At 47.4% G+C, this 71,659-nt stretch overlaps 2 protein-coding genes across 3 annotated transcripts; both read right to left on the bottom strand.

The window, feature by feature from the left end:
• Positions 1–33,867: 33,867 nt before the first annotated feature.
• LOC132826464 (C-C motif chemokine 19-like) lies at positions 33,868–39,847 on the bottom strand. 2 transcript variants are annotated; one of them, XM_060842417.1, is made up of 4 exons: positions 39,690–39,847; positions 37,089–37,215; positions 35,382–35,477; positions 33,868–34,899 (listed from the first exon to the last, which is right to left on the bottom strand). In XM_060842417.1, exons 1-4 carry the CDS (start codon positions 39,748–39,750, stop codon positions 34,893–34,895), a joined length of 291 nt encoding a protein of 96 aa, XP_060698400.1. In that variant the 5' UTR covers positions 39,751–39,847; the 3' UTR covers positions 33,868–34,892. The 2 variants fall into 2 exon arrangements, with proteins under 2 accessions (XP_060698400.1, XP_060698408.1); XM_060842425.1 differs by having other exon boundaries at positions 35,360–35,477.
• An 18,073-nt stretch (positions 39,848–57,920) lies between these two features.
• On the bottom strand, positions 57,921–58,778 carry LOC132829828 (putative proline-rich protein 21). The gene has a single exon (XM_060847199.1). It carries the CDS (start codon positions 58,776–58,778, stop codon positions 57,921–57,923), a length of 858 nt encoding a protein of 285 aa, XP_060703182.1.
• Between the last annotated feature and the right edge of the window lie 12,881 nt (positions 58,779–71,659).

The following is a 71,659-nucleotide window of genomic DNA, read 5'->3' on the forward strand; positions in this document are numbered from 1 at the left end:
TCCTTCATGAGAATTGGACACACTGATGGATTGAGTGAACCGATAATGTACAAATGTACACTTTCTGTGGTCTGGGAGAAAGTGAGGACTACAGATGCTGCAGATCAGAGTTGGGAGGGTAGTGCTGGAAATGCACAGCAGGTCAAGCAGCATCCTAGGAGCAAGAGAATCGACACTTTGGGCATAAGCCCTTTCCATGGTCTGTTTATCAACTTGACCAGCCACTTTCACAGAACTGGCTTTATGTGCAGAAATGGAATTTCACTCCTCAAGCCTGCTGTGCCATTCAATCTGATCTTAGCCGATCCAATATCTGAATGCCACGTTCCATTCTCTCCTCATAACCTTTGAGACCTATTGTGTCTAGAAGTCTATTTATTTCTTAAAAGGGTTTGGTGGAAGGCCTGATGGTGGAGAGATTTCCCAGAGGAAAGACATTTCTCCTCATCGGAGAAATTCTAAACTGCTTAGCCCTGAGAATGTGATTTCTTGTTCTTGACCACCATGACCTGGGGAACACCTCTCTGTACCCAGTCTGTTCGGCCCTGTCAGAATTGTCTACGTTTCAGTGAGAATTCTTCTAAACTCCAGTGAGTATAGGTCCACTCAACCCAATTCCCCCTCATACAACAAACCTGCCATCCCAAAAATCAGTCAGATGAACATTCACTGCACTCCCTTTTGGCAAGTAGATACAAAAATACAAATCAGTAGCAGGAGTAGGCCGTTCAGCCCTTCAAGCCTGTTATGCCATTGAATAAGATTGGCACAGTGGCTTAGTGGTTAGCACTACTGCCTCACAGTGCCAGTGACCTGGGTTGGATTCCACCTTCGGGCAACTATTGTGTGGAGTTTGTATATTCTCCCTGTGTTGGCGTGGGTTTCTTCCCTCTGTCTAAAGATGTACAGGTTAAGGTGGATTGACCATGTTATAGTGTCCAGGAGTGTGTGGGTTAGCTATGGGAAATATAGGGTAGGATACTCTTTGGAGGGTTGGGATGGGCTGAATGGCCTGCTTCCACACTGTAGGGGTTCTTCCTGTGAAGATTGCGGCTGATCTGATTGTAATCTTTAATCTCTTTGCTTAACATAATTTTTTCTGCCTCTTCCTTTAAAATATTCAAAGACTCTGCTTACAATACGTTTTCAGGATCAAGACTGATACCCCTCAGAGAGGTAAAACTTTGTCTAATCTCTGGTTTAGATGTGTGATTTTTAAAATGACACCTGGTTCTAGATTCACCCATAAAAGGAAAAATCATTCCCATAGGTATCCTGGCAAGTCCCTTTGGGTTCAGTCAAGTTACCTTTTACTGCTTGAACCTGCAATAGAAATTAACCTAGATGATCACCCTTTCCTCCTAAGACAATCTGCCCGTTCCAAATATTAGTCCAATCAATCTTCTCTGAACTGCCTCCAATGTATTGACATGCTTCTTTAAAAACGATGACCAATATAGTGCACAGTACTGCAGGTACAAAGGAAGCATAATCTCCCTCCTTTTGTATTTAATTCTCACCATTACTAATGATTATATTTTATTACTTTTCCTAATTATTTGATGTGCCAGCATGCTACTCTTCTGTAGTTAATGTGCTCAGACACCCAGATCCCTCTGCACCTCAGAACTCTGCAATCTCTCACTGTTTAGACAATATGTATCCCAAAATGTGTCCATCTCTTTCTTGAATAGATTTAGTGACTTGGCCTCCACATCTTCCTGTGGCAGAGAATCCCGCAGACTCATTACCCTTTGAGTGAAGAAATGTTTCCTCATCTCAGTCCTCAATGGTCTACCTCATAATCTGAGACTGGGTTCCTGGTTCTACACTTCCCAATAAGGGGTAACATCCTCCCTGCATTGAGATTGTCCAGCTCTGTTAGTTTTAATCAGATACTCTTCTTATTCTTCTAAACTTCCACTTTCTCTCCATAACCCTTCCATTTCAAACAATTGTCTAGTTCCCTTTTAAATGTTTCAATTAAACTTGTCTTCACCACATTCTCAGGCAGTGCATTCCAGACACTGAACACTCACTGTGTGAAAATATGCACCAACTACTTTGAGTCAGTGCTTTCTCGTTTTCAATCCTTTCGAGTGCAAACAGATCCTCCTCATCTACTGTGGCTGGAAAACTCATGATTTTGAACACCTCTATCAAGTCTCCTTATCACATTCTCTTCTGCAAGGAAAGCAGCCTTAGATTATTAATTAAGATTTTTTTTTCTCCCCAAATCTATCTGGAACATGTTATGACTTTTCTGTGGCCAGCACATCTTGACTGGAACCCAGATCTCCTGACCTAGAGATAGGACACTATAACTGAGGCCCAGTCTGTTTCTATAAGATGGGAATGTTAGATGTTTTAATCAATCTGCTCAGAGATTTTATTACACTCCTCTGAAGAAGGTGGGACTTGAACTCATGTCTCCTGGCCCAGAGGTAAGGACATTACCACCAAGCAACAAGTGCCCCTCTGTGGGAGCTTAAGTGAACTCTTAGAATATTACCACTAACTGAACACAATTTAACTGTTCAATTAGTGTATAACTGACACACTGACTCAGAAGGTCAAGTCTTCATTGTGGTACATGAACCATTAACAAGAACAGTACTCTGTATCTATGAAGCACTTTTAAAGTAATAAAATGTCCCACTGCCCAGGAGCACTTATGAAACAACATATGATACACAGCCACATAAGAGAGATTAGGTTTTATAGACCATCTCAAAGGGAGAAGTGAAAAGGGGCTGGGCAGAGATGGTTAGATGTCCAGGTAAGTGTAAGGCAATAACGCTAACAATGGAGTGATTAAAATCATGACTGCACAAGAGTTGGACTTACTCAAAGGATACTGACAGGTACCTTTATCCAAAAGAGTGAAGTAAGTTTTGGCTTTCATGGTGCCAAATGGACTGTACTAGTTTAAAATCATACCATTTGGTAGGAAAAATGTGGGGCTGAAGGAGGTTACCGGGAAAGGGAGGGTCCATTTCATGGAGAGAACCTTAAACAAAGGTGAGAATTCTCCCAGGAGCCTCCGATTTGGACCAGACAAAACTATATATTAAGAAGATAGCCCAGACGCTAACATTTTCATGTCTTCAAGGTGTTCCAGGTGCAATTCAATTGGTCAAACGTCTTAACTTTAAGCAACCCAGACTTTACACTCCAGTTAAAATACAGGCAAAATAAAAATACAGACAAAATAAGAATAAAAGAAACAAATTAGATTAACTGTAATTCTACTGAAATTGTGACACCTGAAAGGGTTCAGAAAAGATTTACAAGGATGTTGCCAGGGTTGGAGGATTTGAGCTACAGGGAGAGGCTGAACAGGCTGAGGCTGTTTTCCCTGGAGCGTCGGAAGTTGAGGGGTGACCTTATAGAGGTTTACAAAATTATGAGGGGCATGGATAGGATAAATAGACAAAATCTTTTTCCTGGGGTCGGGAAGTTCAGAACTAGAGGGCATAGGTTTAGGGTGAGAGGGGAAAGATATAAAGATATAAAAGTTGCCCTCAGGGGCAACGTTTTCACATAGAGGGTATTGTGTGTATGGAATGAGCTGCCAGAGGAAGTGGTGGAGGCTGGTACAATTGCAACATTTAAACGGCGTCTGGATGGGTATATGAATAGGAAGGGTTTGGAGTGATATGGGCCGGCTGCTGGCAGGTGGGACTAGATTGGGTTGGGATATCTGATCGGCATGGACGGGTTGGACCGAAGAGTCTGTTTCCATGCTGTACATTTTTCTGACTCTATGAATGGTTTTGTGTAATTAGGTGTGGCTAATACTGGAGCAGTGGTTAACATTGCTTTCAGGCTGTAAACTGCCTTCCTACAGTCCACCGTTCTGCAAATTCTTTGCAATGCAGAAGCTTCCGGAAATGCAACCATATGATCAGTCTCAACCATTTTAGGAGCCCAGCAGTGTTAACCATTTTTAAAAGATACAGAATTAAAACATGAAAATGTAGAAGAGGATATGGATTTCTATTGGATTTCTTTACACACCGCTATGGCCAGCATACTGTGTATAATTATTTAATGTGTTCCCTACACCACAACAGTAGTTACATATTGGTAGTGCTTCACCAGTTGTAAAGTGCTTTTCTAATGTTCCGAGGACAAGAAAGTTTAAGTCTACCTCACTTAGAGCTTTATTTTTCCATCATTAGCTGTGTTTTTAAAGTTGGGTTTTCCTCTGTCACCCCACATGAAACTGGGTGGCAGAAAGTCTGGAAACATTACAGCCATGATATTCAATGTTATTCATTGCCTTGAATTACCGCCTCAGTCACTGCCCTCCCAGTCCTGAGTAAGCAAAGGGGCCCAGACCTCTTGCAGACTTGCCTGCATTTGGCCTCAGACATCTGCACTACCTGGGGCTGTTGTGTGGAGGGTAGTGGGAGGACCTCCGAGGGAGCAGAACAACCCACACTGTCCTCTCAAGCTTCATCCTGGTGGAGGAACTACCCCGTGGTCAGAACTCTCCCTCCATCTTTCCCCATTTGGATAAGCCCCATCCAATGACATCTTTCCCCAGTTGCTTTGAATGCAACAATGTTAATCTCGGTGAATGGCTCCCATCTCCTGTGATATTCTGACGTTTTCCACATCTTTTTCAGATTTTCTGGGAGCTGCTCAGGTTTAGGAAACCCTAATGGTGTGGTGAGCCAGCTGCCTGTTGTGAATCACTATTGTTTAGGTGATAAGAGAGGGTTATCAATTCAAAATGCACGCAGCTATAAAGGCTTCCTTTGTGGAATAATCCGAGAGTGAGAGAAAGACTCCATTCATTAGAAATGTGACCTTGTCGTCTCAATCTAAGATAAGCACCTGTGTCACTCCCCTGCCAAAGCTCATTGTCTGGCACTGGAAGGGATATTGAAGTCATTGAATGAAGGCAACTTCAACCACGTCAATCAGTTATACCTTCATCCATTGGCCCCATTTGTATATCTTTGTAATTAAGTCAGGTTCTTACCGACCTTATATGGGCGCTTACATCAGTCATTGTTGCTCAGAGAAGTATAAGAAGAGGCAAATGCTGTCAGGACTTTTGTTCGTGGTCAGGAGTTTGAGCTTTGAATCCTCACTAGATTCATTGTCCTGAATCGGATTTCTTGATTTTGTAAGTACTTCACCTGATTTGCTGCCTGGGATTGTTGATTGAGTGAAATTTTGCTTAAGCGTGCCTTGTCTCACCATGTGTCTACCCAAAGCCAGCTCACTGGTCAACATCAGGTTCAAACAGAGAGATGAGCCAAAGCAGAGATGGACTGAATGGGTCTGGTGCACTGGATGGCCTTGGGAGCCAACAATCCTTCTGTTAACCTCCAAACCTTTCCCTGGCTAGATATTCATCTAACCTCAAATGATTGGGAATGTGCTGCCTGAAGTGTTGATGGAAGCAGATTCAAACAGTCATTGCAAAAGGAACCATATAATTGCTTCCAGAGGAGAGAGATTTACAAAGCTACATGGACAAAGCAGGGAAGCACATTGGATACCTCCTGGGAAGACTCAGCATAGATTTGATAGAGCAATGGCATAATTGTGTACAAAATTCTATGATATTTTGTTCTATTTTTGTTGGAGTTGACGCTCTTGAGACCTGAGATTAATGGGCTTGAGTTATGAGGTCTGGGTGAAATTGTCAGAGGGTTGTGCACTGTCTCCAGCAATCTGTAAGGAAGCCCAGGATTGAATATTCCACAGTTGAATTAATTCGCTACAGGCTGTTGTTGAACTTTTGCCAGCTGAATGAGCTTAGGGGACTTTCCTAGCATTGTTTGCAGTCTAATTGCTGGGTGCGCTCTGTTCAAAACTCCAGAGGGTGCACAGAGAAACACTTCAAAGGGCCCTATACATTGCAGAGTACAGCACATTTTGTAGATTGCCCTTTCACTGTGTGACCTGGATCAAACCTAAAATATTCTGATTGAATCTAAAACCCCCATTCTCCCCCACCCCCATCTTTAGCTGATATGAGAAGTTTTTTTGCCACACAGGGACCCCATTATCTAGTATTGCTCAACAAGCTGGGAGCTGCTGATGCTGTCATTTCCCATGGCATTCTCTCAGGGTTAGACTCCCAGTTATTGCCAAATAATAACAGGAAGCTGAAACCCCATATCGCCTTTACAGTGCAAGTAGAATGTTCCAGAAATGCACAAGTCACTAATGGTTGCAAGAGAAAAGACATGTTGATATTGTCCATGGCAAACCTTTCATTGATCCTATAGTAAGCTCATATTTGAACTCTGTGTAGGTTAGGTGGGCTTGGGTCGGCACAACATCGAGGGCCGAAGGGCCTGTACTGCGCTGTAATTTTCTATGTTCTATGTTCTATGTTCTATGATCTACCTGGTTCTGTCTTGGCACTGACCAAGAGTGTCTGGTATACTCTTTTTTGATTTGGTTTGATTTATTGTTGTCATGTGTACCTAAGAACAGTGAAAAGCTTTGTTCTGTGAGCAGTGCAGGCAGATCATGGCATACAAGGACATACAGATCACAGGGTGCTTAGACGAAGTGAGGCCTACAGGGTTATGGCTGCACAGGAAGTGTACAAAGCGAGATCAACATTACTTGAAGTTATAAAGTCCATTCAGCAGACTGATAATGGCAGGGAAGAAGCTATTCCTGAACCTATGGGTGAATGTGTTCGAGATTCTGTATCTTCTGCCTGACGGAACAGGTTGTAGGAGATCATTACCGGGATGGGAGGGGTCTTTGATGGTGTTGGCAGCCTTTCTGCAGCAGTGAGAAGTGTAAATGGATGGGAGGTTGGCTTCCATGATGGTCTGGGCTGTGCACACCACCTTCTGTATTTTCTTAAGGTGCTGGGCAGAGCAGTTGCCATACCAGGTCATTATACACCCAGATAGATTGCGTTCAATAGTAGAAGTTCTGGGGCAGGACTGAGGGAATGCTGTCTGGTCAGAGGAGCCATCCTCCAACTAGAAAGCACCATCCCTTCAAATGGAGGCTCTTCTGTCTTCCTGTGCCTTGTCTGACTGTCCTCCCTTACCTAACAAGCGCCAAACCAATTCAATGACAGGAAAAAGATGAGAAACTCCCTTCCTCCAAAAAATGGCTACAGCTGTGGGGGAGAGATTGAGATTTTCAAAGATTACTTACAGTGTGGAAACAGGCCCTTCGGCCCAACAAGTCCACACCGACCTGCCGAAACGCAACCCACCCAGACCCATTCCCTTACATTTATCCCTTCACCTAACACGATGGGCAATTTAGCATGGCCAATTCACCTAACCTGCACATTTTTTGGACTGTGGGAGGAAACAGGAGCACCTGGAGGAAACCCACACAGACACGGGGAGAATGTGCAAACTCCACACAGTTAGTCGCCTGAGGCGGGAATTGAACCTGGGTCTCTGGCGCTGTGAGGCAGCAGTGCTAACCACTGTGTAACCGTGCCGTTCAAAGATGGGGTATCTATTGGTTAGTGGTGTCAAGGTTTGCGGATCAGGGGTGTAGGCTGACTTGAGTATCACAAATGAACAAATTCAATTGCAGAGCAAGACCGAAGGGTTGAATGGTCTTCTCGTGTTCTTCAGTTCTGAGTGTTTGTTGAGTTGAAGACTATAGAATCCATCTTTAAGGATAGGATTTCTAAATTCTTGGAAGTACAGGGTCTGATTAGAACATGTCAGCATGGATTTAGTAAGGGGAGGTCATGCCTGACAAATCTGTTAGAATTCATCTATCTAGATTTCCAAAAGGCCTTTGATAAGGTGCCTCATGTGAGGCTGCTGAGTAAGGTGAGGGCCCATGGTGTTCGAGGTGAGCTACTGGCATGGATTGGGGATTGGCTGTCTGACAGAAGGCAGAGAGTTGAGATAAAAGGTTCTTTTTCAGAATGGCAGCTAATGATAAGTGGTGTCCCACAGGGTTCAGTGTTGGGGTCGCAGCTGTTCACGTTATATATTAACGGTCTGGATGAAGGGACTCTGGGCATTCTGGTGAAGTCCGCTGATGATACGAAGATAGGCGGACAGTAGGTAGTTCTGAGGAGGTGGGAAGGCTGCAGAAAGCTTTAGACAGTTTAGGAGAATGGTCCAGGAAATGGCTGATGAAATTCATTGTGAGCAAATGTGGGGTCTTACACTTTGGAAAAAAGGAATACAGGGACGGACTACTTTCTAAACGATGAGAAAATTCATAAAGCCAAAGTTCAAAGGGATCTGGGAGTGCTAGTCCAGGATTCTCTAAAAGTTGACTTGCAGATTGAGTATGTGGTTAAGAAAGCAAATGTAATGTTGTCATTTATCTCAAGAGGGTTGGAACGTAAAAGCAGTGATGTGCTACTGAGACTTTATAAAGCTCTGGTTAGACCCCATTTAGACACTAAATGGCCAGGTTTTGACCCTACACCTCAGAAAGGCCAAACTGGCACTGGATCGTGTCCAGTAGAGATTCACATGGATGATCCCTGGAATGGTAGGCCTAACATACGATAAGCGGCTGAGGATCACATGGGATTGTATTCATTAGAGTTCAGAAGGGTGAGGGGAGATCTAATAGAAACTTACAAGACAATGCATGGTTTAGAAAGAGTGGAGGCTGGGAAGTTGTTTCCATTAGGTGGGGAGACGAGGACCCGTGGGCACAGCCTTAGAAATAGAGGGGGTCATTTTAAAACAGAAATGAGGAGACAGTTCTTCAGCCCGAGGGTGGTGGGCCTGTGGAATTCATTGCGATGGAGCACAGTGGAGGCTGGAATGTTAAATGTCTTCAAGACAAAGGTTGATTAATTCTTAATCTCACAAGGAATTAAAGGATACGGGGAGAGTGCGGAATATAGGTGTTGCTGGCAAGATTCCCTATTTATTGTCCATCTCTAATGTCTAATATGAAGGTGATAAATATAAGTCATCGATTCCAGAATAGGCCATTCTGCCCCTTTGATCCTCTCCCCCATTCAATAGGATCATGGCTGATAATGAGTGTAACTATAACTCCACTCTGACTAGCCCCAATAACCTTTCATCCTCTTGGAGAAAGTGAGGACTGCAGATGCTGGAGATCAGAGTCGAGAGTGTGGTGCTTGAAAAGCACAGCTGGTCAGGCAGCATCCAAGGTGTAGGAGCATCGATGTTTCGAGCATAAACCCTTCATCTGGAATGAAGCTAGTGGGCTGGGGGAATGCGAGATAAATGGAAGTGGGGTAGGGCTGGGAAGAAAGAAGCTGAGAGTGCGATAGGTGGATGAAGGTGGGGAAGAAGGTGATGGGTTGGAGAGGAGAGTGGAGTAGATAGATGGGAAGGAAGATGGTCAGATAGGACAGGTCATGAGGGCAATGCTGAGTTGGGGGGGTACCAAGGCAGAAGATGAGGCATTCTTCCTCCAGGCGTCAGGTGGTTAGGGTTTGGTGAAGGACGAGGCCCAGGACCTGCATATCCTTGGCAGAGTGGGAGGGGGAGTTAAAGTATTTGGCCAAGAGACGGTGGGGTTACTTTGTGCATGTATCCCGGCGATGTTCTCTGAAGCCTTCTGCAAGTAGGCATCCTGTCTCCCCGGAAACCGCATCAGGAGCAACAGATACAGTACATGACATGTTTGGAAGTGCAGGTAAATCTCTGATGGATGTGGAAGGCTCCTTTGAGGCCTTGGACAGAGGTGAGTGGAGATGAGTGGGCCCAGGTTTTGCAATCTTTGTGGTGGCAGGGGAAGGTGCCAGGATGGGAGGGTGGGTTGGTGTGGGGCGTGAACCTGACATGAGAGTCAAGGAAGAAATGCTTATTACGAAATGCAGATAGGGCTGGGGAGGGAAATATATCTTGGTGGTTGGGTCAGTTTGTAAGTGGCAGAAATGGCAGAGGATGATACGATGTATCTGAAGGTTGGTGGGGTGAAAGGTGAGGATTAGTAGGGAGTTCTCTCCTTGTTGCGTTTGAAGGAGTGCTGGGCCTTCTCCATCGCCAAACGCTAACCGCCCGACTCTTGGAGGAAGAACACCTCATCTCTGTCTTGGGACCCTCCAACCACATGAGATTAATATGGATTCCACCAATCTCCCCATTTCCCCTCCCCCCACCTTATCCCAGATCCAACCTTCCAACTTGGTATCGCCCTCATGACCTGTCCTACCTGTCCGCCTTCCTTTCCACCTATCTGCTCCACCCTCCTCTCTGACCTATCTCCATTATCCCCCACCTCCATCTATCGCACTCTCAACTACTCCCCAGCCCCACCCTATTCCCACTTATCTCTCTACTCCCTCAGTTCACAGCCTCATTCTTGTTGAAGGGCTGATGCCCGAAGCGTTGATTCGCCTGCTCCTTGGATGCTGTCTGACCTGCTTTTCAAGCACCACACTCTTAGCCTTTCATCCTCTTATCTCATCAAGAATCTACCTCTGGTTTAAAAATATTCAAGGACTCAGATAGCATTCCAAACACCCACAAGTCTCTGACTGAAAAGATTTCTCACCATTATTATGCTACGGAGATAGAAATCAGCCATGTGAAAAATTAATTCCCGACACTAGTTTTGTATCTTAAACAAAAGATTTATCACTTTGTTAAATATGTAATAACTTTAGCAGGTAACAAATTAAATAACAAGGTAATTCAATTAATGTCTAAACTCTTAACCTGAAACATTTAATTTCAGTCCCCATTCACATAAACTGCAGACAGATGGACAAACACAGTTAAGGAATAAATGAAAAACAGAAAGCAAAACCAGACATTGTTTAAATAGTTGTCATTATGGGAGGGATATGTACTCCTTGTTTGCTTTTCTGGAAATGTCAATCAGGGTCACTTCTCAGATCACCCAGGTAATACTATTTCTAACTCAGCTTTCTGCTCACTGGGCTCCCACAAGCCATGGAACTATAGACGGTGAGCCTGCCGTCAGTGGTGGACAAGTTGTTGGAGGGAATCCTGACCGACAGGATTTGTACGCATTTGGAAAGGGAAGGACTGATTGGGGATAATCAACATGGCTTTGTGCATGGGATATCATATCTCACAAACTTGATTGAGTTTTTTGAAGAAGTAACAAAGAGGATTGATGAGGGCAGAGTGGTGGACATGATCTATATTGACTTCAGTAAGGTATTTGACAAGGTTCCCCATGGGAAACTGATTAGCAAGGTTAGATCTCACGGAATACAGGGAGAACTAGCCATTTGGATACAGAACTGGCTCGAAGGTAGAAAACAGAGGGTGGTTGTGGAGGGTTGTATTCCAGACTGGAGGCCTGTGACCAGTGGAGTTCCACAAAGATCGGTGCTGGGTCCACTACTTTTCGTAATTTATATAAATGTTTTGAATGCGAACAGAGGCAGTATAGTTAGTAAGTTTGCAGATGATACCAAAATTGGCGGTGTAGTGGATAATGAAGAAGTTTACCTCAGATTACAACAGGATCTTGACCAGATGGGACAATGGACTGAGGAGTGGCCGATAGAGTTTAATTTAGATAAGTGTGAAGTGTTGCATTTTGGGAAAGCAAATCTAAGCAGGACTTGTACACTTAATTGTAAGGTCCTCGGGTATGTTGCTGAACAGAAACCTTGGAGTGCAGGTTCATAGCTCCTTGAAAATAGAGTTGCATATAGATAGGATAGGGAAGAAGGTGTTTGGTATGCTTTCCTTTATTGGTCAGAGTACTGAGTATAGGAGGTGGGAGGTCATGTTGTGGCTGTACAGGACATTGGTTAGGCTACTTTTGGCATATTGTATGCAATTCTGGTCTCCTTCCTTTTGGAAGGATGTCATGAAACCTGAAAAGGTGCAGAAGAAATTTACAAGGATGTTGACAAGATTGGAGGATTTGAGCTATAGGGAGAGGTTGAATAGGGTGGGGCTGTTTTCCCTGGGGTGTTGGAGGCTGAGGGGTGACCTTTTAGAGATTTATAAAATCATGAGGGGCATGGATAGGACAAATAAAGTCTTTTCCCTGGGGACGGGGAGTCCAGGATTAGAGGGCATAGGTTTAAGGTGAGAGGAAAAAGATATAAAAGGAACCTAAGGGACAGCATTTTCACGCAGCGGGTGATGTATGTTTGGAATAACCTACCAGTGGAAGTGGTGGAGCCTTGTACATTTGCAATAATTAAAAGGCATCTGGATGGGTATATGAATAGGAAGGGTTTGGAGGGATATGGGCGGGGTGCTGGCAGGTGGGTCTATATTGGGTTGGGATATTTGCTTGGCATGGATGGAAGGGTCTGTTTCCCTGCTAAACATTTCTATAACTCTATGACTCTAAGCTGTAAGGGAGGTTAGGCAGGGACTTTCAAAATTTTCATACTGTGTCATCAGCAACCAAAACCCTACTCTCCAATAGACTATCTGTCTTTTCCCTCAATTACCAATCAATATCTACTGCCTGCTTGAATATAGAGTGTATTCCAGACTTGCTGGGACCAATTCCCAGGTCCTGACCTTATTAATAGCCAACATCTTGGTAATTTGTCTAAGCAGGGTCATTGTGTCTATAGGAGCCCTTTTAATCAAGTCTCAGCCTGTGATTAACCTCCACGTTTGGCCTCACAAATAAACAAAAGCTTGCTTTGTTTGTTCTTTTCCTTTTGTTATGAGCTGTTTCCCAAAATCCAAATATTGTTTGCAGCACTCAATGAAAATTAATAAAATGATAAATTAAAAGATGAAGAATCATCAGCGGGGCTTCTAGCATTATCCCTATCTGAAATGGATGACCTCAGATTTTTCAACAGTGACCTCCAGTTCCAGATTCTCCCAGTACAGGAACCATTCTGTTCACATCCACCCTGTCAAATACTCTCAGGGTCTCAAGTGGTTCAATGAAATCTCCTCTTTTCTTCTAAACTCTTACAGATGCAAGCCCACCTACTAGAACAGAATGGCTTGGGCAGCCCCTGCTATAGCTGAATGATTAACTCAGCTATTTCAGAGGGCAGTTAAGAGTCTCTCACATTATTGTGGGTCTGGAATCATGTCCTAGGTAAGGATGGCAGATTTCTTCACCTCACGGATGGGCTTGTAGACTTGTTCTAATCAACTTGTTCAGGGATGTTATTATACATCTCTGGAACAGGTGGGATTTGAAACTGGATCCCCTGTCTCAGAGGTAGGGATATTACCACTGCACCACAACAGCCTCTACTGATAGATTTTTACAGCAACCTGCTAAATTCAAGATCAACTCCTAATTCCAGTATTAATTAATTTAAGCAAGTCACCTCCAGCTGCTCCAGGATTTGAACCCATTCATTGGAGCACTAGTCCAACACTATGACCACGATGTTATCAACAACCTCATTTACCCTTTATTCCTGTAAAACAGAACCATGTATAAAACATGTCAGGCATGTCTTCTTATGTCACCTTCGTCTCTGTGCCCATTTCATTGGACAAGAGTCCTCTCCCCATCCCGCAGACCAACTCTCCCTCCACCTGGACCCTTCCCTCTGGCCTTTTACCTGTGCTCCACCTTTAAAGTCTGGTTGAAGATTTGTAGCTCGGGTGTCCGTTGTTGTGGTTCTGTTCGCCGTTTGCAGCAAAAACCTGTGCTCCACCTTTTTGTCAAGAACTGATGATGTGATATTGGTTGCTTTAATTTCTCTGCCCCCCCTCATTCATTCTAACCTGTTTCCCTCTGAACTGACTGCACTCCATGCTCTCAGCTCTAATACTAACTATGTAATTAAACCTTCGAGTAAAAAATGAGGTCTGCAGATGCTGGAGATCACAGCTGCAAATGTGTTGCTGGTCAAAGCACAGCAGGCCAGGCAGCATCTCAGGAATAGAGAATTCGACGTTTCGAGCATAAGCCCTTCATCAGGAATAAGAGAGAGAGAGCCAAGCAGGCTAAGATAAAAGGTAGGGAGGAGGGACTAGGGGGAGGGGCGATGGAGGTGGGATAGGTGGAAGGAGGTCAAGGTGAGGGTGATAGGCCGGAGTGGGGTGGGGGCGGAGAGGTCAGGAAGAGGATTGCAGGTTAGGAGGGCGGTGCTGAGTTGAGGGAACCGACTGAGACAAGGTGGGGGGAGGGGAAATGAGGAAACTGGAGAAATCTGAATTCATACCTTGTGGTTGGAGGGTTCCCAGGCGGAAGATGAGGCGCTCCTCCTCCAGCCGTCGTGTTGTTGTGTTCTGCCGGTGGAGGAGTCCAAGGACCTGCATGTCCTCGGTGGAGTGGGAGGGAGAGTTGAAGTGTTGAGCCACGGGGTGATTGGGTTGGTTGGTTCGGGCGGCCCGGAGGTGTTCTCTGAAGCGTTCCGCAAGTAAGCGGCCTGTCTCACCAATATAGAGGAGGCCACATCGGGTGCAGCGGATGCAATAGATGATGTGTGTGGAGGTACAGGTGAACTTGTGGCGGATATGGAAGGATCCTTCCATATCCGCCACAAGTTCACCTGTACCTCCACACACATCATCTATTGCATCCGCTGCACCCGATGTGGCCTCCTCTATATTGGTGAGACAGGCCGCTTACTTGCGGAACGCTTCAGAGAACACCTCCGGGCCGCCCGAACCAACCAACCCAATCACCCCGTGGCTCAACACTTCAACTCTCCCTCCCACTCCACCGAGGACATGCAGGTCCTTGGACTCCTCCACCGGCAGAACACAACAACACGACGGCTGGAGGAGGAGCGCCTCATCTTCCGCCTGGGAACCCTCCAACCACAAGGTATGAATTCAGATTTCTCCAGTTTCCTCATTTCCCCTCCCCCCACCTTGTCTCAGTCAGTTCCCTCAACTCAGCACCGCCCTCCTAACCTGCAATCCTCTTCCTGACCTCTCCGCCCCCACCCCACTCCGGCCTATCACCCTCACTTTGACCTCCTTCCACCTATCCCACCTCCATCGCCCCCCCCCCAGTCCCTCCTCCCTACCTTTTATCTTAGCCTGCTTGGCTCTCTCTCTTATTCCTGATGAAGGGCTTATGCTCGAAACGTCGAATCCTCTATTCCTGAGATGCTGCCTGGCCTGCTGTGCTTTGACCAGCAACACATATGTAATTAAACCTGCCCACAAGGCTGGTGCTGTTGTTGTCTGGCAGACTGCCCTCTAAACTGTGGAAGCGGAATACCAGTTCTCAGATACCTCCAGCTATCTCCCCTTGGACTGTGACCCCCATTGCTGAACACCAGGTTATTGTGTCTGCAAAGGTCATTAATTTTATTTCATCTGGTGATCTCCCTCCCACTGCCTCCAAGCTCATAGTCCTCCAACCCTGCACAACCCATTTCTACCACTTTTCCTCAAGACAACCTAGGCAGACCTATTGTTTCTGCCTGCTTCTGCCCAAGAGAACTTTCTTCCTGCCTGACTTGATTTTTTTCTCTCCTTGTCTCATCCTGTCTCACTTACATCCTCTGCCTCTTTGTGTCAGTTTTAGAATTCCCAATACATGGTATTCAGTCACCTTCTATTTCCCATGGACATGCAATCCCTTTACACACCCATCTCCCATCAGGATGGCCTCCAGATCTTATTTATCTATGAGGTAGAGATTGCCAAAGATTTCAAATCTTTAGAATGAAAACATTCATCCTCATTCCAGTTCTAAATGTCCCTGGGACTGAGCTGTCCCCTTCATGTTGGGATTATCCAGCCAAGGGAAAGAACATCTCTGTTGGCTCTGCCTTATGACAATATGACAATATTTGGTTCATTGCTAAGATTTCCTTAAGAATAGATCCTATCACAATCCTGTTGACAAAAGTCAGGTTAAGTGGCCTGTCATTTCTTGTTTAATTCGAATATCAATGCTGTACTTTTGATTTCCAATTAGGAGAGTCTAACCATCTCGCTTTGCTATTCAGTTGGAGTATTATCACTGAATCCCCGACCGCCAATACCCCTTGACCTGAAACTGAACTTGGCTCGCCACATAAATACATCTTCCTTCCAACCACCAACCGATTCATTTATTCCATCAACCGACCAGGTCGTACCCTCTACCTGTGTTCACCTATCCCCACCTCACCACCCTGTCCATGTCACCCCCTTTAGCTGCAGCTCCCTTTATACCCAGGCCCAGCCCTGAAGAAGGGTAATACCTGAAAGGTTGACTTCTCCACCTCCTGATGCTGTCTGGCTCGCTGTTTTCTTCCAGCCTCCTGTTTGTCTACCTTGGAATCTAGTATTTGCAGGGTTTTTTTGCCTCTATATAAATACAACGGCTACTGCAGGAGGTCAGGGGCTGGGGTTATTGCGGCAAGTGGAAGGTGGGACTAGTTTAGTTTGGGGTTATGATTAGCATGGACTGTTTGGTCCAAAGGGGTAGGGGTCCCCACAGTGTGATTTACCCTGGGGTATTGGGTTCATTCAATGTGATTTACGCTGGGCAGGGGACCCCCACAGTGTGATTTACCCTGGGGTAGGGGGTCTCCATAGTCTGATTTATCCTGGGGTAGGTGGTCCATTCAATGAGATTTAACCTAGGGCAGGGGCCCCCACAGTGTGATTTGCCCTGGAGTAGGAGATTGCCACAGTCTGATTTACCCTGGGATAGTGAGTCCCCACAGTGTGACTTATGCTGGGGTAGAGAGTCCCCACAATGTGATATACCCTGGGGTTAGGTGTCCCTCACAGTATATGTTTTCCTAGGATAGAGGTTACACACAATAAGTATTTTCCCTGGGGTGGGGGTCCCCACAGTGTGATTTACTCTGGGGTTGGGGGTCCTGCACAGTGTGATTTAACTCAGAGTGATTCTCACACTGCGTGGTTTATCCCAGACCCTGTATTCCCCAAGAAAATGCACTGGCAACGAAATCCTGGACTTCCAGTAATGACCACATTCCATGAACAAATCCAAAATATCTCTTTGATGTTTTCCTTTATCTTCCATCAACCTTAACGATTTTCACAAATAGTGTTCTTTCAACTTCTAAGAGCTGGCTCTCTTGCTTGTCTGCAGTTTATAGAATATTTTGATTGCAAGATAATTGTTTCTTGGCAACCTAGTTAAGCATTCACCAGTAGCCAAAGGTGCGATTCCTGGCACCTAGGGAATTATTTTACTTTTACTCATAGTGAGCAATTTGTTTTCTGTGCTCAGGTTTGATCGTGTACATGTTGAACATTGTAGGAACTGGTTCAGTTCATAGAGGGCTGTGGTTTCACAGCATTGTCAGTCAGGGACTTTGAACCAAAGAAAGAACTTGCACTAACTTAGACCCTTCATGGCACAAGGACAGTACAACAGGGAGAGTTCATTGAATGTATTAGAGGCTGTTTCTTGTGCTAGGATCTATTCTTAAGGAAACAGGCTATTCTGGAATTGGTCTTGTGTTATAAGGCAGGATTAACTAAATTCACGGTAGAGAATCCTCAAGGGAAGAATATCCATAGCATGCTAGAATTTCAAACTCAGTTGGAGGGTGAGAAACTGGAGTCCCACACCAGCGTTCTAGAGTTTAACAGAGGTAATAACGTAGGCATGAGGATAATACCTGGCAGAGTGGACTGGACAGGAAGACTGAAAGCTAGGGCAGTTGATGAGCAGTGGAAGAGGTTTTTAATAAGATATTCAATTGCTCCAAGTAAAAATATATTCCAGAAAAAATGAAAGATTGTCAGGGGGGATAAAACCTTCTGGCTGAGCAAGGAAGTTAGAGAAGACAACTAGTGCATGTCACATTGTAAAGATAAATGGTAGGCTGGAAGATTGGAAAACTTTTAAAGATCAACAAGGGGTTACTAAAAAAAATCATAACAATAAAGGTAAAATATGAAAGAAAATTAGCGCAAAATGTGAAAATTTGTAGCAAAAACATCTATGAAAGGAGAGAGAGGAGCTAGAGTACATATTGATCTCTTAGGGGATGAGGCTGGGAAGTTAATAATGTGGAACACAGAAATGGCAGTCGCTAAATCACAATTTTGCTTCAGTTTTCACAGTGGAGGACACTAGAAACAAAACAATAGTAGCAGACAATGCAGAAATTATAGAAATAGAGGGACTTAGAGCAATCATTATCACTCGGGAAAATGTACTGAGTAAACTATTGGGATGGAAGGGAGACAAGGCTCCAGGGTCTTTTAATTCTGAGCGTCTTAAAGGAAGAGGCAGCAGGGGGGGGATCCATTGTTGTAGGTGAATTGGATGTGCTAACTTGCCGATAGTGTTCAGGGATGTGTAGGTTAGGCGCATGAGTCAGGGGTGACTGTAGGGGAATGGACCTGGGTGGGATACTCTTCAGTGGGTCGGTATGGATTTGTTGGGCTGAAGGGCCTGTTTCCAACCACTGTGGGGATTCCAATTCCAAATTTGTTTAATACTAGTCAGGATAGGTTTATGTAGGGTAAATCATGTTTCACTAATTTGCTAGACTTCGTTGCTAGGTTACCTGGGAAGGTTTTTTTTTATATAAGCGCGCAGGCGAGGAACCCGAGGCAGTACAGGGGTAGAGCCTCCCACCCGCCCTCCTCCTCTAACCTAATAATAAGACCCGTTGTGGTAAGCAGGTAAGTGCTGCATTTTGCTTGTTTGTTTCTTTAGATCTAGTTTTTAAAGTTTACCTTTTAGAGGGATGGCAGCGAAGGCAGTGCAATGTTCCTCTTGCAACATGTATGAGGTGAGGGAAGCCATTAGCGTCCCTGCTGATTACACTTGCAAGAAGTGCACCCATCTCCAGCTCCTCCAAGACCATGTTAGGGAACTGGAGCTGGAGTTGGATGAACTGCGGATCATTCGGGAGGCAGAGGTGGTCATAGATCAGAGCTTTAGGGAAGTAGTTACTCCGAAAGTTATAGAGAGATGGGTGACTGAGGGGGAGTGGGAGGAAGCAGTCAGTGCAGGGACCCCCTGCAGTCATTCCCCTCAAGAACAAGTATACCATTTTGGATACTTGTGGGGGGGATGACTTACCAGGGGTAAGCAACGAGGTTCAGGCCTCTGGCACAGAGCCTGTCCCCGTTACTCAGAAGGGAAGGGTGGAGAAAGGTAGAGCGATAGTTATTGGGGACTCAATAGTGAGGGGCACAGATAGGCGGTTTTGCGGGGGCGACAGAGACTCACGATTGGTATGTTGCCTCCCAGGTGCAAGGGTACGTGATGTCTCTGATCGTGTTTTCCGGGTCCTTAAGGGGGAGGGGGAGCAGCCCCAGATCGTGGTCCACGTTGGAACCAACGACATAGGTAGGAAGAGTGGTGAGGATGTTAAACAGGCTTTCAGGGAGCTAGGTTGGAAGCTCAGAGCTAGAACGAACAGAGTTGTTGTCTCTGGTTTGTTACCCGTGCCACGTGATAGAGAGTCGAGGAATAGGGAGAGAGAACAGTTAAATGCGTGGCTACAGGGATGGTGCGGGAGGGAGGGATTCCGGTTTCTGGACAACTGGGGTTCTTTCTGGGGAAGGTGGGACCTCTATAAACAGGATGGTCTACACCTGAACCTGAGGGGCACCAGTATCCTTGGGGGGAGGTTTGCTAGTGCTCTTTGGGAGGGTTTAAACTAACTCTGCAGGGGCATGGGAACCTGGACTGTAGCTTTAGGGTACAGGACCTTGAGTGTAGGGAGGTTAGGAACAAGGCATCGATCTCAAAGGAGGGTGCCTGTAAACAGGAAGGTGGCTTGAAGTGGGTATACTTCAATGCCAGAAGTATAAGAAATAAGGTAGGTGAACTTGCAGCGTGGGTTGGTACCTGGGACTTCGATGTTGTGGCCATTACAGAGACGTGGGTAGAACAGGGACAGGAATGGCTGTTGCAGGTTCCAGGGTTTAAATGTTTTAGCAGGGTCAGAGATGGGGGTAAAAGAGGGGGAGGTGTGGCATTGCTTGTCAAGGATAGTATTACAGCGGTGGAAAGGACGATGGAGGAAGACTTGCCATCTGAGGTAGTTTGGGCTGAGGTTAGAAATAGGAAAGGTGAGGTCACCCTGTTAGGAGTTTTCTACAGGCCTCCCAATAGTCCGAGAGAAGTAGAGGAAAGTATTGTGAGGATGATTCAGGAGAAGAGTGAAAGTAGCAGGGTGGTTGTTATGGAGGACTTTAACTTCCCAGATATTGACTGGGAAAGCTATAGCTCGAGTTCGTTAGATGGGTCAGTGTTTGTCCAATGTGTGCAGGAGGGTTTCCTGACACAATATGTAGACAGGCCAACAAGAGGTGAGGCTATACTGGATTTGGTTCTAGGTAATGAACCAGGCCAAGTATTCGACTTGGAGGTAGGTGAGCACTTCGGGGACAGTGACCACAACTCGGTGACTTTTACTCTAGTGATGGAGAGGGATAAGTGTGCACTGCAGGGCAAGAGTTATAGCTGGGGGCAGGGAAATTATGATGCGGTGAGGCATGACTTAGGATGCGTGGATTGGAAAAATGGGCTTCAAGGGAAGAACACAACTGATATGTAGAGATTGTTCAAGGAACAGCTATTGGGTGTCCTTGATAAGTATGTACCAGTCAGGCAGGGAGTAAAGGGTCTTGTGAGGGAGCCGTGGTTTAATAAGGAATTGGAATCCCTTGTGAAAGGGAAGAGGGCGGCCTATGTAAAGATGAGGCGTGAAGGTTCAGTTGGGGCGATTGAGAGTTATGAGGTAGCCAGGAAGGATCTAAAGAGAGAGCTAAGAGCAGCGAGAAGGGGACATGAAAAGTCCTTAGTTGGTAGGATTAGGGAAAACCCAAAGGCTCTCTATAGGTATGTCAGGAATAAAAGGATGATTAGGGTAGGTATCGGTCCAGTCAAGGATAGTAGTGGGAAGTTGTGCGTGGAGGCGGAGGAGATTGGAGAGACACTAAATCAATACTTTTCGTCAGTATTCACTCAGGAACAGGACACTGTTGCTGATGTGAATATTGAGTCACAAGTGATTAGAATGGATGGCCTTGAGGTATGTAGGGAAGAGGCCTGGGGAATACTGGAAAGGATGAAAATAGATAAGTCCCCTGGGCCTGATGGCATTTATCCTAGGATCCTCTGGGAAGCTAGGGAGGAGATAGCAGAGCCATTGGCCTTGATTTTTATGTCGTCATTGTCTACGGGAATAGTGCCAGAAGACTGGAGGATAGCGAATGTGGTCCCCTTGTTCAAGAAGGGGAGTAGGGATAGCCCGAGTAACTATAGGCCAGTGAGTCTCACTTCTGTTGTGGGCAAAGTCTTAGAGAGAATTGTAAGGGATAGGATTTATGAACATCTGGATAGGAATAATGTGATCAAGGATAGTCAGCATGGTTTTGTGAAGGGTAGGTTGTGCCTCACAAACCTTATTGAGTTCTTTGAGAAGGTGACCAAGGAAGTGGACGAGGGTAAAGCAGTAGATGTGGTGTATATGGATTTTAGTAAGGCGTTCGATAAAGTACCCCATGGTAGGCTAATGCAAAAACTACGGAGTTATGGCATTGAGGGTGCAGTAGAGGTCTGGATTAGGAATTGGCTGGCTGGAAGGAGACAGAGGGTAGTAGTTGATGGTATAGGTTCATCTTGGAGTGCAGTTACTAGCGGTGTTCCACAAGGATCTGTTTTGGGACCATTGCTGTTTGTCATTTTTATAAATGACCTAGAGGAGGGGCTTGAAAGCTGGGTGAGCAAGTTTGCGGATGACACGAAAGTCGGTGGAGTTGTGGACAGCGAAGAAGGATGTGGCAGGTTACAGCGGGATATAGATAAGTTGCAGAGCTGGGCAGAAAGGTGGCAAATGGAGTTCAATGTAGCTAAGTGTGAAGTCATTCACTTTGGTAGGAGTAACAAGAAGATGGATTACTGGGCTAATGGTAGGCTACTTGGTAGTGTAGATGAGCAGAGGGATCTTGGTGTCCATGTACACAGATCTCTGAAAGTTGCCACCCAGATAAATAGTGCTGTGAAGAAGGCATATGGTGTACTGGGCTTTATTGGTAGAGGAATTGAGTTCCGGAGTCCTGAGGTCATGTTGCAGTTGTATAAGACTCTGGTGCGGCCTCATCTGGAGTATTGTGTGCAGTTTTGGTCGCCATACTGTAGGAAGGATGTGGAGGCATTGGAACGAGTGCAGAGGAGGTTTACCAGGATGTTGCCTGGCATGGTAGGAAGATCGTATGAGGAAAGGCTGAGGCACTTGGGGCTGTTCTCATTGGAGAAAAGAAGGTTTAGGGGAGATTTGATAGAGGTGTACAAGATGATTAGGAGTTTAGATAGGGTTGACAGTGAGAACCTTTTTCCGCTAATGGAGTCAGCTGTTACTAGGGGACACAGCTTTAAATTAAGGGGTGGTAGGTACAGGACAGATGTTAGGAGTAGATTCTTTACTCAGCGGGTTGTGAGTTCATGGAATACCCTGCCAGTAGCAGTGGTGGACTCTCCCTCTTTATGATCATTTAAGCGGGCATTGGATAAGCATATGGAGGTTATGGGGCTAGTGTAGGTTAGGTAGGCTTTGGTTGGCGCAACATCGAGGGCCGAAGGTCCTGTACTGCACTATTTTTCTATGTTCTATGTTCTATGAAGATGTAACAAGCCAAATAGATACCAGGGATCAGTAAATGTAGACATCCAGAAGGCAGTTAATTCAGCGGCACAAGATAACATAGGGTTAGAGAGAATTAATTAGCTTGGGATAGAGGATTGGCTAACCACCAGAAAGAAGAGTTGGATTAAATGCCTTTTTCTGGTTGTCAAGATGTAATGAGTGGAACACCACAGGGTTTGGCCGTCATGTCCCTGTTGTTTCTAACCTTCATTAATGATTTGGATGACGGATTGAAAGTACTGCAGCAAAATTTTCAGGTGAATCTTAAATAAGTGGAAAAGTAAGTCAGAAGTAGGAGATTTACAAATGGACATGGATGGGTTATGTGAATGGGCCAAAGTTTGGTTGGTTAAGTATAGTGTGGGTAAGTGTGGGATTGTCCGTTCTGGTCAGAGGGATAGAAAGGCAACTTCTGATCTAAATGGAGAGAAAGTTCAGTGCGCTTCGATTCAGAGGGATCTGAGTGTCATTGGGCACGAATCACGGAAAACTAGTATGTAGGTGCAGCAGGCAATAAGGAAGGCAAAGGGAATTTTGGCATTTATTGATAAAGAAATAGAGTATAAAAGTAGGCAACTATTGCTACAACTGTACAGAATATTGGTGAGACTGTATCTGAGGTATTACAGATAATTTTGGTCTCTTTGCTTGAGAATTGACGTACTTGTATTGGAGGGAGTTCAGAGGAGGTTCACTTCATTGATTCCAGACATGTCTGTCTCATGAAGAGAGTTTATATATACAGCTCAGCTCGATACTCCCTGAAGTTTAGAAGAATGAGAGGAGATCTAATTGAGATCCACAAGATGTTAAAGGGAATTGACAAAGTAAACATTGAGGACGCTTCCTTATATGGGGCAATTTAGAATAAGAGGGAATAACTTAGGATAATTACTTCTCTCAAAAGTGTCATGAATCTGTGGAATTGACTAACCAAGACTGATGGATGCTATAATACTGAATACATTTATGGAAGAGACAGACAGATTTTTAATGAATAATGGATTAAAGGGTTGTGGGGAGCAGGTAGGGACATGGAGTTGAGGCCGAGATGAGATCAGCCATGATTGTACTGGATGGAAGAACAGGCTTGAGGGGTTGAATAGACCCTCTGCTCCTACCTCTGACCTTATTTAACCCTTTAATGGCCAATGACCTGTTGTAATTCTTTGTGGAGCAACACATAGGATGGAGGGATTGTTCTTTGAGGAGGGATTAATTAGGGGTTAAATAGGCTTTTTGAAAATTCACTCATGAGATGTGGGCATCACTGGCTTGGCCAACATTTGTTACCTGTCCCTAGTTGCTCTTGGTGCTGAGCTGCCTTCTTCAACCACTGCAGTGCATATGCTGTAAGTGGACTCATAATGCCCTTAGGGAAGGAATTGCAGGATATTTATCCAGTGACACTGAAGGAATAGTAATATATTTCCAAATCAACATCGTTAGTGGTGTAGAGGGGAACTTGGATGGAGTGGTTTTCCGATCTACTGCCCTTGTCCATCTGGATGGAAATGGTTGTGGGTTTGGGCCCATATTCTCTGCAAATTAAAAGGATGAGAAGTGATCTCATTGAAACATATGAAATCCTTACAGGGTTTGACAAAATAGATACAAGAAGGATATTTCCACTGGCTTGATGGGCTCGAGTCAGGAGACCTAGTCTTGGAATGAGGGATAAACCATTTAAGACTGAGATGAGGATGAATTTTGTCACTGAGAGAGGGTGAAGTTTTCAAATACTCTTCCCCAGAGGGCTGTGGAGGATCAGTCGTTGATTATGTTCGAGACAGAGGACGCTATTATTTCTAGATAATGAAGACAACAAGGATGGTGCAGGAAAACAGTGCTGAAATAGACGATCAACCGTAGCACCAGGTTATAGTCCAACAGGTTTAATTGGAAGCACTCACATTCGGAGTGCTCCTCCTTCATTAGGTTGTTTACCACAACCACCTCATGAAGGAGCAGCGCTCAAAAAGCTAGTGCTTCCAGTTAAACCTGTTGGACTATCAGCTGGTATCGTGTGATTTTTAACTTTGTACAGTCCAGTCCAACACCGACATCTCCAAATCAAGATCAACCATGATCTATTGAATGGCAGAAGTGCTAAATGAACTGACAAATCTCCTTCCATAGCCCCAAGGGATCCTTCCATATCCGCCACAAATTCACCTGCACCTCCACACACATCATCTATTGCATTCGCTGCACCCGATGTGGCCTCCTCTATATTGGGGAGACGGGCCGCCTACTTGCGGAACGCTTCATGGAACACCTCTGGGACACCCAGACCAACCAACCCAACCACCCCGTGGCTCAACACTTTAACTCTCCCTCCCACTCCACCAAGGACATGCAGGTCCTTGGACTCCTCCATCGCCAGAACATAACAACACAACGGTTGGAGGAAGAGCGCCTCATCTTTCGCCTGGGAACCCTCCAACCACAAGGAATGAACTCAGATTTCTCCAGTTTCCTCATTTCCCCTCCCCCCACCTTGTCTCAGTCGATTCCCTCGAACTCAGCACCGCCCTCCTAACCTGCAATCTTCTTCCTGACCTCTCTGCCCCCACCCCACTCTGGCCTATCACCCTCACCTTGCCCTCCTTCCACCTATCACATCTCCATCGCCCCTCCCCCAAGTCCCTCCTCCCTACCTTTTATCTTAGCCTGCTGGACACACTTTCCTCATTCCTGATGAAGGGCTTATGCCCGAAACGTTGAATTTCCTCTTCTTTGGATGCTGCCTGACCTGCTGCGCTTTAACCAGCAAGACACTTTCAGCTCTGATCTCCAGCATCTGCAGACCTCACTTTTTCCTCGAACCCCCTTCTGTCCCTATTTCTTACGTAAAAACATACTTGTGCACATCAATTGGAAAAATAATCTGATAATTGGTTATTGTTTACTGGAGTAATATGATCCAGAACTCGAGGAGAATCACTTTGTTTGGCATCGAATAGGATTTTCATGAGGTAATGGGTTAATATCACATCTGAAAAGTAGAATCTCCAACAAGGTAACACTCCCTCTGTCCTGCTCTGTGCTGTCATAAAATCATAGGAACAGGAGGCCATGAACCTGCTGTGCTACTCAGAAGCGTAAGCAGTACGAACAGGTAGTTAATAATCAACCTCATTGCTTTGGGACTGGAGTCACATGTAGGCTAGATGGGATAAGCCTTGTAGATGTCCTTGTCTAAGAGCTAACAGTGAACCAAATGGATTTTTACAAGAATCAATGGTGGTTCAATTGATTTGTTACTGCTGGACAAGTCATATCCCAGAATTAATTCTGACAAGATGGTTCATATGTTGTTATCTTCATTTTACACTATCCAAAAGGAGCTAGTAAATTGGGCCTGAGCTAAAAATTATCTGGCAACTATTGCCACTCAAGGATAGATTATCTGATCATCGCTGTGTCTGGGATCTTTCTGTGCAGAAAACAGTTGCTGCATTTCCTACATTACCGCAGTGACAGTTCTCCAAAAGCATTTTATTGGCTGTAGAGCAGTGCAAAGTTGTGAAAGGCACTATACAAATGCAAGACCTGGCAGCTGTTTTAAAGAAGCAGAATAAATTTTGAAGGCTTTGAACTATCAGTAGGAGATAAAGAGGGCTGTAATGTCAAAGGAGTTATGGTGAGAGGCAAGGAAATGATTGTTTTGCCATCTCGTTAGAGGGTCATAAATTAAGTGGATATTGCCCTTAGTCATCAACATTATCACTTTAAATAATGGACTTCAGTTTAAGTGCACATCTCAATTCAAGGTAATAGAATACAAGAGGGTATACAGGATTTTGCTAAGCTGTCTGCTCTCTGTGTGTTTCATAGAAACATAGAAACACACCAGGCTGATTCTGGGGATGGTAGGACTGACACATGAGGAGAGATTGACTTGGTTAGGAGTATTTTAGCTGGGGTTCAGACAAATTAAGGGGTGAATCTCAGAGACTTATAAAATTCTAACAGGACTAGACAGGGTAGATGCAAGGAGGATGTTCCCAATGGTGGGTGTGTCCAGAACCAGGGGTCACAGTCTGAAAATTCAGGATGGGCCATTTAGGATGGAGATGAAGAGACATTTCTTCACCCAAAGCATGGTGAGCCTGTGCAATTCATTACCACAGGAAGTAGTTGATGCCAAAACATTGAATGTATTCAAGAGGCAGCTAGATATAGCACTTGGGACGAATGGGGTCAAAGGTTATGGGGAGAAAGCAGGATTAGGCTATTGAGTTGGATGATCAGCCATGATTGTGATGAATGGTGGAGCAGGCTTGAAGGGCCGAATGGCCTCCTCCTGCTCCTATCTTTTATGTTTCTATGTAAAAAGGCAGGCAGAGAAAGAGTAACTTTTAACAATAAGCCAGGGAAGAAGAGAAGCTAAAATAAACCATAGAACATGCTGGAAATATGAAACAAAAACAGAAATTGCTGCAGAAACTCAGCAGGTCTGGGAGCACCAGTGAAGAGAAAGACAGAGGTTACATTTTGAGTCCGGTATGATTTTTCTTCAGAGCTCTGGGTTGATTTCACGTAGTAATCCTCCACTACACTCCTCCGACTCTGACCCCTTCAGCACCTTTAAGTTATTTCACTTTGCCATTGGGTCTCAACAGCTATAAGGGAGTCAAGGGTTACGGTAGAAAGGCAGGAAAGTGAAGGTTGGGATTATCAGATCAGCCATGATCTTGTTGAAAGGTGGTCTCAATGAGCTGAATGGTCTATTTTTGCTCAGTTGTCTTATGATAGCTGGATCAGTGGTGCTGGAAGAGCACAGCAGTTCAGGCAGCATCCAAAGTGCAGCGGAATCGACGTTTCGGGCAAAAGCCCTTCATTAGGAATAAAGGCAGTGAGCCTGAAGCGTGGAGAGATAAGCTGGAGGAGGGTGGGGGTGGGGAGAAAGTAGCATAGAGTACAATGGGTGAGTGGGGGAGGGGATGAAGGTGATAGATCTAGGAGGAGAGGGTGGAGTGGATAGGTGGAAAAGGAGCTAGGCAGGTCGGACAAGTCCGGACAGTTTTTACCTCGTCTTATGATAGCTGTCAAGCATTTCCTCACTAAACCACTTTGCCTCTCTCCTTCAGTACATTCTTTATAACATACTTTGTATCTGCTATTAATATCTACTCTAAACCAATGCTTTGTTCCTTCATCTAATCATTGGAATCCTTTTGTTCTGTGAAACCTGAGATCTTTAATCAAAACTGAAAGAATTGTGGATGTTGGAAATCAGAAACAAAATCAGAAACTGTTGGACAAACTCAGCAGGTCTGGCAGCACCTGTGGAGAGAAATCAGAGTTTGGATCCGGTGATCCTTCTCAAAACTGATCATAGCTAGGAAAATGTCAGTTTATATGCAGAAGATAGGGTGGAGGAGGAGTTAAGGAGAAAATAATAGATGGGGATAGAGCCCAAAAAAGAGAGAACAGTTGGACAAGCAAAGGATTGGTTAGCATTCTGGCTAGGAGGTTGAATAGCTGTTAATGGAGACTGTTAGTGGCTAACAATAGGCAGTGTGTAATGGCAGATTATATGATAACAAGGACTGGTGTGTGGGGTAGGAGGCTAGAACATGGGGGCCCTGAAATTGTTGAACTTGATATTGCGTCTGGAGGACTGCAGAATCCCCAAGTGGAAAATGAAGTGTTGCCCTTCCAGCTTGCACTGAGCTTCGTTGGAGCACTGCAGCAAGCCTGAGACAGAGATGTTGGCCAGGGACCAGGGTGGGGTGTTGAAGTGGCAGGTAACTGGAAGCTCAGGGTCTCTTTTGGGGACAGAACATAGATGTTCCTGAGTTCTCTTCAGTTCCAAAAAGAGAGTCACAATGGGCTCATTCGCTCTCTCCATCGATGCTGCCAAACTCATCAAACTTTCTGTTTTTATGTCCTTCTGAAATCTGACTTAGCCGAATGACATCTTACTATAACTGTAACAATTCTGTGGTGTTTCTGCACGTGACTCCTGGTCACATTTTGTCTGATAACAATGCCTTGAAATTATCAGGGACATTTTTAACTTGACAAAGATGCAATACAAATTGAAGATGTTGTTAATGTTGGAACTCCTTTGCAAAACTATACAACCATGTTTTGCAATATTTTGTCAGCGATGTGTTGAAAAGGCTGTATATTAGCAGATTGCATATTGCACAAAGGAGCTAATTGTTCATAGTGGAGGGCGTGATTGTCCCATAATGCAGCAAACTTGGTGAATTTCCCCTTTGCCTTAGTATCCTTCCCATTAGGATCAAACAAGAACAAATCCTCGCCCACCCTCGCTGACGTATGCTCTATTTCTCAGCACCTGGATCCCAGTAAAACAAAACTTGATTCTCAGTCCTCAAGAAACTTGCCAATAAAAACAAAAACAGAGTGTGCTCCAGTTCTGTTTTTGCCATTTGGATGCTTTGAGTGATGAACAAATTGCCAGCAGTCTTTGTGAACAGACAAACCAACCAAATTTCCTCAGGATGATCACTGTGTCAAGGAACACTGTGTGCTCTTTCACTCACTTCAATCAAAGTGTCTGATTGCTTCATTAACTCTTTGCATGAATCAATTTCCCTCCTGCCGCAGAGTGCCTGGGGAGAAAGGAGTTAGAATCAACAGTATTGTAGAGTGAGCACTACGCTGCATCTATCTGTGTGTGCTGTTCCTGTCATGGGATTGCTTGATGGGGAACAGTGTAGATGAAGCTTTACTCTGTATCTAACCCTGTGCTCTCCCTGTCTTGGGAATGTTTGAGAGGGTCAGTGTGGAGAGAGTTTTACTCTGTATCTAACCCTGCGCTGTCTTTGTCCTGGGAGTGTTTGATGGGGACAGTGTAGAGGAAGCTTTACTCGTATCTAACCCTATGCTGTCCCTGTCCTGGGAGTGTTTGATAGGGACAGTGTAAAGGGAGTTTTAATCTGTATCTAAGCTCGTGGTGTCCCTGTCCTGGGAGTGTTTGACAGGGGGATAACGTAGACAGAGCTTTATGCTGTATCTAACCCCATGGTGTCCCTGTCCTGACAAAGTTTGCTGGGGACAGTGTAGAGGGAGGTTTACTCTGTAACCATTCTATCCTTCTCTCTCTCCTGTTCATTTGTTTCTGCTTTTTAAAAATTATCAATTCATGGGATTCAATGTCTCTGGTTGGCCGGCATTTTTGCCCAGGGGGCAGTTATGGGTGAGCTACGTTACTGTGTGTTTGGAGTCTCATACAGGCCAGATCCAGGGACTATGGTCCGTTTCCTTCCTTAAAGACCTGGTGAAGCAGATAAACATTTACAACAATTGATGGAGTACATCGCCACCATTAAACTACCTTTTTCTTCCAGTTTTTTTTAACTATATTCAAATGTTACCATATGCCATGATGAGATTCAAACCCACCTCCTTAGAACATTATGCTGGGGTCCCGGGTTACTTGTCGAAGTGTTGTGGAGATCTACAGCATGAGAAAAGCTCTTCAATGCATTGAGTCTGCACTAGTCAATAACAACCAACCATCCATTTTAATCCATTGTCCAGCACTTGGCCCATATCCTTGTATGCCTTGGGATCCCATCTGAATCCGTCTTCAAAGTGTTGAGGTTTTCTGTCTCTCCCTTCCAGGCAGTTTCCCACCACCGTCTGGGTGAAAGCGTTTTTCCTCACATCACTTGACCCTTCCCTTCAATCTATGCCTCCTGCTCATTGATCTCTCCATCAAGAGGAAAGTTCCTTCTTGCCCACCCTGTCCATGCCCCTCATAACTTTAACATCTCAATCATGCTCCCCCTTCAGTTTCCTCTACTTTGTGGAAAACAATCATGGTGTGTTCAGTTCTGAAGAAGGATCACTGGATCCGGAATGTTAATTCTGCTCCCAGATGCTACCAGGGCTGCGGAGTTTCACCAGCAATTTCTGTTTTTTGTTCCAATCTGTCCAATCTCTTTTCATAACTGAACCCCTCCAGCCCAGACAACATCCTGGTAAGTCTGCACTAATCCCTCTCCAGTGCAATCACATCCCTCCTATTATGTGGATTCAAGTTCTGCTCACAATTCCTAAGACCATCAGACACAGGAGCAGAAATTAGGCCATTCAGCCCATCGAGTCTGCTCTGCCGTTCAATCATGGCTGATAAGTTTCTCAACCCCATTCTCCCACTATCTCCCCATAACCCTTGATCTCCTATCAATCAAGAACCTATCGATCTCCGTCTTAAATTTACTCAATGACTTGGCCTCCACAGCCTTCTGTGGCAGTGAATTCCATAGATTCCCCACGCTCTGGCTGAAGATGTTGTTCCTTATCTTCATTCTGAAAGGTCTTCCCCTTTACTCTAAGGCTGTGCCCTCAGGTCCTGGTCTTTCCTTCCAATGGAAACATCTTCCTAACATCCACTCTGTCATGTCCATTCAGTATTCTGTATGTTTCAATTAGATCCCCCCCTCATCCTTCTAAACTCCATTGGGTATAAACCCAGAGTTCTCAAACGTTCCTTATATGTTAAGCTTTTCATTCCTGGGACCATTCTCATGAACTTCCTCTGAACACACTCCAGGGCCAGTACATCCTTCCTGAGATAATGGGCCCAAGACTATGCAAAACACTCTAAATGTGGTCTGAACAGAGCCTTATCGAGCATCAGAAGTACATCGTTACTTTTATATTCAAGTCCTTTCAAAGTAAATGCCATCATTGCATTTCCCTACCTAACTACTATTCAACCTGTAAGTTGACCTTGAGAGAATCCTGGACTAGAACGCACAAGTCTCTTTGCACTTCAGACTTCTGAATTTTCTCCCCATTTAGAAAATACTCTCTCTTTGACCTTGTCAATGTTTTACACAGTTCCAGCATCACGTCCCTGTTCTTAAACTCTTGTTGTGTTGCCATTGTCTTACCAGACCAGAGGTGCTGCTGTCTCAGAGAAGAAGTGACTGGTGGTAAGTTAACCTGAGGACCACCACATCTCAGGTGAGGGAAGAGGTTGAGAAGGAGATTCCTTTATGGTAACCTCAAACTGGTGATGGGAATTGAACCTGCACTTTTGGCATCACACTGTCCTGCAAACTTTACACCTCAGTTAATGAAGGCCAGCATATCATATGCCTTTTTAGCCATTTTATCCACCTGTCCTGAGAGCTTAAGGGACTGGTGGACATGCACTGGTCCCTCTAATCCTTGGTGCTTCCCAGTGTCCTATCGGTCATTATGTATTCCCTTGCCTTGTTTGTTCTGCCCTCACATTATCCAGATTGAATTCGATTTGTCAATTATCAGCCCATTTGACCAACCTGTCCATATTCTCTAGTAATCTAAGGCTATCCTCCTTATTTTCCTAACATGAAATGCTCGAGAAAGCCATTCAGGTAAAACAATAAGACATTGGAGCAGAGTTAAACCACTTGGTCCTCAAGTCTGCTCCACCATTCACCAAGAGCGTGGCGGATCTGATCATCCTCAACTCCACTTCCCTGCCTTTCTCCCATAACCCTTGATTCCCTTCCTGATTAAAAACCTGTCTATCACAGCCTTGAACATGCAGAATGACCCAGCCTCGCAGCCCTCTGTGGGAAAGAATTCCACATTTCACTCCCCTGTGAGAGAGGAAAGTCCTGCTCAGCTCTGTCTTAAATAGTTGACTTCATATTAAGAGATTACAGCCTCTGGTGCTAGACTCTCCCATAATGGGGGAAACAACCTTGCCACATCTCCCCTGTCAAGCTCCTTAAAACCTTGATTGTTTCAATAAGGTCACCTTTCGGTCTTTGAAATTCCAATAATTACAGTAGCTGCCTTGGGGTGGCACGGTGGCTCTGTGGTTAGCATTGTTGCCTCACTGCACAAGGGTCCCAGGTTCAATTCCAGCCTTAGGAGACTGTCTGTGTGGAGTTTGCGCATTCTCCCTGTGGGATTCCTCTGGGTACTCCACTTTCCTCCCACCGTCCAAAGAAGAGCAGGTCAGGTGAATTGGTCATGCTAAATTGCCTGTAGTGCTAGGTGCAATAGTCAGAGGGAAATGGGTCTGAGTGGGTTACTCTTCGAAGGGTCGATGTGGGCTGAAGGGCCTGTTTCCACACTGTAGGGAATCTAATCTAATCCCTCTGCAGAGTCTGTCATCCTCACCACTTTCCCTCCCACATCTATTTTTGAGTTTTCGTCTTCCTCATCCAAGTCATTAATATATATTGTAAATAACTGTGACCCCAGCATTGATTGCTATAGCACACCATGAGTTACTGGTAGCTATTCTGAAAATAATTCCTATTACAACTCTCTGCTTTCCATCAGTAAGCCAATCCTCAATCCATGTTAATATACTGCCCCCAACACCAGGGGTTCTTATAAAGTTGCGTAATGTGTGGCACCTTATTGAACATCTTCTGACAATCCAAGTCTACTATATCCACAGCTTGTTACCTCCTCAAAGAATTCAAGTAAATGTGTCAGGTATGATTTCCCTTTCATAAAACAGTGATAGCTGATATAATTTAAATTCAATGAATAAAATCTGGGATTGAAAATTAGTCTCAATGACAGCAATCATGAACCTACCATTAATTGGTGTAAAAACCTATCTGGTTCACTTTAGGGAAGGGAGACTTATCATCCTTACCTGGGCTGGCCTACATGTGACTCCAGACCTATAGCGATGTGACTGACTCTGAACTGCCTTCCGAAATGTCTGAGTGGCTGATCAGTTAAAGGGCAGTTATTGACAGGCAATAAATGCTGGCTATGGCAGAGATGTCCATATCCCAATGAAAAAACAAATCTCTGTGTAATCTCTTCACCTGGTTACTTCACCATGACTTCCATTGTTTTAAGTTTCCAACATCTGCATATTTTACTTTTATTTGTTGTTATGTTCTTACCTTCAATCAAAGAGCAAAAGGATTGAAGAAAATAGATATAATTCACGACAATTTAACATTAAAGAATCAGGATATTTATTCAATAAGCAAGATGTTTACAGATAATTAACTGAGGGGGTTGTGCATCACCTCATAATATTGCACCTTAATAAATGAAAACCATTGGGATATGAAAACACTATTTATCCCACATGATATCTACCCGACCTGAACTTTCATTTCCATTGTGTTCCTCAAATGTCAATGTTTCTAATGAAGGTTACCCAACCTTAACTGCCCTGAGAAAGTGCACTGCTTCTGTGAGCTACTTTTCTCCAAGGTGCTAGGAAACCAAATGCCTGGGCAGGGTCTTGAACCCTGGACCCTCTGTTTAAAGGTCTGATATTCTACAAACAAAGCCATCCAGGCTTTAAGTCTGAGGAGAAAGTGAGGACTGCAGACTTTGGAGATCAGAGTCGAAAAATGTGGTGCTGGAAAAGCACAGCTCGTCAGGCATCATCCGAGGATCAGGAGAATCGATGTTTCAGCTTAAGCCCTTCATCAGAAATGAGGGGGTGGCCCAAGGGGGCTGAGAGATAAATGGGATGGGGTGGGGCTGGGGGGAAGATAGCTGGGAATGCGACAGGTAGATGAAGGTGATAGGCCAGAGAGGAGGGTAGAGGGGATGAATGGGAAGGACAATGGACAGGTAGGACAGTTCACGAGGGCATTGCCGAGTTGGAAGGTTGGATCTAGGATGAAGTGGGGGGAGGGGAAGTGGGGAAACTGGTGAAATCCACATTGATACCATGGAATTGGAGGGGTCCTGCTTGCTATCCCCACACACTTTTGTAGGGATTCCACCTCCTGCCCCTCTGAATAGAATCCTGATTTCCTCATTGCTAGAGTCTTTTAACAAGATTGGTTCACACTTCCTCTTATTGCACGTCCTCAGCGAAAAGATGCCGCACTCTTTGAAGCACATGGTAACCCAAGGATCATCTCAGTGTCACTCTGTCAACCCCAGTCCCATTGGGAGCCACAGACTCCACCAGCTGCTTTTCGAAGCAGCTCACTTCACCATGAGTCAGTGCAACACTGGGGATGAGTTCAGCTCAGCTCACCCCCACTGTCTCAAGGAGCAATTAGGGATGAGGCAATAAATGCTGGCCCAGCCAACGTCACCATCATTTTGAGTGAATATAGTATGAAATGGCCATTCACACTCAGAAATTACGGGTGACAGGTGGAAATTTCAAAAGAGGAACACAAGAGTTAGAATGAAAGTAACATTCCATCCACACTGTCTCTTAATGGCAACGATTTCAGCGCTAGATTCCTGTGACCTCTAACGGGATGAAAGGAGTGTTGCAGAATGTAATAGTGATGAGGTGATGCACATCCCCTGACAACAGGATTGAATCTACAATTACAAGTGGCTCAGGGGTAGGTTTGCCACTTGGAAACAGTTTCACATTAATCTGGGATCGCCTGATAGAGTCTGTCACTAAGTAAAACAGGAGAAAGCTGAAAGATGCTGCAGACTATGGAGGATCCTGGCCAGGAGTCGCAATACTTCCACAGTCTTTCACTTTGACCTTGATTGTCCGCCGTTGAGATCATTACACACTGCAGAGAAACAAAGAATAGCGAAAGCCTTAGGAAAAAGAACATTTTATGTTGACTTCACTGCAACACAGAATTACATGCCACAAAAGAGTTAACGTTATCTGATGTTAATGCATGTCTCTACATCAAACACTCCCAGGACAGGAACAGCACAGGGTGAAATATAAAGGAAAACTCCCTCTACATTGTCCCCCATCAAACGCTCCCAGGACAGAGGCAGCACAGAATGCAATACAGCATAAAGCTCCCTCTACACCGTCCCCATCAAACACTCCCAGGACAGGGACAGCACAGAGTTAGATGCAATTTAATGTCAGATGGTGCAGTCATTTTAAAAATATAATCTTTAAGCCAAAGCCTCCAGGTGATAGGCAGCATTATGGAGAGTGTTTGTTAGCCATTGAACCAGATACTCATGCATTCAGGAAACAGCCCACCCCAAGCCCCCGTCACTCCTCACTGTGATTGAAGTTTCTCCTTACAGCAACGTGTTGTGCCTTTCACATTTCTTGAGTATTCTGTTGACCCATCGGGGGCCCTGTGGAGCGCACAGTTTCCTGTTCTTCATTGTGGTGAATCTGCAAAACAAGGTCCAGGTCACATTAGCAGGGAGCTGTGGAGGGTGGAGGGGGTAGATGGGAGGGTGGGGAATGGGGAGATTGGGTGGTGCCAAAATCCCATGGGGTGTTGGGGCAAGATACACACCAGGAAAGGATTCTTATTCCTTTGTGTTTTCCCCTGTTGATAGAGTTCATGTATACAGGGCAATCCTATACCACCAGCTAGTCAATGTGGTGATGGACATGTGGATTAGAGCATGGCTCCTAATTCTCCAAATGCTTCCTGCATCCCAGTGACCATTTGGCCCATTCATTTATACTGGGCAGAGGGGTCTCTGGGTGGAGAAGCCAAGGTGGAGGGGTCTGGATGGGGGCTCTCTGGATGGGAGGTTTCTGGGTGTAAGGGTCTCTGGGTGGAGGGAAGTCTGAGTGGGGTGTCTCTGGGTGGAGGGGTCTCTGGGGTCCATGGGTGGAGGGGTTTGTGGATGGGGGTATCTGGGTAGAGAGTCCATGAGGGTCTGTGGATGGGTGTCTCTGGATGGGCTTGTTTATTGGTGGAGGGGTCTCTGCATGGGGGCTCAATGGGTGGAGGGGTCTCTGGGTGAGGGTGTCTATGGGTGGAGGGGTCTCTAGGTGGTTCTCTGAGTGGTGGTCTCTGGGTGGGGGACTATGGGTGGAGGGGTTTGTGGGTGGGGGTCTCTGAGTGAAGGGCTCTATGGATGGGTGTCTCTTGGTGGGAGTTCCCTGGGTGGTGGAGTCTATGGGTGAAGGGGTCTCTGAGTGGGTATCTCTGGGTGGGGTCTATAGGTGGCGGGTCTCTGGGTGGGAGGTCTATGAGTGGAGGGGTCTCAGAATGGATTGTCTATGGATGGAGGGGCCTATGGGAGGGTCTATGGGTGAGGGGTCTTTGGGTGGAAGAGTCTCTGGGTGGAGGGGTCTCTGGATGGGAATCTATGGGTGGGGAGGTGAGTGTGTGTGGGACTCTATGGGTGGGGTTCTCTGGGTGAGGGGTCTCTGGATGAAAGGGTCTTTGGGTGGAAGGGTCAGTGGGTGAAGAGGTCTGTAAGTGGGGGAATCTATGGATGGAGGGGTCTATGGTAGATGGGTCTCTGGGTGGGGGTCTATGGATAAAGGGGTCTATGCATGGAAGGGTCTGTGGGTAGAGGGGTTTGTGGGTGGAGGGGTCTCTGGGTTGGGGTCTATGGGTGGGGGGATCTGTGGATAGAGGAGTCTGTGGGTGAAGCAATATGTGGGTGGGGGTCTTTGGGTAGAGAAGTCACTGTGTGGTGGTCTCTGGGTACGGGTCTATGTGTGGAGGGTACTCTGCGTGGAGGGGTCTGTGGGTGAAGAGATGCGTGGGAGGGGGTCTCTTGGTGGGGTATCTATGGATGGAGGGGTCTATGGGTGGAGAGTTCTGTGGGTGAAGAGGTCTGTGGGTGGAGGTGTCTGGGTGGGGGTCTATGGATGGAGAGGTCTATTGGTGGAGGGGTCTCTGGGTAGGGGAGTTTATGGGTGGAGGGGTCTGTGGGTGGAGGGGTCTGTGGTTGGAGGGGTCTCTGGGTGGAGGGATGTCTGGGAGGTGGTTCCCTGGGTAGGGAGATGTGGTGGGGCTGACAGTTTCTTACTTACATCACTGCCGAGATACGGCATCCCATTGCAGTGTGCTGCATCTGGCAAGCTTTCACAATGGCCCTGGGAATTTTTACACGAGTGACATCGAGACAACAGTCAATCGCACCGTCGTCCCCCCGGCCTCCTGTCGGAAACCCAGAGACACTTCATTACACACAACATCGGCCGCACCATCACCGAAATCAGGTGGGGAGCTGAGACACAGCAGCATTCCCACACCCATCCCTCCCCTTGACTCCAGTCACCATGGTGAGGGAGGAGGAGCTTTTTGTGAGTTCTGGTTGTCCAATTTGTCCCTGTATCCCCGCCCTGCTCCTGGTGATGATTCTGCCTATTCTGGTTGTGGGATCCCCGGCCAGAGAGTTGGGGTAAGATTGACTGATATTCCTGGATCTTTTCCTCTCACATCCTCAGCCAGTTGTGGGGCATCTCCGTGACATGATGGCAGAGAATGAGGCTGGTCGGCCCATTCATTCACTGCCAGGTGACATCAGCTATGTGCAAAGGCGTGTCAGAATCTGGAAAATTAATGGCAAAGCTGGCATTTTTAACCCCTCTCAGACTGGCCCGAGACACTGATTAGGGCTTGGTCCAGATTAGGGTGCTGCTGGAAAAGTACAGCAGGTCAGGCAGCATCCGGGATCAGGAAAAACGTCGATTTTCCTGCTCCTCGGATGCTGCCTGACCTGCAGTGCTTTTCCAGCACCACTCTAACCTTGACTCTAACCTCCAGCATCTGCAGTCCTCACTTTCGCCTAGGGGCTTGGTCCAACTTTTCCTTGAACGGGTGCCATTGGTTTGATGGAAACCGATGCAATATGGAGTTGACCACATTCATTTGGGACTGACTGCCGTCTCTATGTGGCTCCAGTCTCACAGTAACCCGATTATCCCTTCACTGCCTACCAGAGAGGCCAGAATTGCCGTGTCACCTGTAACTAGTAGATCAAGAAGATGGCATGTGCAGGGCAGAACAGGATGGATAATAAATACCAGCCTTGACACACATACCCATGGAATGAATGAAAATAAAAGACTTAATTCAGCTGCAGGGCGGATACATCGAGGCAAGAGAAAACATTTGCCTGCGTTTGTGCAAATACGTGAAGCAGGGTAAACCTGTCCTGTTTTAATCAGTTCCACACCCAGCCTCAGCTAATTGCACTTGGGTGAGCAGTTGCAGGTTTTTGACTGTGGGGAAGTGGGGGTGGAGTGGGGGTTCGGGTATGCTAGTGGTTGGTGGGGGTGGAGGGGTTGCTGATTGCCTGCGGTTCGTTTCAGGGTCCACAGGTCAAGGGAATTGTGATTAAAACAAAATGAGTCAGCCTGGGGCGCCACCTTTGAGCTGGACTGTGCACACAGCATGGCCAAGGGCAGCTTGGAGCTGACTGTGATGCCAGCATAGTTGAATAGCCAACATGCTCACTAAGCACAGGGGTGAAAAGTAAACACCAGGGTTGAATAACGAGTGGACTATGAGGCTCAGGGTTCAGTGTTATTGGAAGGAACAGGATGAGGGAATCGTGTGATCAGGTAGAAGGGAAGGGTGTAGATTTGCAAGTGGGGGCCTGGCTGCTATTGTGCTGGGTTTAGGCAGTCACAGGATGAACTGGAACTATCTCTGTGTTGGGCAGCTGGTACAAAACACCAAGTCTCCACATGGCTTCTTACAAAATCCTCAACTCCCCTCCCAACTGCTGTGGGGCAGCTCTCTTCCCCATCCCGGACGAATGGACTGTGTGATTTGGTGGGAAATTTGCCAGGGAGAAACAATCTGAAAGAGGATTGTCTGTAGCAGTGACTGCTCTTACCTGGGGAGCTGTGGGTTCAGACATCCGCGGTACTGAGGGAGTGCAGCACTGTCAGTGATGCTGTCTTTCCGAAAAAACCTGCCCAAATTTGTCTACTTTCTCAGGTTATCAATTGTTGACTGACTACGGAAGAATTTCCTCTTGATCTCTTTAACAAAGTGATCTAATCAGGGTGCACTGGAAGTTTTGCTTTGATGTGTTCATGTGGGTGAGATGTCTCCATGTGAGTAAGTGTAGCTCTTCCCTAATTGCTACTGGATGGTCTGGAGTCATGTAGATCGAGGGCAGGTATGCAGCTGCCAGTCTTTTGGGAAAAGAGTTGGGTGGGGGGTGGGGGGAGTGCGTTCCCCCACGAGTCCTATCCAAGACTTACATTCCACCAACAACTCCCCAGTAGAAATCACTTCACTGGCTATGGGAACTTGCTGTGTATCAATTGGTTGCTGCATTTCCTACATTGCAACAGCAACAACAAAAATACATCAGCGACTGCAGAATGCTTTGGGATATCCAACGGCTGTGAAAAGTGCTATGCAAATGCAACTTTTCCTCTCTTTCTTTGAAAGGTTGATCACAGAGTGCCCATAATATCTCAGATGCCTGGGATAGAATCGCCTTGTTGTATCCCCACATTGCATTTGAATAGAGAGTCCACCCAGAGCTGAATTGAAGGTGGGATCACTCCTGCGCAGTGGTATTCATTTGTCTGTCTGTGGCACCTCCCTGCCAATGGATTGACCCAGCACCCTCAACGTGCCCCATTCTCCCTAGCAGTAAACTGTCTTACCTTTACAGGTGTGCCAAGCGATGGCACTGAGCAGAAGAACAACCTTGATGTGAACACTCATGATGCCAGGTCGAGCTGATGATGAGAGACAGGAGAGTGGGTGCTGCTGGTGAGAGTGCCTGACTCGTGAGGCAATCACGTTTCCACCAGAGGACAAGTGATCTGACTGTTAGAGAGCACGCTGCCTCTATATATACACACAACTTGCTAAAGTTTCACTATGATTGTTAACTGTTGACTGACTACATTAGCATTTCCTCTTTATCTTTTTAACTAATTGTGGTGCACAAGAATTTTGTTTTGATGTGTACTTGTAAGATGTGATGATACCACCTGAGCATTTGCAGCTCTTTCTGAAGTACCATTGGAGGGTCTGGAGTCACACATAAGCCAGACCAGGTAAGGACGGCAGAATTTCTTCCCTGAAGGACAATAAAGAGCTAAAAGGGATTTAACAAGGTCAGCAGTTTTTATCTTAAGATTTTAATTAATTGAATTTAAATTCCACCACAGTGGGATTTGAACCCGTGCTCATAGAGCCTTCCCTTGGGGCGTCTGAGAGGCCAGCCCACTGACATTACCACAAACAGCAGTTGCCTGATTTTGATTAATTACAGAAAGACACCAGTTGGCCCGTCATTCGTAAGCTGGCTTTCCTTCAAGAATGAGTCCAACTCTCCCACCTTTTCTTCCCTGTCCCTGCAAAATGCTTATTTTCGGATAATCACTTAACTCCCTACAAAGAGCTCGCTTGAACCAGCTACCTCTATCCTGCGGGGGGCAGTGCATCCAGATGCCAGCCACTCACTACATTAGCTCAGTTGGCTGAACGACTAGGAGGCGATGCAGGGATCAATTCCTAAGTTGGCTTGGATTATCATGAAGGACCCTCTTTCTCAACAATCCCTCCCCTCCCACTGAGGCATGGTGACCCTCCAGTTAAACCACCCCCAGCCATCTCTCTCTTTCTAATGAGGGAGTAGACCCAATGACGAGAGTACAAGAACAAGGAGGTGACGGAACATTCCCAAGATACTTGTTAGACCTCAGCTGGATTCATTTTAGGAACAAAGGGAGGGTTTGGGGAAAAAAATATTTCCATGAATGAGGAATGTGATTAGTGTGTAGACTGAAGAAGTTGAGACTGTTTTCGTTAGAGAAGGTTGAGAGGAGATTTGTTTGAGGTTTTCAAAACCAAAAGAGGTCCAGACAGGTTAGAGAGGGAAAGACTTGTTGCATTGGTGGGAGAATCGAGAACCAGATGCCGTTTTACTTGTTCACAGGATGTGGGTGTTGCGATCTGGAGTTATTGCACGTTCCTAATTACCCTGGAAGAGTTGATTTAAAGTGATTGCTGAAAGAGTGGTTGGGAGCTGGAATACACTGCTCCCCAGAGGGAGGAGGAGGCAGGTTCAATTGAGCGCTCCAAAGGGTGTTCGGAAATTCCCTGAATATAGCCATTTTGCAGGGCCGTGGGGAATGGGACTCACTGAACCAGCATGCACATGATGGACCGAATGACTGTGCACAGCCACTCATTAAATTACCTAATTATTTTCAAACTTGGCTGCCGTTCTTCCCAGCTTTGATCAAGAGCTACACCACCTGGTGGAGAGTTTCAGGGTCACCCGGGGAGCGGGGTGAGTGAGAGATGCTGGAGAACTTCTCTACCTCCTCCACGAGCTGATACCCCCTCCAGCCACTCATTCTGATGGAAAGACGGTACCCCTTTAAGGCACAGCGCTCCTTTCTGTTGTTATTAATTTTGCTGACCTTGGGGGGAATTTCTTTCTTAAAGGAACAGCTGATCTTTCCCAAATGGCAGGGTTGAGACTGCCACTTCATTGCAGCCCTGGGGGAGGACTGTACTGTCAGAGGGGCTGCCTTTTTGCAGAGAGGTTAAACCTAGGGCCTTCCTCTTGGGCTTAAATTATCTATTTGACTCTCATTCCATAAAAACAAAACTGGAGGTCCTTGTCTATCATCACAAGAACAGATTGCCCCAGTCTTTATCTCCTTTCTGCTTGTGTGATCCGACTGTGTGACACACTCCATTAATTCCCTGTATCACTCATCCCAAATCCCCCATATCCCACACCTCAATTCTCCTACACCCAACTTCCACGACACACTACGCTGCAACAAAAGCAGAAGCTGCTGGAAAAGCTCAGCAGGGCTGGCAGCATCTGTGAAGGGAAATCAGAGTTAACGTTTCGGGTCTGGTGACCTGTCCACTACACTGCACTTGTCCCGTACCCTATCCCTAACTCCCTAATTCTCTAAACCTCGAAACTCTAATTCTTACAAACCAGGTACACCAATTCCCTCACATCATTAACCTGATACTCTAAATTCCCCATATCATTAACCTCAAACCCCAAAGCAACCCCAACAACTCCCCCCTATCACTAACCCCAAATCCCCCACGGCCATTTCACTGATATACTACACCATACTTCTCCTATACAATGCTCCCCAAAACTGCAACACCCACCCTATAACCCATTCCCCTTGGCCAGACTCTCTCATATCTCACATCTCTCTATCCCCATAACCCATCCGCTCTATCTCATCTTCCCTGTACGTCTTAACTTATATCCCCCTAAACTGCACTGACCTGAACCGACTTTCCCCATTCCCCGCCCACTGCAATGTAACCTTTGGTCTTCTGGTCTTTATGCTGCCGATTTTATTTTGTTTACTAAACCCCTGATCAGGCTGAGTTCCAGTGAGACACATTTAGTTTAGATAGCGGATTCTAGATTAGAGTGGTGCTGGAAAAGCACAGCGGTTCAGGCAGCATCCGAGGAATAGGAAAATCGACGTTTCAGGCAAAAGCCCTTCATCAGGAAGGGCTTTTGCCTGAAACGTCGATTTTCCTGCTCCTCGGATGCTGCCTGAACTGCTGTGCTTTTCCAGCACCACTCTAATCTAGAATCTGGTTTCCAGCATCTGCAGTCCTTGTTTATACCTAGTTTAGATAGCGGGCAGCCAAGTTTTAACACAATTAGCAAACAGGTGCCCGTCAATCATTAACAAGAGGCCCTTTTGAACACTATGCAGACATTGTGTTTGGAGGGATTGGCAGCACAGAGTCAATGAACTCGGATTTGTTTTAACTTGCTAGCTTTACTTGCAAGCTTGAAAAAAATAAGGTGGGAATGGTATACTGATTTTAAATTCTTATTTTTACTTCTGAATTCCTCGCTGGCCTTTACCTACTCTATTACTGTGACCTCCTGCAGACCCACAATCCCGAGATCTCTGCACTCCTCTGATTCCAGCCTCCTGAGTAATCTCGATTTTAATCACTCCACCATCTGCAACCAGGCCTTCTGCTGCCTGGGCACAGAGCACTGCAACTCTCTCTCCCTGTACAAGATGCACCCCGTGTTTTTACAAGAAACAAGTTCCAGTCGTGATGACAATTCACACCACATCGCCAGAATAGAGGAACCTACTTTTGAGGAAAATGGGAGCAAGAGTAGGCCATTTAGCCCATCTAACTTGCTCTGCCATTCATACCATTAACGCCAAATCCTCCAGGCACCAAATCCCCCATACCGCACTCCCCACATCTCCCAAAGTCCACTTCTCCAACACCCCATACCCCATTCCCTCTGACCAGACCATGGCTAATGCTCTAACCCAATGCCATATCCCTGCTCCCTCCCCAGTCCTCTGGAGGAGACAATGACTAAATTCGACAGAGAACTCACCAGCTGGTACTGTGACAAAATACCGGGCTTCGAAGTGTCATCATTGTTGTGAGCTAGGAATCATGGCAGCCACTTTATGCACAGCAAGTTTCCACAGCAGCATTGTTTTAATAAGCAGAGAAATTGATGTTAGTGATGTTTGTTTAGGAATAGATACTGGTCAAGGTACTTGGGAGAACTCTTCAGCTCTTTGAACTATTGACTGTGGGAGCTTTCAAATCCATCTGAGAGGGCAGGCTGGTCTTGGTTTAATCTGCTCTGAAAGACAGTGCAGCACTACCGCAGTACTGACCCTTCAGGAGTGGAGCACTTGCTCAATAATCCTATGCGGCTACTTCCTCATTCGATACCTCAGGGTATGGGACAAGATTGAGAACATGGGGCCTTTGTGGTAAACTCAGCTGGCGCAGGGATTGAACCCATGTTGTTGGTGTCACTGTATCACAAACCAGTCCATTACCCACAGTGCAACACCACTGACAGTGCAGTGCTCTCTCAGCACTGACCCTTTGACAGTGTGGCACTCTCTCAATACTGACCCTATGACATTGCGGCACTCCCTCAGTACTGAACCTCCGACAGTGTGGCACTCCTTCAGCACTGACCCTCTGACAGTGCAGCACTCCCTTGGTACTCATGTTCCGACAGTGCAGCACTTCCTCAGTTCTGATCCTCCGACAGTGCAGCACTCCCTTGGTACTGACCCTCTGACAATGCGGCACTCCCTCAGTATTGACCCTCTAACAGTGCGGCACTCCCTCAGTACTGACCCTCTGAGAGTGCAGCATTCCCTCAGCACTGACCCTCTGACAGTGCGGCACTCCCTCAGTACTGACCCTCTGACAGTGCAGCACTCCCTCAGCACTGACCCTCCGACAGTGCGGCACTCCCTCAGTACTGACCCTCTGACAGTGCGGCACTCCCTCAGTACTGACCCTCTGACAGTGCAGCACTCCCTCAGCACTGACCCTCCGACAGTGCGGCACTCCCTCAGTACTGACCCTCTGACAGTGAGGCACTCCCTTAGTACTGACCCTCTGACAGTGAGGCACTCCCTTAGTACTGACCCTCTGACAGTGCAGCACTCCCTCAGTACTGACCCTTTGACAGTGTGGCATTCCCTCAGCACTGACCCTCCGACAGTGTGGCACTCCCTCAGTACTGACCCTCTGACAGTGCAGCACTCCCTCAGCACTGACTCTTCGACAGTGCGGCACTCTCTCAGCACTGCACCAGGGATGTCAGCTTGGATCCATATTCAGGTCCCTGGGCAGTGAATTAAACCTTTGACTCAGAGATGAGAGAAAACGCAATCACTGAGCAATGAGTGAAGAATGCTGCCCAGCCCTCAAACACTACAGGATAAAATCAATATGGAATCCTTTAAAGAATGAAAACACAATATTCTCAAAGGTTGTAGCTAATTGGGTAGATTTTAGAGACATTTGGAGAGTTGACATTGAACATGAGGCAAGTACACTTCAATATAAATTAGTTGACGATAATGCATAACGTTGTAATGAAGGCAGGCCCAGAGTATGACATGAATGTGGGTAAATTAATGGTAACACATTCCTGATGAAGGTCTTGTGCCTGAAATGTTGATTCTCCTGCTCCTCAGATGCTGCCTGACCAGTTATGCTTTTCCAGCATCACACTTTTCGACTCTGACTTTCCAGCATCTGCAGTTCTCAATTTCCTAATAGTAACACAAGGGGAGGGAAGGAACAGATTGTAATCTTTGATTTCCAACAAATTGAATTTTCAAATTCTTGGAAGCCTCTATAAGATCATAGATTAGTTTGAAAAATGTCCATATTACAGAGAGAAAGTGTTGAATGTCGTGAAATGCGTAAAGGTGGGTAAATCCCCAGGATCTGATCAGGTATAGTCTAGAACTCTGTGGGAAGCTAGGGAAGCGATCGCTGGGCCTCTTGCTGAGATATTTGTATCATCAATAGTCACAGGTGAGGTGCCAGAAGACTAGAGGTTGGCAAACGTGGTGCCACTGTTTAACAAGGGTGGTAAGGACAAGCCAGGGAACTATAGACCAGTGACCTTGATCTCAGTGATGGGCAGGTTGTTGGAGGGAATCCTGAGGGACAGGATGTACATGTATTTGGAAAGGCAAGGGCTGATTAGGGATAGCCAAATGGCTTTGTGCTTGGGAAATCATGTCTCACAAACTTGATTGAGTTTTTTGAAGAAGTAACAAAGAGGATTGATGAGGACAGAGTGGTGGACATGATCTACATGGACTTCAGTGAGGCGTTCAACAAGGTTCCCCATGGAAGACTGGTTAGCAAAGTTAGATATCTTGGAATCCAAGGAGAACTAGCCATTTGGATACAGAACTGGCTCAAAGGTAGAAGACAGAGGGCGGTGGTGGTTGGTTGTTTTTCAGACTGGAGGCCTGTGACCAGTGGAGTGCCACAAGGACTGGTGCTGGGCCCACTGCTTTTCATCATTTATATAAATGATTTGGATGTGAACACATAGAGGGTATGGTTAGTAAGTTTGCAGATGACACCAAAATTGGAGGTGTAGTGGACAGTGAAGAAGGTTACCTCAGATTACAACAGGATCTGGACCAGATGGGCCAATGGGCTGAGGAGTGGCAGATGGAGTTTAATTTAGGTAAATGAGAGGTGTTGCGTTTTGAGAAAGCAAATCTTAGCAGGACTTATACACTTAATCAACCCCCACCCCTCTCTCATTTATCTCTCCACCCTGCAGGCATCCTGCCTCTATTCCTGATGAAGGGCTTTTACCCAAAACATCAAATTTCCTGCTCCTCGGATGCTGCCTGACCTGCTGTGCTTTTCCAGCACCACTCTAATCTAGACATTTATACACTTAACAGTAAGGTCCTTGGAATGCAGCTTCATAGCTCCTTGAAAGTAGAGTCACAGGTAGATAGGATAGTGAAGAAGACATTTGGTATACTTTCCTTTATTGGTCAGAGTATTGAGTATTGGAGTTGAGAGGTCATGTTGTGGCTGTACAGGACATTGGAATATTGCATGCAATTCTGGTCTCCCCCCTGTTGGAAGGATGTTGCAAAACTTGAAAAGGTTCAGAAAAGATTTATAAGGATGTTGCCAGGGTCGGAGGATTTGAGCTATAGGGAGAGGTTGAATACGTTGGGGCAGTTTCCCCTGGAGCGTTGGAGGCTGATGGGTGACCTTATCAAGGTTTATACAATCATGAGGGGCATGGATAGGATAAATAGACAAAGTTTCTTCCCTGGAGTGGGGGAGTCCAGAACTAGAGGGCATAGGTTTCAGGTGGTATGTGTATGGGATGAGCTGCCAGAAGAAGTGGCAGAGGCTGGTATAATTGTAGCATTTAAAACACATCTGGATGGGTATATTAATAGGAAGGGTTTGGAGGGATATGGGCCGGGTGCTGGCAGGTGGGACTAGAATGGGCTGGGATATCTAATCAGCATGGACACATTGGACCGAAGGGTCTGTTTCCATGCTGTACATCTCTATGACTCTATGTCCGTATGGCTCCATTGTAGAGTAATCTAATTAGACCCACTCCCTCTGCTCTTTCCATTATCATTGCGATTGTTTCTCCATCTAGCACTTCCAAAAGCTGCAATTGAATTTGTATCCACCAGTGTAACTTCCTTTGTCAGCAATAGCCATGAAAGCCTCGGTCACTTTTAGCAGATCCTCAAGTGATATTCTGCACAAATCCAAATGAAGGGTGAGAAATACTAACAGAACCATACTTTTCAGAAGAATAAATCCTGGCTAGGGATTGGGAACCATGACTTCCTTCAGCTCTTTATTTAAATTATCTCTAATTCCAGCTGGAATATATTGGGAAGCAAAGTCCATCTAAAGCATTCTTTACTGGAAAATGTTTGTCTTGAATTTGAATTTATTGTATTATAAACACATTAAGGGCTGTAAAGAGCTTCAGCTGTCAATCAGCCCAGTGGTTCTCCAAGTTCCTTTAATTGTTTTACAGACTCATTACTCACATCAGATCTAAGGACAGGGACAGCATGGGGTTGTATACAGAGTAAAGCTGCCTCTACACTGACCCCATCAAACACTCCTGGGATAGGGACAGCCCAGGCTTAGATACAGAGTAGAACTTCCTCTACACTCCCCATTGTAGTGATTGTGACAAGGTCAGTTGGTTGATGTCATAGAATCTGAGTTCCCTGATTGGGGCTGTTAAACTGGTCCAATCAGGGAGCCCTGGCTGACAGATACACACAGGAGGGTCAAACATCCTGCTCACTCTGAGAGCTGGCTCTGAGGGAGCTGACTCAGTGTCAAGGGATTTCCATGTGTAAATAAAAGGCTTCTTCATGATGGGATACTGGCCTCTGGAGGTATTTCACCCATCAAACACTTCTAAGACAGGGAGAGCACAGGATTAGATATAGAGTAAAACTCCCTTTACACTGCCCCCATCAAACACTCCCAAGACAGGGACAGCACGGGTTTAGATACAGAGTTAATCTCCCTCTACACTGTCCCCCCATCAAGCACACCCAGGACAGGGACAGCACAGGGTTAGATACAGAGTAAAGCCCCCGATGAGACACTCCCAGGACAGGGACAGATGGAGTAAGTGTTACCAGCAATGCATAAATTTAAGTTGAAGTGACTCCAGACCCACAGCAATGTAGTTGTTGCCTAACTGCCCTCTGGGCAATCAGAATGGGCAATAAATGCTGGGCTCGACATCTCCTGAATGAATTAATAAAAAGTTTGAAATTGTTTTGCATGTTTTTGTGTTTTGGAAGGGGAAACCACGATTAGTCTTTTGTGGAGTTTCATTTCTGAGCTGGGAAATGTGGTGCTGAGAGATTTGGAAGATGGCTTTGTGCAATGCATTTCAACGTAACTGTAAAAGCTTGAGGTGAACGGTCAGGTGCATTATAAAAGTGAGAGAATCAGTTTTACTCTTGTTTCATGTCAAGGTTTTAAAGACATGCAGAGGAAAGGCAAAATATTCTTGGAAGTCAGTCAATCAGTGTGGTACACACCAGAGCGTGAAGCTGGGCAGGGTGCTCAGGCACCTCCGAGTTCTTCTGAAGTTAAAATCACAGTGAGTTCAGTTTGCAGTTTGTTTTAGAAGTCCTGAGATGAGGAATAACCAGGAGACGGGATAAAGCATCTCGTAACTCTACAGAGATTTGCAGAAAGGAAGCTGGTTACAGCTGCACCACAATATATTAAAGTAGATCGGAGTGTTTGCTCTGTAATTCTGATGACAATCCATCCCTGAATCAATGGAGACAGACCTTCTGCTCAGGATAATATTGCTACTTGTGGGAGCTTGCTGGGTCCAAATAGGCTTTCACATCAGAACAGTGGCTACATTTCAACAAGTATTTTATTTCGGGATAAAGGACAGTGAGATGAGGTCAGCCATGACTGTGTAGGATGGTGAAGCAGACTAGAGGGGCTGAATGGCCTGCCCCCATTCCTGGGTTTTATGTTCAATGGGGGCGGGGGGCTCTTTCCCCCAGCCCCATTCCTTTGTTATTGCCATGGTGATGCTTGCAGTCCAGGTACCAGTCAGCTCCGAACTCGGGGCTTGCACTCGAGAATGGGGCTGAACAGCCTCAGCTGTTTCCAATCTGTGCTCCTCCAAAGCTCACTATCATAGTGGATGTGGTGTGGCTGCTGCTGCTGCTGATGCTGCGGGCCCTAAAATATTGCTTCGGAACTGAGTGTCCTTCTGGGGGGATAGGCAGTGACACACCCGCTTTGCCCCCACTCCTGGAAATCTCAGTTCCATATGTCGCTGTGATCAGGATCTGTGCTGGGTTCAGTTTCGTTTCTGTGCTGTTGACTGGAAGGAGGGATAAAGGATTTTGCAGGAAAGCCCCTGTTTCACAATCACACTCATGCATATTGATATCGGGAAATATAAAACCAACAAGTGGTTAGAAAGTAGATGACAGCCTGATTGAGTGATGCATCTAAGAGAGGAATTGGATAAATATTTAACTGTGAATAAACAACAATGAACCAAGGAATTTGGTGAGCATCGCAGGATAGACACAATTGTTAAAACAACCCCATTTAATGCTGCAATATTCCATATTGCCATACACAGTTGACATGCAGCTGCCCTGGTAGTCTCCAACATTAACTCTCATGGCTTTGGGTTAAACATGGGCAAGGAAACCTCCTGCTGATTCCTATGTACCGTCCTCTCTCGGCTGATGAATCTGTGCTCCTCCATGCTGAACAACACTTAAAGGGAGCGCTGAGGGTGTCAAGAGCACAGAATATGCTCTGGGAGGGGGGATTTCAATGTTCATAAGACCATAGATATAGGAGCAGAACTAGGCCATTTGGCCTGTCGAGTTTGTTCCACCATTCACCTGCCTTCTCCCCACCCTTGATCTCTTTACTAATGAAGGACCTATCTATATCTGTCTTAAATGCACTCAATGATTTGACCTCCATGCCCTCTGTGGCAATGAGTTCCACAAATTCACCACTACCTGCTGAAGAAATTCCTCTCATTTCAGTTCTAAAGGGTTTTACCTTCACTCTGAGGCTGTTCCCTCAGGTCCCAGTCTCTCCTACAGGTAGAAACATCTTCTCCCTGTTCTCTCTCTCCAGGCCTCTCAGTATTCTATAAATTTCAATCAAATTCCGGTCATCCTTCTAAATGCCGTCAAGTCCAGACAGAGAGTGCTCAACTGCTCATCATCTGACAAGCCTGTCAACCCAGGGATCATTCTTGTAAACCTCCTCTGGACTCCCTCCAAGGCCAGCACATCCTTCCATAGATATGGGGCTCAAAACTGCTCACAATATGCCAAATGCAATTTGACCAGAGCCTTATACAGCCTCAGCAGTACATCTCTGCTCTTGTATTTTAGCTTTCTTGAAATGAAACTCTAACATTCCTAACTGCACGTTTACCTTAAGAAAACCCTGAACAGGACTCCTAAGACTATTTGTGCTTTAGATTTCTGAAGCCTTTCCCCATTTAGAACAAAGTCTACAACTCTATTCTTCCTCCTAAAGTGTACAACCTTACACTTTCCCACAATGTATTCCATTTGCCTTTTCTGTGCCCACTCTCAGAGCCTAACCTAGTCCTGCTGCAACCTCCCAGCTACCTCAAACTACCTGTCCCCCCACCTATCCTCGTATCATTTGAAAACTTAGCAACAATACCCTCAGTTCCTTCGTTCAGATCCAAAGATGACTCAGCAGCAGTACCAGTGTTGGAGCTGGTCGGGTCCTAAAGGACATAGCTGCTAGACTGAGTTTGCGGCAGGTGAGGGAACCGACTAGAGGGAGAAACATACTCATTCTCATCAATCTGCCAGCTGCAGATGTACCTGTCCATGACAGTATCAGTGAGAGTGACCACTGTGGAGACAAAGTCCCGCCTTCATGTTGAGAATACCCACCCTTGTGTGGCACCATTACCGTGCTAAATGGGGCAGACTTTGTATAGACGTAGCAACTCAAGACAAGACATCGATGAGGTGCTGTGAGCCATCAACAGCATGGGAACTGTACTCCAACATGATCTGTAACCTCAAATATTACGACCAAGCCAGGGGATCAACCCTGGTTCAATGGAGAATGCAAGAGGGCATACCAGGAGCAGCACCAGGCAGACCTGAAGATGAGGCGTCAACCTGGTGAAGCCACCAAAAAAGATTACTTGCATGCCAAACAGCATAAGCAGCAAGCGATAAACAGAGCTAAGTTATCCCACAACCAACAGATCAGATCTAAGCTCCGCAGTCCTGCCACATCCAGTTGTGAATGGTGCTGGTCACTTAAACAACTCAGTAAAGGTGGAGCTCCACAAATATCCTCACTCTCAATGATGGAAGAGCCCAGTACATCAGGGCAAAAGATAAGGCTGAAGGTATTGCAGCAATCTTCAGCCAGAAGTGCTGAATGGATGATACAGCTCGGTCTCCTCCAGTGGTCCCCACTATCACAGATACCAGTATCCAGCCAATTCGATTCACTCCACATGAAATCAAGAAATGGTTAGAGACACTGGATCCTGCAAAGGCTCTGGCCCTGACAACATTCCTTCAATAGTACTGAAGACATGTGCTCCCCTAGCCAAGCTGTTCCAGTCCAGTTACAACACTGGTATCTACCCGATAGTGTGGATACTTGCCCGGGTAAGTCCTGTACACAAAAGGCAGCACCAATCCAACCTCGTTACAGCTTTGATTCAAACATGGAAAAAAAGAGCTGAACTCAGGAGGTGAGCAAAACTAATGTGAAAGGGAATCAGGGGAAAGCTGTCTGAAGTTTGATACAGAGGAAGATGGTTATTGTAGTTAAAGGTCAGGTAGGTAAAAACAATGACTGCAGATGCTGGAAACCAGATTCTGGATCAGTGGTGCTGGAAGAGCACAGCAGTTCAGGCAGCATCCGAGGAGCAGTAAAATCGACGTTTTGGGCAAAAGCCCTTCATCAGGAATAAAGGCAGAGAGCCTGAAGGGTGGAGAGATAAGCTAGAGGAGGGTGGGGGTGGGGAGAAAGTAGCATGGAGTACAATGGGTGAGTGGGGAAGGGGATGAAGGTGATAGGTCAGGGAGGAGGGTGGAGTGGATAGGTGGAAAAGAAGATAGGCAGGTAGGACAAGTCATGGGGACTGTGCTGAGCTGGAAGTTTGGAACTCGGGTGAGGTGGGGGAAGGGGAAATGAGGAAACTGTTGAAGTCCACATTGATGCCCTGGGGTTGAAGTGTTCCAAGGAGGAAGATGAGACGTTCTTCCTTCAGGCATCCGGTGGTAAGGGAGCGGCGGTGAAGGAGGCCCTGGACCTGTATGTCCTCGGCAGAGTGGGAGGGGGAGTTGAAATGTTGGGCCACAGGGCGGTGTGATTGATTGGTGCTGGTGTCCCGGAGATATCTTCTGAGGTCATTGCTGTAAGAGTTCCTTGGGGTAGAGAGAAGTTTAATCTAACTAATCAATGGGATGGTTTCAATTCAGAGATTCCATGGGCAGGGACGAGGCAATATTGCAGAGCAGTTTTTGAAGAAGGGCTCTGGCCTGAAACGCTGATTTTCCTGCCCCTCGGGTGCTGCCTGACCCGTTGTGCTTTTCCAGTGCTACACTCTCAATGTTGCGGTGCAGCAAGGCACTTAACAAGGGCCAGAGAGAGAAAGGAAGGGACAGGATGTAGAAAGTCATAAGAAAGTCCCAGAAAAATCAGTCAGAGTTGGGAAAAATGATAAAAACAGAATTATGATCAAAAAAGCCATAGACATGTTGTAGCTCAGGAGGAGGCCGTTTGACCTTTCGCGTTGGTGCATGCTCTGTTATTCTCACCCTCTTCCCATTCACCTACCTTCCTTCTGTGGCTCTGAATCCATATAACATTAACAAGATAGATAAATTCATGGCACAAATAGAACTCGGTGTGTATGATCTGATACCCACATCATTCCTGATGAAGGGCTTTTGCCCGAAACATCTATTCTCCTGCTCCTCGGATGCTGCCTGACCTGTTGTGCTTTTCCAGGACCACTCTAATCTAGACTCTGACCGCCAGCATCTGCAGTCCTCACTTTTGCCTGGATATAATCTGATAGCCAATGCAGGGGCATGGTTACAAAGTGACCAGGTCTGGGACCTGAATATTAAACTTAATTTGGTATTTTGAAAGGGCAGGAGTAAAAGAAAAGGGTGGAGTAGCTCTGTTTTATTAAGGGATGAAATAGAAAAATGACGCTATGATAAACTAAGGTGCTGAACCAGTTTGTGTGGAGATAAGTATTGAGGGCACAAAGTCATTTGTGGGAGTAATTTGTTGGACTCTTGGCAGTGGCAGCTATGGAGGACTGGCAGCTTAAATCAATAGTTAATGGGGTTAGTAATAAAGATACCGTGATGATCGTGAATGAAGTTAATCTTCACGTTAAAAAAAAACCCAAAGAACTGCAGATGCTGGAAATCAGAAGCAAAATAGAAATTGCTGGGAAAAACTGGGCAGGTCTGGCAGCATCTTTTAAAGTAGAATCATAGAATCCCTATGGAAATAGACTCTTTATTCCTGATGAAGGGCTTTTGCCCGAAACGTCGATTTCGCTGAACCTCGGATGCTGCCTGAACTGCTGTGGTCTTCCAGCACCACTGATCCAGAGTCTGGTTTCCAGCATCTGCAGTCATTGTTTTTACCTCTTCGGCCCAACAAGTCTATGCTAACTCTTTAAAGAGTAACCCAACCAGACCCATTCCCCTACCCTATTATCCTTTATTTACCCCTAAATAATGCACTTCTCCTCCACATCTCTGAACACTATGGGCAATTTAGCATGGCCAATTCACTTAACCTGGTGTGGAGAGAAAGCAGAGTTTCAGGTCCTGTGTACCTTCTTGCTTTCTCTCCACAGAAGCTGCCAGACCTGCCCTGTTTTTCCAGCAATTTCTGGTTTTATTGTTGTTTCTGTTAATTTTTACATAGATTGGACAAATCAAGTGCAGGCACATTGTGTAAAAAGAGGAGGGCTGTGATGGGGATTAGACCATGCAGACCAGATAGACGATACCTCACAGGTAATGGGGCAGAGATGACAGAAATAATTATTTCACTTGGGCACTTACCAGAGCAATAGAACTGGAAGACATGATGAAAAATAAATGCATTTCCAATAAATTATTGAATGCACTGAATAACCCAAGCATACATGAAATATTTAAACGTCTGGTCTGGATGGATAGCATCCATGCATTTCATAAGAATATGAAGAAGAGGTAGCAGAGACATTACCATTCATATGTAATAATTCAATGGAAAAGGTGTTGTGCCAGAGGACTGGTAGATAGCTAATGTCATTTCTATATTGAAGGATAGGGACAGAAGATGTATAGTGAATTATAGACCAGTCAGCCTAATGTTAGGGGAAAAAAAAGTTCCTGCTAAAGGAGACAATAGGAAATAAGAACATGAGAAAAAAGAGCCTTTTAGTAAGATCATGGTTGTTCTTAAAGAACATCTCAAAAAGTGAAGCATCATAAACGGTCAGCATGGATTTCAAGAGGGAAAGCCTTGCTTGACTAAACTCACGAGAGAGGAGACAATTTTAATGCAGTCAGTCTAATTTATCTGTTGTCACAAAAGACCTTCAGTAAGATCCTCCCCAATAGAATAATGAATAAGGTCAGAGAGTTGGCACCAAGTGGCAGAATGGTGGGAAATAACAGAGGAAATAGACCCTCGCTATTCAGTGAGCAGAAGGCAGGTGAGGCATTCCATTAGTGCTGTTCACTACTTATCTTAGTGGACTATAAATTGAAAATGCAATTTCTAAATTTCTCATTTTTATATTTAAAAAATCACTCATGGAATGTGGCATCATTGGCTGGGGAAGCATTGATTGCCTGATCTAGTTCCTCATTTCCATTATTCCCATTCTAATCATCCCATTCCCCTTAACCCCATTCCCATCATTCACGTTCCCATTGTAATCACTCCCTTTTCTCTGTATAATTTCCCTTTCTGCATGTCTTGTGGCGAGCTGCAATCCAGGATATCAATTGACATCCCACTCAACCCTGCCTGGCAACATTCTATGCTTGAAATCCGGATTACATTTGAGTAACTGGGAAAAAAAAAACGATTGCAGATGACGGAAATTAAAAACAAGAAGAGAAACCTCTGAAAACAGTCGGGGGTCAGCCAGCATCTGTTTTTGCCAAATCCTGAGCAAGAATGCATTGTTAACCTGCCCTTTCTGGAAAGCACAAGATAAAACAGCTTTCTGGTTTTCCAAATCAGGAATGGACTGATAACGTAAGCAAAAGGAAATAGAGACTGAAAGGCATTCAAGCAGAGGACAGAAGTTTAAAGAGATTGAAGGATTGAGAGGCAGCTTTGGGAAACATTAAAGTACCATAATCGGAAATGTGCTTACTGCCTTGTAGCCTAGTTGGAAAAGCTCAGGAGCTAAGATGGTGTCACGGTAATGCCATGGGGTTAGTAATTCAGAAGTACTGGCACATGGGTTTGAAATCCACTACAGTGGTTGCTAGAGTTTAAATTTGATTTAAGAATATGGAATAGTTTCAGTGATTGTGACTTGTTGTAAAAACCCACCTGGTTCACTAATGTCTCTTCAGTAAAGGAAATAGATCATCTGCTCTAGGCATGTAAATCACTAGACATTGTGTCACGGGTTAGCAACGGCTGTAAAAAAAAATACTAAATCAACGACTCAGCTTTATTTTTGAAACAATGGGACTGAAAGTTTATGTGAAACTTGTCTAGAAACTTGGTTTGACCACACATGGAGTACCATGTAGCATTTGGTTCACCATATAATGAAACCACACTGAGGAGATGTATGAAGATAATGTCGAATAGATGGTCAGGATAAAGTCTCTTCAGGTTTGAGAAGGAGAATCCAAATAGAGGTCTTTAAAATAATGAAAGGTTTTGATTAAGTAGTTACTTTTGTGGGAAAGGGCAAAACCAGAGGTCAGTTGACCTCAGAATTGACTTCAGAAAGAAAGGAGGAGCGTACGCCCCCACTTACATCAATGGAGCTGAGGGTGAAAGGGTAGACAGCGTCAAGTTCCTTGGAGTGATGATATCAGACAACCTGTCCTAGACTTCCCACGTAGATGCGACTGTCAAGAAGGTACAACAAAGCCTCCTCTTCCTCAGATGGCTCAGGAAATTTGGCATGTCCATAAGGACCCTCACCAACTTCTACAGATGCACCATTGAAAACATATGGTCAAGGTGCATAACGGCCTGGTATGGCAGCAGCTCTGCCCCAGGACCGTTGGACACTACAGGTGGTGGTGTGTACAGTGCAGACCATCACGGAAGCCAACCTTCCATCCATGGACTCCAGTTACACTTCTCACTGCTGCAGAAAGGCTGCCACCATTATCAAAGACCCCTCCCACCCCGGTAACGGCCTCCTCAACCTCTTCCATCAGGCAGAAGATACAGAAACTTGTACACATACTAACAGGTTCAAGAACAACTTCTTCCTTTACACAAAGTGTGGTAAGGGCGTGGAATGCCCTTCCTGCTAATGTAGTCAAATCAGCCACATTAGGGAGACTTAAACAATCCTTAGATAAGCACATGGATGATTTAGGGATAGTGTAGGGGGACGAGCTGAGAACACTTCACGGGTTGACGCAATATCGAGGGCTGAAGGGCCTGTTCTGCGCTGTATTGTTCTATGTTCCTTGCTATTATTAGACTGATGAATGGACCTCTCTAACTTCAAATATTGCTGATCTTGTTAATGTTGATCTTACCTCATATATGTCCTGTGAGGTGTAACCTGTATACCTCATTCTGTCTAGTTTTTTGTTCACCCTGTGATCTGTATGTCCTTGTTTGCTATGATCTGCCTGGACTGCTCACAAACAAAGTTTTTCACTGTACTTAGGTACATGAGACAAAAAATAAAATCAGTCAAATTAATCAATCAATCAAAAGAGATTGGTGAGGCCAATTTCTGGGATGAAGGGATTGACTTATCAAGAGCAGCTAAACAAATTAGACCTTTATTTGTTACATAGAAAATATGAACAGATGGAGGCCATTCAGCCCTTCGAACCTGCTCCACCATTCAATAGGATCATGGCTGATCATCCAACTCAGTCCCCTGTTCCTACTTTCTCCCCAGACTCTTTGATCTGTCCAGCCCCATGGCCTATGCTCAAATCCTTCTTAAAAGTGAGAGCAATGAGGAACGATTTTCCTGAAACATATAAGACTGTGAGGGTCTTGACAGGAACAATGTTGAGCAGATTGAAGTAGTGCAGGGTGCTGGTGAGACCCCTTCTGGAGAACTATGTGTAGTCCTGGTCACCCTATTCGAGAAGGACATCATTAAACTGGAGAGGATTCAGAAAAGATTCATCAGGATATTGCCAGGAATGGAGGTTTGACTTACAAAAATAGACTGGAAAGGCTGGGACTTTTTTCACCGGAGATTAGGAGGTTGAGGGGTGACCTCATTTAGGTTCAGAAGGCCATGAGGGGCCATGGATTGGGTGAATGAATAGAATAGAATATCCTTTATTATCGGAAATGCAGGAGTACAGTGAAAAGATTTTACAATGCCTGCCTTTAATGGCACCATTTGTACCAAATCTTACAGAATTAAAAAAAAAGCGTTGCTACCAAGTAAAAAGGAATATAGATTAGCAGGAAACAGTGAAAGGTCCAGACTGATAATAAGAGACTGTATATTCCTGCAGGCCTCACAGCAGAAAGCCACACTGCCTCCATGTGCTGGCCTCTAGCTAGGACCCACTCTGTTCCACCATGGGGGTCAGCATATAGTCACTCCGCCCAGGGACTCGGCCCGTGCTCACTCCACTGTGGGACCCAGCTCACGCTCACTCTGCCCTGGGACTCAGCCCATGCTCACTCCGCCCTGGGACGCAGCCTGAGCTTGCTCGGCTGTGGGACCTGGCTCATACTTGCTCCACCATGGGGCTTGGTCTGTGTTTGCTCCGCTGTGGGGCCCAGCTCACGCTCACTCTGCCGTGGGACCCGGCTCATACTCGCTCCATCGTGGGAGTCGGTCTGTACTCGCTCCACCGTGGGAGTCGGTCCGTACTCGCTCCACCGTGGGAGTGTGTCCGTGCTCGCTCCACCGTGGGAATCGGTCCGTGCTCGCTGAGCTGTGCGAGTCGGTCCGTGCTCGCTCCACCGTGGGAGTATGTCCGTGCTCGCTCCACCGTGGGAGTGTGTCCGTGCTCGCTCCACCGTGGGAATGTGTCCGTGCTCGCTCCACCGTGGGAGTCAGTCCGTACTCGCTCCACCGTGGGAGTGTGTCCGTGCTCGCTCCACCGTGGGAATCGGTCCGTGCTCGCTCCACCGTGGGAGTGTGTCCGTGCTCGCTCCACCGTGGGAATCGGTCCGTGCTCGCTCCACCGTGGGAGTGTGTCCGTGCTCGCTCCACCGTGGGAGTGTGTCCGTGCTCGCTCCACCATGGGAATCGGTCCGTGCTCGCTCCACCGTGGGAGTGTGTCCGTGCTCGCTCCACTGTGGGAATGTGTCCGTGCTCGCTCCACCGTGGGAGTGTGTCCGTGCTCGCTCCACCGTGGGAATGTGTCCGTGCTCGCTCCACCGTGGGAGTGTGTCCGTGCTCGCTCCACCGTGGGAATCGGGCCGTGCTCGCTCCACCGTGGGAGTGTGTCCATGCTCGCTCCACCATGGGAGTGTGTCCGTGCTCGCTCCACCGTGGGAATCGGTCCGTGCTCGCTCCATCGTGGGAATCGGTCCGTGCTCGCTCCACCGTGGGAGTGTGTCCGTGCTCGCTCCACCGTGGGAATGTGTCCGTGCTCGCTCCATCGTGGGAATCGGTCCGTGCTCGCTCCACCGTGGGAGTGTGTCCATGCTCGCTCCACCATGGGAGTGTGTCCGTGCTCGCTCCACTGTGGGAATCGGTCCGTGCTCGCTCCACCGTGGGAGTCTGTCCGTGCTCGCTCCACCGTGGGAGTGTGTCCGTGCTCGCTCCACCGTGGGACTCGGCCCGTGCTCGCTCCACCGTGGGAGTCGGTCCGTACTCGCTCCACCGTGGGAGTGTGTCTGTGCTCGCTCCGCTGTGGGAGTGTGTCCGTGCTCGCTCCACCGTGGGACTCGGCCCGTGCTCACTCTGCTGTGGGGTTCAGCCCAGTTTTGCTCCGCTGTGGAACTAGGCCCATTCTTGTTCTGCTGTGAGACTCAGCCCGTGCTCGCTCCATTGTGGGAGCTGGTTCATACTCGCTCCACCATGGGGCTTGGCCCGTGCTCACTCCACCATGGGACTCGGCCCATGCTTGCTCCGCTGTGGGACCCAGCTCATGTTCGCTCTGCTGTGGGACCAGGCCCATACTTGCTCCACCGTGCGACTGGCTCATACTCCCTCTGCCATCAGACCAGGCTCATACCCGCTCCACCGTGGGACTTGGCCCGTGCTCGCTCCACTGTCAGACCTGGCTCATACTCGCTCCACCATGAGGCTTGGCCCGTGCTCGCTGCACTGTGGGACTCAGCACACACTTGTTTCACTTCTTGACTCCACTCTCCAGAGACCGTGGTGGAGGGGTGGTGGGGAACGTCATGGAGGAGAAAGAAAAGTAAAGCTTGAAGCGGAGTAATAAAGATGGGAAAGGGAAATGGACTGGTGGGCAGTGGCGCTCCGACTGGAGCGTCCTTGTCTGCTGTCATCTTGGTTGTTCTTGCTGACTGTAGAACCAGTTGTAGTGGAGCTTCTGTCCTGGGTGTAGGAGCTGTGTATCATGGAGAAGAGCAGCTAGGCCACATTCCTTTCTCACCTCAGGGTGAACCCTCACCCTCACTGCTGGAGCTGAGGAACAGTAGGAGAAACAGGAAACAGGATTGAGGGCAGATTCTGACTAATCACAGGGGTCTTTTCCCTCCAATGGGGGAGCTCAAAAATTGAGGGGGCATATATTTAAGGTGGGAGGAGAAAGATTTACAAAGGACGAGGGGCCACCTTTTACTCAGAGTGGTTTGTGTGTGGAATGAACTGCCAGAGGAAATGGGAGATATAAGTACAGTTACAACATTTTAAATATATTTAGATACATGATTCAGAAAGGTTTGGTGGGATATGGGCCAAGCGCAGGGACTAGTTTAGTTTGGGATTATAGTCAGCATGGACTAGTTGGGCTGAAGGGTCTGTGTTGTATGACTCTATGTTTCCACCAGTGGGGGAGTCTCAAACTGGGGGACATTGTTACAGAATTTACTTTCCAGCTCATTTAAAACTGAAATATGAAGGAATTTCTTCTCCCAGTGGTTAATGAATGTCTGGAATTCCTTCCCCCAGAGAGTTTTTTAGATTAGATTCGATTACTTACAGTGTGGAAACAGGCCCTTCGGCCCAACAAGTCCACACCGACCCGCCAAAGCGAAACCCACCCATACCCCTACCCTTACCTAACACTACGGGCAATTTAGCATGGCCAATTCACCTGACCTGCACTTCTTTGGACTGTGGGAGGAAACCTACGCAGACACAGGGAGAACATGCAAACTCCACACAGTCAGTTGCCTGAGGTGGGAATCGAACCCAGGTCTCTGGTGCTGTGAGGCAGCAGTGCTAACCACTGTGCCACCGTGCTGCCCTAAGTGTGGAGGCTAAATAACTGAAAGGAGGGCAATCGACTTTCAAAGGAAAGCAGGAGTTGAGATTATTTGGAGCTGGCAACAAAGAGAATTAAGGTCTGGGACAGATCAGCCACGGTCCTTTTGAATAGTAGGGCAGGACCAAGGAACCAAATGCCGCCTGCCGCTCTTATTTCAATGCAATACACTCAGCAAGAAATCCAATGGGGAATTGAGAAGAATCTCTAGCAGCCAGAGAGCAGTGAGAACGTGGAGCTCACTGCTACAGGGAATGGATGAAGTGGATAGTAGAGATACAATGAAGGGCAAGCCAGACAATGGGAGAAGAAAGAGAGAGTCATGATGGTATATTCAGAAGAGAAAAACTGGGAAGGAGCTCAAGTGGAGCACAAAGACAAGCATAGACTAGTTGGGCTGAATGCCGGGCCATGAATCCTCTGTAACGTGTGTCCCTTTAATAAATGGGGAACTGGTGCCAGTGAGAAGTGGGATAAATGCTATGACATGACTGTAGTTCAGGACTGGAACCCAGCGCTGAAGAAGAGGCATTGTGGACTCAGAAGTTTAACTTCTCTCTCCACAGACGTTACCAGTCCCGCTGAGTGGTTCGGGTGGTTTCTGTTCTCATGTCTGATTTCAACAGCATCCAGTTTTGGAATAATTGGTGTCTGCCTGACACAAACCTAGCTCCCCATCCACCGTGTTGAGCAGTCTGTCACTTCACCTGACATTGAGTCACACACACACCCATTACCATGGCAATGAGTGGGCAATGTGAGGTGCATCTCCTGCTTATGTTATGTACAATGAGCGAGAGTTAATTACCTCTCGTGATCGCTGTGCCTGTAAATAGCCCTTAACTGCTTTGTAGTCCAAAAGAAATATGAAATGTCATTCCATTCAAAGTTGCCACTTGGCCCATTGAGTTTTCTGCTAGCTTGTTTGAAGCTAAATTTCTCGATTTCAGCCCAAGCATCATCCAAGATCATTTATTTTATTTGTTTGTGGGATGAGGGTATCAGTGGCTAAACTATTGCCCAGGGGATGGTTAAGAGTCAACCACATTGCAATCACACATAGGTCAGACCAGATGAGGATAGCAGATTTCCTTAATGAAATAGCATTAGTGAACCAGATGGGATATTACAGCAATTGGCCATTGTTAAACTTTCACCTTGAGACCAGCTCTTCAAAATCCCAGTTTTTTAAAATTCCATCAGCTGCATACAGTGGAATTGTGAGCAACCACAGTAACCCCCCCCCCCCCCCCCCCCCCGGTTTAGCCTGGGGTTTTGGATTATTAATCCAGCAACATGAACACAATGCCACCACCTTCCTGCGTTGTTGCAATGATTCTATCTCCACGACTCGTTTGTGTTTGGAAATCAGTGGTTGGGACACAGGGACTTTCCTGAAAATGTGCAGTTTAAAACTCTTCACTCACCCCACCCCTGCAAAAATGCCAACACCCACACCCCACCCCCCCCAACCTCTCCACAGTCAGCTCCGCAGAAATGAAACTAAACCTAATGCAGAATCAGATCAGAGCAACACATACAGTAATCACACACTGAACGCCCGGACCAAGAGCACCCGCAATCAATCAAACATCACCCCCCCAAGGCCCCGCACTCATTTCAGCAACGTCTGTCTGAGCATACAGGGCTGGGGGCTGGTACAGTAAACTGAGAGTCTGAAACTGCCTGCGTTTGCATTTTACAGAATTTGATGTGGAAAGGATTTGTCTTCAGTGTTTCCAATTCATTAAATAATCAAAACCAAATCAAAACTTGCATTTACCTAGGACCTATCAAAAACTCCCAGACATCCCAACGTTCCTCACAGCCAATAAAGTCCCTGCTGCATTGTAGAAGCCCTGACAAACAGCAAGATGAAAATGACCACTTCATCTGCTCTTGTGATGTTGGACGCACAACTCTAGGATAAAATAATGGCAGCATCAGTGCAGACTGATGGGATGTCATACAAAAGATGTCATTTCTGCAGCACTCTCTCAGTACTGACTCTCTGACAGTGCAGCTCTCCCTCAGTACTGACCCTCCGGCAGTGTGACACTCCCTCAGTATTGACTATCCAACAGTGCAGCTCTCCTTCAGTATGACCCTCTGACAGTGCGGCACTCATTCAGGACTGATCCTCTGATAGTGCAGCACCCCTCAGCACTGACCCTCGACAGTGTGGCACCCCCTCAGTACTGATCCTGCAATAGCACCACACTCCCTCAGTATTGACTCTCTGACAGAGCAGCACTCCCTCAGTACTGACCCTCCAACAGTGCGGCACGCCCGCAGTACTGACCATCTGACAGTGCGGCACTCCCTCAGTACTGACCCTCTGGCAGTACAACACTCCCTTAGTACTGATCCTCTGACAGTGCAGTACTCCCTCAGCTCTGACCCTCTGACAGTGCGGCACTCCCTTAGTACTGACCCTCCAGCAGTGCAGCACTCCCTTAGTACTGATCCTCTGATAGTGCAGCACTCCCACAGTACTGACACTCCAACAGTGCGGCACTGCCTTAGCACTGACCCTCTGACAGTGCAGCACTCCCTCAGAACTGACTCTCTGATAGTGTGGCACTCCCTCAGCACTGACCCTCCCACAGTGCAGTGCCCTGTCAGCACTGACCCTCCCACAATGCGGCGCTCCCTCAGCACTGACCCTCCCACTGTGCAGCACTCCCTCAGCATTGACTCTCCCACATTGCAACACTCCCTCAGCACTGACCTTCCAACAGTGCAGCACTCCCTCAGCACTGACACTCCCACATTGCAGCACTCCCTCAGCACTGATCCTCTGACAGTGGGGTGCTCCCTCAGCATTGACCTTCCAACAGTGCGGTACTCCATCAGCACTGATCCTCTGACAGTGCAGCACACCTTCAGTACTGACCTACCAACAGTGCGGCACTCCCTCAGCACTGACCCTCCAGCAGTGCAGCACTCCCTTAGTACTGATCCTCTGATAGTGCAGCACTCCCGCAGTACTGACACTCCAACAGTGCGGCACTGCCTTAGCACTGACCCTCTGACAGTGCAGCACTCCCTCAGAACTGACTCTCTGATAGTGTGGCACTCCCTCAGCACTGACCCTCCCACAGTGCAGTGCCCTGTCAGCACTGACCCTCCCACAATGCGGCGCTCCCTCAGCACTGACCCTCCCACTGTGCAGCACTCCCTCAGCATTGACTCTCCCACATTGCAACACTCCCTCAGCACTGACCTTCCAACAGTGCAGCACTCCCTCAGCACTGACACTCCCACATTGCAGCACTCCCTCAGCACTGATCCTCTGACAGTGGGGTGCTCCCTCAGCATTGACCTTCCAACAGTGCGGTACTCCATCAGCACTGATCCTCTGACAGTGCAGCACACCTTCAGTACTGACCTACCAACAGTGCGGCACTCCCTCAGCACTGACCCTCCAGCAGTGCAGCACTCCATCAGCACTTATACTCCCACAATGCAGTGCTCCCTCAGCACTGACCTTCTCACAATGCGGTGCGCCCTCAGCACTGACCCGCCCACAGTGCAGTACTCCCACAGCACTGACCCTCCCACAATGCTGTGCTCCCTCAGTACTGACCCTGCTACAGTGCAGCACTCCCTCAGCACTGACATTCCCACAGTGTGGTGCTCCCTCAGCACTAAGCCTCCCATAGTGTGGCGCTCCCTCAGTACTGACTCTCCCACTGTGCAGTGCTCCCTCAGCACTGATCCTCCCACAGTGCGGCGCTCCCTCAGAACTGACCATCCCACAGTGCGGTGCTGCCTCAGCACTGACCCTCCCACAGTGTGGTGCTCCCTCAGAACTGACCGTCCCACAGTGCGGTGCTCCCTCAGCACTGATCCTCCCACAGTGCGGTGCTGCCTCAGCACTGACCCTCCCACAGTGCGGTGCTCCCTCAGCACTGACCCACCCACAGTGTGGTGCTCCCTCAGTACTGATCCTCCCACAGTGTGGCGCTCCCTCAGAACTGACCGTCCCACAGTGCGGTGCTGCCTCAGCACTGATCCTCCCACAGTGCGGCGCTCCCTCAGTACTGACCCTCCCACAGTGCGGTGCTCCCTCAACACTGACCCTCCCACAGTGTGGTGCTCCCTCAGTACTGATCCTCCCACAGTGTGGCGCTCCCTCAGAACTGATCGTCCCACAGTGCGGTGCTACCTCAGCACTGATCCTCCCATAGTGCGGTGCTCCCTCAGCACTGACCCTCCCACAGTGCGGTGCTCCCTCAGCACTGACCCTCCCACAGTGTGGTGCTCCCTCAGAACTGACCCTCCCACAGTGTGGCGCTCGCTCAGAACTGACCGTCCCACAGTGCGGTGCTACCTCAGCACTGATCCTCCCATAGTGCTGTGCTCCCTCAGAACTGACCGTCCCACAGTGTGGCGCTCCCTCAGAACTGACCATCCCACAGTGCGGTGCTGCCTCAGCACTGACCCTCCCACAGTGTGGTGCTCCCTCAGAACTGACTGTCCCACAGTGCGGTGCTGCCTCAGCACTGACCCTCCCACAGTGCGGTGCTCCCTCAGAACTGACCCTCCCACAGTGTGGCGTTCCCTCAGAACTGACCCACCCACAGTGCGGTGCTCCCTCAGTACTGACCCTTCCACAGTGCGGTGCTCCCTCAGTACTGACCCTCCCACAGTGCGGTGCTCCCTCAGTACTGACCCTTCCACAGTGCGGTGCTCCCTCAGTACTGACCCTCCCACAGTGCGGTGCTCCCTCAGTACTGACCCTTCCACAGTGCGGTGCTCCCTCAGAACTGACCCTTCCACAGTGCGGTGCTCCCTCAGTACTGACCGTCCCACAGTGCGGTGCTCCCTCAGTACTGACCCTCCCACAGTGCGGTGCTCCCTCAGTACTGACCCTCCCACAGTGCGGTGCTGCCTCAGCACTGACCCACCTACAGTGTAGTGCTCCCTCAGTACTGACCCTCCCACAGTGCGGTGCTCCCTCAGTAAATATGAAGTTTTGAATTTGCAGCAAGAGGCGGACAGTTGGTCCCTCAAGCCCAGTATTTATTAAGGTCATGGCTGAGTGGATTTTCAGGTCGAATCCACATTCTTGCCCATCCCTGATAACCTTTCAGCTTGCGTTTCAATAATTCATCTACTTTTGCTTTAAAAATATTTAAACATTTTTCAGGAAGTTTGTTTTTTTTATTCACTTGTGGGTTCTGAGTGTTACTGGCTGGGCCAGTATTTATTGGCCATCCCACATTGTCTTTGAGAAGTTGGTGGTGAGCTAGCGTTGGATTTGTCTGGCTTTTTGTGTACCAAAGACTTAGTTCCAAAGACTCCCAATCTTCTGAGGGTCCAGTATTTGTAGATATCTCTATTTTAAAAGGACGACTGTTGATATTTAAGTGTAACCTCTTGTTGTAGATTTTTTTCCACACAGGTAACATTCTCTTCATGTCTACCCTTCGCGATCTTTTTTGTTTCAATCAAGTTGTGTCTTACTCTTCCAGCCATCAGTGGATATAAGCCCCACCTGTCCAATATTTCCTCACAAAACTGCTTCTTCATTCCAGGAAAGCATTGTCTGAATTGTTTCCACTGCATTTACATCCTTCCATAAATGGACTGAATGGAATGCAGCATATCGTGTTACAGCTACAGGGAGGGCTTCAGAGAAAGATCAACTCTAATATGATGAGAGGTCCATTCAAACATCTGATAACAGTGGGGAAAGGAGCTGGTCTTAAACCTCTTGGCACTTGTTTTCAAACTTTTATATCTTCTGCCCAAGATGGTGGAAGAGAATATAGCAGGCAAGGGAGGGGTGTTTAATTATGTTGGCTGCTTTCTGGAGGGAGCGGGAGTGTAAAGGAAGTGCCTGTACAACCAAAAGGAGATGTCCTGAAACTTGGCACCAGGTAGGCAACACAGCCTTCGGGATTCTATCCATGCTGCTGAGGACAGTCTCTAACCCTTTAACTGTGTTATCCTCTATTACTATGTTTCTCTTTTCTCCTCCCACTTTAATGGCACTCAGTATCGCCTCCTCATGTCCAGTTCACTCATCGTCCTCAGAGTTTGTGCCCATGCTCACCCTGGGAGCAAGATCCTTGTCTAGATCAGTGTGGGTCTAGCACAGCCAGTCCGGCAGCATCTGAGCAACAGGAAATTCGACATTTCGGGTAAAAGCCCTTCATCACGCCGGAGGGAGTGTGGGGAAGTGTGGGAGGAGGGGGGTGGGAGAGTGTGGGTGGAGGGGGGGGTGGGGAAGTGTTGGTGGAGGGGGAGTAGGAGAGTGTGGGTGGACGGGGTGTAGGGGAGTGTGGGTGGGGGAGTGTGGAGGAGTGTGGATGGAGGGGGAGTGGGGGAATGTGAGTGGAGGGGGTGCAGAGGAGTGTGGGAAGAGGGAGTGGGGGAGTGTGAGTGGAGGGGGTGGGGGAGTGTGGGGGAGTGTGGGTGGAGGGGGAGTGGGGGAGTGTGGGTGGAGTGGAATAGGGGAGTGTGGGTGGAGGGGGTGTAGGGGAGTGTGGGTGGAGGGGGTGGGGAAGTGTGGGAGGAGGGAGTGTGGAGGAGTGTGGGTGGAAGGGGAGTGGGGAGTATGGGTGGAGGGGGTGTAGGGGAGTGTGGGTGGAGGGTGTGTAGGGGAGTGTGAGTGGAGGGGGTGGGAGTGTGGGAGGAGGGGTGTAGGGGAGTGTGGGAGGAGGGGTGTAGGGGAGTGTGGGAGGACGGAGTGGGGGAGTGTGGGAGGAGGGGGTGGGGGAGTGCGGAGTGGGGAGTGGGGGAGTGTGGGTGGAAGGGATGTAGGGGAGTATGAGTGGAAGGGTGGGGGGAATGTGGAGGGGGAGTGGGGGATTGTGGATAGAAAGGAGTGTAGGGGAGTGTGGGAGGAGGGGTGTGGGGAGTGCGGGTGGAGGGGGTGTAGGGTTGAGTGGGCGGACGGGGTGGTGGGGGAGTGTGGGTGGAGGAGGGTGGGGGAGTGTGGGAGGAGGGGTGGTGGGGAAGTGTGGTTGGAAGGGTGGTGGGGGAGTGTGGAGGGGAGAGTGGGGTAGTGTGGGTGGAGGGGGTGGGGGAGTGTGGGAGGAGGGAGTGTAGGGGAGTGTGGGTGGAGAGTGTGTAGGGGAGTATGGGTGGGGGGGTGCTGGAGTGTGGGAGGAGAGGCAGTGGGGGAGTGTGAGTGGAGGGGGAGTGTGGGAGTGTGAGTGGAGGGGGTTAGGGGAGTATGGGCGGAGGGGGTGGGGGAGTGGGTGGAGGGAGTGGGGGAGTGTGGATGGAGGGGGTGGGGGACTGTGGGAGGATGGGGTGTGGGGGAGTATGGTTGGAGGGGTAGTGTAGGGGAGTGTGGGCGGAGGGGGTGGGGGGGGTGTGGATGGAGGGGGTGGGGGAGTGTGTTTGGAGGGGGTGGGGGAGTGTGGGAGGAGGGCAGGCTGGGTGCAGGACAATTCTGATGGAGCAGTAATGGGGGAGACCCGATCACATTGAAGGGTGGACCAGACACGGTGGGCTGAATGGCCTATTTCTGCTGGTCCAGTGTATCACTAATAGGAACCCTCCACAGGACAGAGTGCTGCACTCCTCCCTTCCTGTTCACTCTGTTCTAAATGTCACAATCTCCAACATCTTGCCTCTCGCCTGATTGGCTCCAACTGCTCGTTTTGTCTTCCATTTCAGTCTCTCCGTTCGAGTGGAACCTGCTCAATGGCGGTCTGATCAATGAACATCTCAGTGGGTGCTTTCTCTCTCTCTCTCTGGTACCTGGGTGTTTCTGAATGCCTCCTGTTTGCCCAGTGTGCAGCACCTTTGTTTACTCAAGGTGCCAAAAATAATGTTGTGACTCCTTTGAGAGGTTTATAAAATTTCTTGCCCTACTCAGCTCCAGACTGGAATCTAGACTGACTGCTCTCTGCCTCTAACATTGCTCCATTCGATCTATGTATTCTAACTGCATCCCTCCGGCTCCCATATCTCCATGGGAGGTCCAGGTTTGTAACTGGGGCCTGAAGATTCAGAGGGACCTGTTCAAACTCTGGGATGGGGCTGAGGTAGAGGCTTCACTTGGGATCTTGCTGCTTTTGGTTTCTCACATGGTGGCAGTGGGAGTAGATGGGTGGAGGGAGGGGATACTGGGCGATGGTTGTGAGTAAGATAGACGCAGTGGGAGGGGTGGGCGCCAGTCTGAGGGAGGGTGCAGTGAGTTGGTCATGGGGGGGAGCGACATGATTTCATTTGATTTGATTTATTATTGACACCGGTACTGAGATACAGTGAAGCGTATTGTTTTGTGCTAACCAGATAAATCATACATTACATAAGTAAATCAGGGTGATAGAACAGAATGCAGAATATAGTGTTACAGCTACAAAGATGGTGCAGAGAAAGATCAGCTGAATATATTAGTGGTCCATTCCCAGTCTGGTTTAGTGGTGGTGGAAGAGCACAGCAATTCAGGCAGCATCAAAGGAGCAGCGAAATCGACGTTTCGGGCAAAAGCCCTTCATCCTGATGAAGGGCTTTTACCCAAAACGTCGATTTTGCTGCTCTTTGGATTCTGCCTGAACTGCTGTGCTCTTCCAGCACCACTAATCCAGAATCTGGTTTCCAGCATCTGCAGTCATTGTTTTTACCTAGTCCATTCACAAGTCTGATAACAGCAGGGAAATCTGAGGGTCTTTGATTGTGTTGGCTGCTTTCCCGAGGGAGCAAGAACTAAAGACGGATTCAATGAATGGAAGGCTGGTTTTCATGATGGACTGGGCTGTGTTCATGACTCTCTGTAGTTTCTGTAAGAGCCGTTGCCATCCCGTGCTGTGATGCATCCAGACAGAATACTTTCTGTGGTGCATTTATAAAAATTGGTAAGAGTCAATGTGAATATGCCAGATTTCCTCAGCCTCCTGAGGAAATAGTGGCATTGCTGGGCTTTTCTGACTGCAGTGTCGATGAGGATGGACCAGAATAGGTCGCTCGTGAGATCTAGTCCCAGGAACTTGCCAGGGTCACCACATCTGAGCACCATGAGATGTTGATCCCTCTGTCTTGCCTGAGGGTGCTGTGTGATCCATCCAGTGAACTGAGAAACCCTCAGGGTGTAAGGCATAGGCGGGTGAAGCAGGATTGCGCTACGTCTCTGTAAAACAGCACCCTGCAGTCTCGCAGTTCCCTTTGGGAGGTGAGTCTAGCTCGGACAATGGCTTGGACATTTCCCAGGAGCACGCTGGGGAAGGGGTAGGGGGTGCCATGGAACCGTGCTGTTTCAATCTCCCCTGCAGGCCAGCATGTCTCTCCCTGTTTCCTGGGGAAGTGGCTGCTTGTGGTGGGGGCCGGGAGTGGGATTGGATGGTCTGCTGTTCCAGAAGGTACGTGGGTGTGTCTGGGTGGGATCCTGGGCACCAGTCCCAGCCTCGGGCGCTCTGGGGGATGTGGGGGGGTTATTGTACTCGTTCTGGTTGGACCCCCATTGGTGGGTCACCGTGAGGTCGGGTACAACCACGGAGTCGGCTCTCCAATTGGCGCCTGGGCCGGGCCTTCAAGAAACTGGGAAGTGGCCATTCTCCCTGTTGCCATGGTCACGGTCCCAGCGGCAACAGTCAGACCCCATAAGTTCACACTGTCGGACCACGTGGGTTCACACAGTCGGACCCGGTGGGTTCACACAGTCAGACTCCATGGGTTCATACAGTCAGACCCCATGGGTTCACACACTTAGACTCTGTGGGTTCACACAGTCGGACCCCATGGGTTCACACACTTAGACTCTGTGGGTTCACACAGTCGGACCCGATGGGTTCACACAGTCAGACTCTGTGGGTTCATACAGTTGGACCCCGTGGGTTCACACACTTAGACCCTGTGGGTTCACATAGTTGGACCCTGTAGGTTCACACAGTCAGACCCCGTCGGTTCACACAATCTAGGGAGGCTCTCAGGGTCAGGGTTAGAGGAGAGTGTAGGGTCAGGGTTGAGGAAGGGTGTGGGGTTAGGGTTGAGGGAAGGGTGTAAGGGATTAGGGTTGAGGAAGAGTGTAGGGGTCAGGGTTGTGGGAGGGTGCAGGGTCAGGGTTGAGGGAGGGTGTGGTGTCAGGGTTGTGGGTGGGTGTTTTGTCAGGGTTGAGTGAGCGTATGGGGTCAGGGTTGAGGGAGGCTCTAGGGGTCAGGGTTGAGGGGAGGATATAGGGTCAAGGTTGAGGGAGGGTGTGGGGTCAGGGTTGGGGAATGAGTGGGGTCAGGGTTGAGGAAGGGTGTGGGAACAGGGTTGAGGTAGAGTGTGGGATCAGGGTTGAGGGTGGGTGTAAGGTTCAGGGTTTTCAGAAGGCATGACTTCAGGGTTGAGGGATGGTGTCAAGTCAGGTTTGAGGGAGGGTGCAGAGGTCAGGGTTGAGGTAGAGTGTGGGGCAGAGTTGAGGGAGGGTGTGGACTCAGGGTTGTGCGAAGATGTGGTGTCAGGGTTAGAGGAGGTTGTGGGATCTGGGTTGGGAGAGGGTGTGCAGGTAGGGTTGAGTGAGGGTGTAGGGATTAGGGAGGGTTTGGGGTCAGGGTTGAGGGAAGTTGTGGGGTTCAGGGTTGAGTGAGGGTGCAGCTGTCAGGGTTGAGTGAGGGTGTAGGAGTCAGGGTTGAGTGAGGGTGCAGGGGTCAGGGTTGAGTGATGGTGTAGGGATTAGGGTTGAGGGAGGGTGTGGGGTCAGGGTTGAGGGAGGATTTAGGAGTCAGGGTTGAGGTGAGGGTATTTCCTACAACAGTAGCAACACTTTGAGAGCATGCCAATGGTGGGGAAGCACATCAGGGCATGTTGGTGTTGTGAAAGGAGCTATCTAAATGCAAGACTGTCAGTGTTGTGCAAAAGTCATGTGATTCCCTCCTGGTTAGTGTCTAGTTTCAGCTTGTAACCTTAGATCCGTCTCTGGGCTGGGAGAGTGTGTGAGACAGTGTGAGGTGATGACGCTGTCCAAGGGCCATGTTAAAGCTCTAGGGCCATGGGTATAAATCCCACCAGGGCAGCTGGGAGATCTGAATTCAATTAAAAAAAATCTGGGGGTCATTATCAGTGACGGTGAACATGAAACTATCATTGATTGTTGCATGTGACCCTTAACCCACAGCAATGTTGGTGACTTATCTGCCCCCTGAGATGGCTGAGCAAGCCACACTCAGTTCAGGGGCAATTTGGGGGCAGGCTAC

Source organism: Hemiscyllium ocellatum, chromosome 2, assembly GCF_020745735.1.
Source record: "Hemiscyllium ocellatum isolate sHemOce1 chromosome 2, sHemOce1.pat.X.cur, whole genome shotgun sequence".
NCBI lineage: Eukaryota > Metazoa > Chordata > Chondrichthyes > Orectolobiformes > Hemiscylliidae > Hemiscyllium > Hemiscyllium ocellatum.

Excerpts from the sequence above, each read along its gene's own strand:
- LOC132826464 (XM_060842417.1), bottom strand. The coding sequence starts at position 39,750 with ATGAGTGTTCACATCAAGGTTGTTCTTCTGCTCAGTGCCATCGCTTGG. Across the intron at positions 37,216-39,689 it reads CGCTTGGCACACCTGTAAAG|GAGGCCGGGGGGACGACGGT; the intron begins GTAAGACAGTTT and ends GGTTTCCGACAG. Across the intron at positions 35,478-37,088 it reads TGCCGTATCTCGGCAGTGAT|ATTCACCACAATGAAGAACA; the intron begins GTAAGTAAGAAA and ends CTTGTTTTGCAG.
- LOC132829828 (XM_060847199.1), bottom strand. The coding sequence starts at position 58,778 with ATGGTGGAGCGAGCATGGACACACTCCCACGGTGGAGCGAGCACGGAC.